Here is a 72,089-nt window from a genome sequence, read left to right as displayed (position 1 = left end):
TAGGACAGGGCCTCTCTGCTGTCTCAGTTGATGACATCATTTCCTGTCGGCCGCTGTAACTTCTGTTGGCTGCAATTCACAACCTCACCACTAGATGCCACTAAAAACCACACACTGCACCTTTAATTGACTGATATACTGTATATATATTAGTGGTGGGCCGTTATCGACTCTTATCGCGCGATAAAAAAAATATCGCCGTTAATCTATTCCCCAAGTTGGGTTGGGAGATGGCTCTACTAGACAAGCTATGATGACGCAATCTACCCGCGGCTGCGAGGTAAACCCGGCTGCAACGCATATTCGTCGTCATCTTAAGTAAACACGGCTGAAAGTGAAAGCTGCAACATCCATAATTTGGACTTGGTTCGGATTTAAGCCGTCCGACAAACAGCAGCAAACTATCCGAGTGTGTGGGGTAACGGTTCGGTAAGTTAACACACGACTAATCCGTTCTACCACCTCAAATTCAAAACGAAACTGAAACTGATATCACTGAATACCAGCGCGCACGTATTATTCTCAATCCAATATATCTTAGTGGTGTAACGTTAACACATAATCTCTGTCTACGCCCGATTTTAAGAATCGTTGTTGTGTTTCTTTTTAACTGAAAAGACATCAGTTAGACAATATTATAACTTTAAATTTGGGGTTTCATAAGCTCAAAGCTATAATAAACATTAGACCTACTTAAGTCTCTGCAGCTAGTGTACTTAAATTTTATTTATCTGAAAAATTATGTTGTATACTTACAGTTTTGCACAATATATGTTCTCAAAACTACATATACCCTTTAAAAAAAATAGCAGTTGTTTAGCAGGGTCTGTGTAACCTGTTCTGTAATGGTTTTATTATAATATACTGTATATCGTTATCGCAAAAAGGCTGCAATGTATATCAAAATATAGATTTTAGGCCATATCACCCATCCCTAATTGATAGCCTATAGTAGTTGATAATAGCATAGGCCTATGTTGCCTACGGACAGTAACAGTACAGAAGTAACCTTTTACAGTCTATGAGTAGAACAGCTTTCTCAAGCAGTTTGTGATGCATTTTGGAAACAGGAGATGAGCCCCTGGTCTAATGCGCCACCTGGCTTGAGAAACCCGTTCTCAAAGACTTAGCCTACTTTTATAGTCATTATTTGGGTAGCACACATATTCTGAATGCCTTCGGCAGAATTCAAATGAGCCATTTTAACCCTCTGGGGTCTGAGCTGTTTTTGGGGCCCTTGAGATGTTCTGACATGCCCTGACATTTGTGCTTTTTTCAGTTGCTTATAAACATATTAATGGCAAAGGTGTAAATTCAATCTATAAAGCACAAACAGGGCTACCATAATATGTGAGCCACGTGTATGTACATGTTTTCATTTTTGAGAGAATAATGTTTATGCATGGTTATTGAAAAAACTAAAAACTAAAATTTCTGAAATAAGGCCACAAAACACATAGTAAATATTTGTCAATAAGACTTTTGAATAATGGATGTCCTCGCCTAGTGTTTTTTCTTCAAAATCATGTGAAAATAGTCTTGCTTTATCGTTCACATAAAACCATACATTGATTTAAATTGATGTAAAACAGGTTTTGCTTGGAAAGCCAATATGCGAGGAGGCGTGAACGAGGAGTGGTTTACAACTTAGAACACCCACTCTGCATAATGACTCTGCATAATTAGCCATTCATTCAGGTGTGACACTGACTGAGCCACAATGCAAGGACAAAGGATATTTAGAAGAAGACTTATATTGATCATTTAAGATTTTGCTTACATCTATCTTGTAAATATGTTTTGCCATTTTATTAAAAAGGTTACAATTACAATAATATTACAATTTCAACAATATTTCAAGTGTACTCTTTCTTTGTAAAAAAAAAAAAATGATTATAGGCCTACATTTTATCTATGTATTCATTACTTTCATATTTCGCCTGACTGTAACGTTGTTTTCATGAAATATTAGGGCATATTGTTAATTTGCAGTTTAATACGTTGCTTATACAAATAGCCTACATTTTATTTCAACATATTTCAGTCGATTTTTACTCATCTCAGTAAAGCAATACAGTTTGCTGAAACATCATCATTCATTCACACACGCGATTTAAATTTAAACTGTCTTTGCCAGCTGTGGTAAACAGCGCGCATCTCCGTTCATTCATTCATAAACAGAAACCCACGTGAAGAAATTCACGTGAGAAGGAAAAAAACTTACTAGTATTCCTCAGCTCGCTCCTCGATATACCCGCACTTCTGGGGGACATTTTCCATTATTATTCCTCACAGCTGCAAGACGGTGTAAACAAGTAATGATCTGAATAAACTTGTGTTTTCTCGCGCTGATATGGGGGCGTTCACAGGTTTGCGCGGATTGCCTCAGTCATTTGCGTTTGAATAGCGTGCGCTCTCCGTGGGCGGAGTCACATTACATCTGAATTAGATGTAATTAGCTCGACTGGAATCGCTCTCTTTTAATACAGATTTCACAAGATGAGAATATTTGTTTTTTTATATAAATTACTTCATTAAAAAGAAGAGAATTCAAGCTTCATGCCTGTGTGACTGTATGCCTGTTTGACTGAGTATTCGCTGAGTTATTGTTCATTTTCGGACGCGTTTCAGAATGGACTACACTGGCAGAGTGAAGGCAGAACTCGCTTCGTGTTTATTTTTCTTTATTTGGCAAAAAGCACAGCACTTTGTTTTTATTGTGAGTATACACAAAAATAATACACATTTAACAGAATCGATTGATGTATGAAACTTGTTTTGTAAAATCAAATTCAAAAGAGTATTTCGGGTCTCAATTCAACTCATAAGGAAAAAAGCGAGCAGATCACGCCGGCGTGATCTCCGACCTCTGAGGGTTAATCTAGATTAATTTCAAAATTAATATAGATTAATCTAGATTAAAAAAAATTAATCTATGCCCACCTCTAATATATATATTAAATATCAGTTTAAGGAAAAATAAGTCTTTTAACTACATTTAATAAACCAACTGAAACTAGATGTACCGCATCGCGGTACAAAATATGACCGCCGCTCAGGCCTGCACTGGCTTTCCACAAAAATAAATGACGTGGAGTAATTTGGCTGTATTGCGTGTTTATGTATATACCTAAAAAAAGTAATAGTATGTGCATGTCTGTCTGTGTGTGTGTGTGTGTGTGTGTGTGTGTGTGTGTCTGTGCGTGTATGTATGTGTGCGCGTGTGTGTTTGTGTGTCTGTGCATGTGGATTTGTAAGTGTGTGTATGGGTGTGTGTCTGTGCGTGTGGATGTCAGTGTGTGTGCATGCTTGCATTTGTTTGTATTCCTGCATGTGTGTGTGTGACAGTATCATCCTAAACCAGCAACCCTTCGCTCAACAGCACCATCTACAGGCCGATGAGTGTACAGTCACAAAATGTGCACATAAATGAATTGATTTTATACCCCCCCCATGGATGAAATTCTACAAAACTTAGCAGAGGATACCCCCAGAGGATGTCAAGTTAATCATACACATGAAATATGGTGCAGTTCTGAACATCTCCACTGAAGATAGGGGCGATTAAAGCAGAATAATATTGCATTTTCATTTTTTATGGGAGGGGCGCAAATCACAAATGAGTGATTATGGGCTAGGTTGATGTGGGCCCTTAAGAGTGGGCCCTACATACCATAAAAATTTCTTCATCCTCGGTGCCACGGTTCAGGTAGTTATTTAGGAAAAACTAGACGTAAAAGTCTAGTAGACCAACATACCATAAAAATTTCTTCATCCTCGGTGTCACGGTTCAGGTAGTTATTTAGGAAAAACTGCATTTTTTTGGGTTTGGGGGGGCCCAGCGCGGGGGGGAGTGGCCCCCGGGGACCAAACGAAATTTTTCCTCAGAAGTCTAGTGGGGCTACATGCCCACCCAATTTCATGTTCCCTGGTGCTTCGGTGTCCCTGGAATCGTTGACGAAAAATTTACGGGGGCCCCAGCGCGGGGGGGGAAGTGGCCCCCGGGGACCAAACGAAATTTTTCTGTAAAAGTCTAGTAGACCAACATACCATAAAAATTTCTTCATCCTCGGTGCCACGGTTCAGGTAGTTATTTAGGAAAAACTGCATTTTTTGGGGTTTGGGGGGGCCCAGCGCAGGGGGGAGTGGCCCCCGGGGACCAAACGAAATTTTTCCTCAGAAGTCTAGTGGGGCTACATGCCCACCAAATTTCATGTTCCCCGGTGCTTCGGTGTCCCTGGTATCGTTGACGAAAAATTCAGTAAGGTGACGGGAAAAAAAAACAAAAAAAACTTTGACAATCCCTATATGACCGCTTTCGCTAGCTATGCTAGCGGCGGTCATAATTATTCTTCCCACCTCAAATAAAGTCTGGAGCAAGCACTAATATATCCTTTTGGAATTGGGCTTTAATTTACGGGGGCCCCAGCGCGGGGGGGGAAGTGGCCCCCGAGGACCAAATGAAATTTTTCCGTAAAAGTCTAGTAGACCAACATACCATAAAAATTTCTTCATCCTCGGTGTCACGGTTCAGGTAGTTATTTAGGAAAAACTGCATTTTTTTGGGTTTGGGGGGGCCCAGCGCGGGGGGGGAGTGGCCCCCGGGGACCAAACGAAATTTTTCCTCAGAAGTCTAGTGGGGCTACATGCCCACCAAATTTCATGTTCCCCGGTGCTTCGGTGTCCCTGGTATCGTTGACGAAAAATTTACGGGGACCCCAGCGTGGGGGGGGGGGAGTGGCCCCCGGGGACCAAACGAAATTTTTCCGTAAAAGTCTAATAGACCAACATACCATAAAAATTTCTTCATCCTCGGTGCCACGGTTCAGGTAGTTATTTAGGAAAAACTGCATTTTTTGGGATTTGGGGGGGCCCAGCGCGGGGGGGGAGTGGCCCCCGGGGACCAAACGAAATTTTTCCTTAGAAGTCTAGTGGGGCTACATGCCCACCAAATTTCATGTTCCCCGGTGCTTCGGTGTCCCTGGTATCGTTGACGAAAAATTCAGTAAGGTGACGAAAAAAAAAAAAAAAAAAACTTTGACAATCCCTATATGACCGCTTTCGCTAGCTACGCTAGCGGCGGTCATAATTATTCTTCCCACCTCAAATAAAGTCTGGAGTAAGCACTAATATATCCTTTTGGAATTGGGCTTTAATTTACGGGGGCCCCAGCGCGGGGGGGGAAGTGGCCCCCGGGGACCAAACGAAATTTTTCCGTAAAAGTCTAGTAGACCAACATACCATAAAAATTTCTTCATCCTCGGTGTCATGGTTCAGGTAGTTATTTAGGAAAAACTGCATTTTTTTGGGTTTGGGGGGGCCCAGCGCGGGGGGGGGGAGTGGCCCCCGGGGACCAAACGAAATTTTTCCTCAGAAGTCTAGTGGGGCTACATGCCCACCAAATTTCATGTTCCCCGGTGCTTCGGTGTCCCTGGTATCGTTGACGAAAAATTCAGTAAGGTGACGAAAAAAACAAAAAAAACTTTGACAATCCCTATATGACCGCTTTCGCTAGCTACGCTAGCGGCGGTCATAATTATATGACAAAAATATGAGATCATTATTTACAAAAACTCAAAAGAAATGCAAACATTTTAAGTATTGAGCACTTGTAAAAAATAAATGTTAAAGAAATGAATAATTTTAAGATAAATCATGGTCACACCACATGACATTTTTTAAAGGCTACAGATAATATATCTAGATAGTTAAACAATAAAATCACTTAGTTTAAAAATGTAATATGCATTTGTGTACACAGCATTCTTAATGTTTACACAATTGCAACAGATTTTATTATTTATCATAAATTGCTCTGTGGAAAATCTTTATATTGATCAAATGGCCAGCATCGAAATTATAATTTGAAGTTTTAGACCTGTTGAGGCGCACATTTTCAAAAAACAGATCATACCGAGACCTGTAATCATTGAGGGAATGTATCTTTATAATGTTCTGTTCCAAACTAATAGCTGTGCACCTTAAATGTCCCATTGCATGAAAATTTCACTTTATGAGGTTTTTTAACCTTAATATGAGTTTTCCTAGCCTGCCTATGGTCCCCCAGTGGCTAGACGTTTTGATGGGTGTAAACCAAGCCCTGGGTATTTTTGAGAAAATGAAAGCTCAGACGGCGAATCTAGAAATCTTCCCCTTATGTCGTCATAAAGGGAAAGGTTACCTCCCCTTTTTCTGCTTTGGACGCAAAGAGAATTTGGCCCGCCCATGACAAAATGAGCTGCACGAGTGCGATATTGGTTTTTCCTCGAGAGACATCATGGCTGGCAAACGAGCGAAGCATTGCAGTTGCTCAGTGTTTGGATGTACAAATGAACACAAAAGTACTTTTTAGTTCCTTCATCCGAGCCTCTGAAGAACCAGTGGGTTATGTGAATTTCTGATGTGTAATTGTTCAAGTTCAGACAGATAATCTTTCTCTCAAAGTCGTTCAATACTGTTTATGCATCAGTAAATCAAGCCAGTGACTAAACTATCAACTTCACGTCGTTTCTATTGGTAGGATGAAAAAAATCTTATTTAAACTGTGATTAAAATACATACAGAAAGCGATAAAAGAACAATCCCTTTCCAATCGCCCAAGCTGTCAATCACACAGCACGAGTTTGTCTGGACACTTGCCAAAACTCGTTATGAAATCAATGTCGCTGTTACGCAGCACAACAAAGCTCTTACTGTACTTACCTCATGTTTGCATTGGTGAAATCATTAGTGAGAGTGCAGAAACTGCGTTGCAATGATAAGATCTTCATTCACGTGATCAACAGGCTGTCATCTGCTCAATGCTCATCACTGCAACCTTTTATGTGATAGGAATAGATCTAAATACTTAAACAACTTCTCACGATTCGTTAATCCTGATAGCTGTAATAGTAAAAGTTTTCGAGAGAGTTCCACATGTAATGCTAGATATTTCATATGCAAGCATGTCAGCCAATCACAGCAGTGGGCGTTTACACTGAAGCCTCACAGCAGACACGCCCCTTCAAACAGAGCGTTCAAATCAAAGGCTAAAATCAGGCTAGGAAAAATGCCTTTTATTTCTAAATTATAACAACTTTTGATCTAAAAAACATACTAACCTTATAAGGACACCCCAGGAAACATTCTAAAATAATAAAATAATCCATGCAATGGGACCTTTAAAACTTGAGCTACTACGGATACACTTGGTGCATAGATCATAAACCATTACTATTGTTTATTTTAGGACAATTTTGTCTCTGCTTAACTCAGGATGAGAACACAAAAGTTAGAAAGATTTGTTCATATTGAACGTATTGGTCTAAATAGCAATTAATATAGTCTAAATAGAATTCAATTTATCGTACTATTAAACAACAGTGATTTATAGATGTATAATTAGCTATAATTATAATCATAATCAATGAACTTTAAACAGTTATTGAATGGAGAATGGATTTGAATGGACACTGAATGGACTTCAGCTGAAAAATGACACAAATTTCTTGTTAGTGGTTGTTTCAGTCCTCCACGTACGTGCCAGTTTTGCAGGTACTGCATTCTGCTTCACACGGATCCCGATTGAGACGAAAACACAGGAATTTTCTCTGTAAATCATCTGTGAATTTACATTTGGGCTTTTTGTATGCAGTTCAGGAGCCATGTGCCACATGTGCCACTGTTGACAAGCAAGCGCTGCTCTGTCTCTTGGCTGTTGCCGTGGTCCTGAGGGTAATGACTGAGATGCAGTTTGACCAATGTTTGCGTTACGCACAAGACTGACCGACCAACCAATGGTGGCGTGCGAAAAAGCAGGACCTAAAGCAATGCGGCGACTGTAGAAAGCAAAAGCCGAATCCCGGGCTTTTTTTTAGGTCCAAAAAGAAGACATGCCCAGGAAAAAGAGGATGTACTGTATGGTCCCCCTAATATAGTAGGAGTTTAGTAGTATGCCATTCCGAACACAGCAATTCCTTGTGTTTAGCAAATGCTGGCAAATATACTGTAGTAGCTCATCTGAGTATTCCATGCATACAGAAAATGTGCATACTAGGCACAGTACACATACTGGATACTGCTGAAATAGTAAGAGTAGTATAATAGTATGCCATTTTGAACACATCCAATGTCATAACATTTTTAGGAAGTGAGAAGAAAGGAAGTCACAATACCATCATGATATGTTTGGGGCTGTTGTGTGTTCTTCTGCTGGTGGCCGTCACAGTCCTGTGCATAAAGCTCACAAAAGAAAACAACCTGTTCCAATCCGAGAAAGAGGAAAACTACCGGCTAAGTCTGAGTAAAAACTTGACTGAAGAGAGAGAGAAGTTAAGGAAGGACTTGGCAAAACTCCAGGCTGGGCTTCATGAACATGGTAATCATTTTGGATTAATTCCACAAGCTAGAAATGTGCAGTCTTTTTTTTTTTTCTTAAAAGTTTAAAAAGTTGCCTATCAGGAAGTGTTTGCACCTGAAGGTTCCTCACAAACTGATATTAGACAGACTTCTGAGGCAGCATAATGATTAATTGATCTACAAAAAAAAAGAGAGAACATGGGTGATAACTAATTGAATATTTAAGTAGTACAATAGTAATTTATTGCTAGAAATGACATCAATAGTATGGATGGGTGATACCAATTATTTTCCTTTCGATACGATACCAAGTCCTTTCAAGACCAGTATCGTCAATATCGACACCGATACTTATATGAAATATTTCTATTTGAGTGATTGTAATGTATTGTGAAAGCCATTATTATTCATATTAAATAAACTGAAATTGACATGACTCCCTTTTGTTACATTTATTGAAACTGACTGAACATTATTCATCAAATAAACAGCACAGACACAACGGAATAGTTCCCAATGACGTTCCTATCTAAAATCTCGTAAAGTTTTAAAGAAATCACAGGGAGGATCGATACTTCAATTTGAGAATCGATCCTTTCGATACAATGCCAGTATCAAAAATATCAATACTTAAGGATCGATCCACCCATCCCTAATCAAAAGTAGAAAAATTTGGCCAAAAACATACATTTATACACAAACTGATCACCAACACTTGACTTGACTTGACCAACAGCTACTTTCAGACATGCCTTTTTTTTTTAGTGCAACTGTTACGGAAACAAACGCACAGGATTGTGGGATATCAAAGGCAGCGAAAGGGTACATACTGTATACGGGGACATGCCTTGTTGGATATCCTACAGAAACAGCATTTTTCAGCTTTTAAATGCAGCATAGGTGTCCATGACTGTCATATTGGTGCGCCCAAAAAAAAAAAATCACTGTCTGTTTTTTATTTAATTATATAGAAAAGGCAGGAAATTAATGAAATTAGTTGATTTTTCAGGATTAAAGAGCTATTTTTCTGACATTAACAGAGCAGAGCCCCAACCCTAAGTGGATAACAAACGACTTCAGTTCCTACTACATTTCCTCTGAGCGGAAGAACTGGACTGATAGCAGACAGGACTGTTTGCAGAGAGGAGCGCATCTGATGATCATAAACAACAAAGTGGAACTGGTGAGTGAGAGATTGTGTTTGAATCTTTACTGAAAACAGTTTATGGTCTAAATAATATTTCATTCTACAGGATTTTATTGCAACGTTAACCAGTGAAAACGTTGTCTGGATTGGTCTGACTGACAGTGATGAAGAGGGAGTCTGGAAGTGGCTTGATGGCAGCAAACTGACCTCTGGGTGAGCAGATGGCTTAATAATAATGTACACCATACCTTTTAAACAAGCAGTGCGTAATGACGTAGCCACATCTGATTGGCTAATACAGAACACATTACATGTGGAATAACTGTTACAAACTATGCATTTACTTAACTAATACTATAATGATACGTGAGACAAACACAGGCTGTTCTATTGTAGGTTTTGGGGGCCTGGGGAACCATTTAATGGAATCCCAGAAGAGGACTGTGCTGTATTACACTATGAGTTGGCTGATTATCAATGTCATTACACCTTTGCATGGATCTGTGAGAAGGATTTAGAGGTTTAACGAAGCTGTCAAAGCATCAAATCTGTACATCCCAAGCAATGCAGTAACCAAATTGATTTGTTGTACTGTGCAAATTAAGATACTTTTTTTAAATAATTGTTTTTATTTGTATTTGATGTTTATTTCAATAATATTCATAGAAAGAAAATGAGATGATATTAAAACAAATGAAAAATCTAATTTCGCACTCATTTGTCAATGCCTTTTTCGTGTAATAATTCTCATATTGTCCTTATGAAATGAAAAGGGAAGTCAGATTTGATCAAAACAGCGGAGGTATCTTATTTTTGCATATAGTTTTACTCACTGAGTCTGTGGTGTTTATTCGGCGGCCTAAGAATTCCATTGGACGTCTCCGATGGACCCGATTTTCCCCTTAAAATCGGACAGGAGGAGCTCTAGGACTGACCAAGTGTTCACTACCCCATCAGTCCGCACCCCACAGAACCTCAAGTTTAATTGACACATCAAACTCACTACTCCACCACAGACCCAGGCCATCAGCATGGTTTCATCTCTCAATTTCTCCAATTAAGTAATTTATGTTTGTCTCTTATCCAATTCTCAGTGCCATTTGAGTTTAGAATCAAAAGGAGGATGCAGAAATAAAATACAGTGTAAACAGTCGGATGCACAGTGGCACAGTGCTCATTCAGTAAATGCACAGCTAAACAGATGTGTTTTGAGTCTGGATTTGAATGTGACTACAGTAGGAGCACGTCTGATCTCTTCTGGAAGCTGGTTCCAGCTGCGGCTGGCATAATAGCTAAAAGCAGACTCACCATGCTTAGAGTGAACCCTTGGTATTTCTAGCTGATATGATCCTAATGATCTGAGTGATCTGTTGGGTTTATATTCACTGAGCATATCTGCAATGTATTGAGGTCCTAGGCCATTGAATGATTTATATACCAGTAATAATACTTTAAAATCAACCCTAAATTTAACTGGGAGCCAGTGTAAAGACCTGAGGACTGGTGTGATGTGTTCATATTTTCAGGGCTCTCAAGTGTCACGCATTGAGCGTGACAGTCACTCATTTCGTTCTTTTGTCACGCACTCCCGCCACACATTGTATTTCTCACGCAGAAAAACTATTTATGCCGCAGTGGCCAAAATTTCTCTGGCCGCGCCGATCTCACTATGGAACCGGCAGCCAGGAATCAAGCGCGTCTCCCCTAGCCGAGCCTGCCACTTATCAGCCAATCAAAAAAAAAAAGAGAAACAATAGCCAATCAGAAAATAGCACTATTGTATCTGGGTAAGATTTAACGCAACAACCAATGAAAAAAAAGCACATCCTGGGCCCAGTTTTTCAAAAGTAATCCAGTGGGATTTCGGATCACGGATTGGATCAAATCTTGGAAATGGGTTTTTCAAAAGCAAAAGAGGGATTCTGAACTAAAATCAGATCATGTAATCCGATCTTAAATTTGATCTGGATCAAACCTGCCCTTCTAAATCTACAATTTAACATTATAACAAAAAAAGGAAAGTAAAATGTTTCTATTTATTACAGTGTTTCTGTTTCTTAAAATTAAAATAAACAATGGTTATTTGTGGCCACCGGTATTTTGCCAAGTGTTGTTCTTTGCTAAACCAGTAGGCTACACTGTTGGTTCCATTTAAGGCTCTAGTAAACAGGATTTGGTGATCCTGAAAAGTTCCTATCCGGATCTGGGGGCCGTTCTTCGTACGTTGCTTATTACATCCGAGATCAAATGACACATCCAAGATGATATCATCGTGCGAATCATGATCTGGCTAACTCGGTTCTTCGAACACACTTGCCGGATATGATTAGTATAGCTGGATTGAGTTATCTGAGATAATTGCGCGTTCATGCGCTGGTTAAAAGGGGATATGTATCGATAGTAGAAACATTGATCAGCAACGCTGCTATTGGCTGTTCAGCATGGCCAAAGAGCGGGCTCAGTTTTTCTCCTCAGCAGAGCAAGAACTAATAGTCGAAGTTTATTCGGAATTAATGTTTAATCAAAACGCCAGGGAACACCTCAAAGTCTGCAAAAGCCAGGAGAGAGGGTTCGCAAAAAGTAGCAGACAATTTAAATCCGTTAGTGGCCATGTTAGATGTTTTTATCACTTATTAGCCTATATTTTTGTATTTTAATAATTGCATAATTACTTTGTTCATTGTAATGTCAGAGTCACCACACTAGAACACGGGAACAAATAAAAATGAAGTACAAAAATATTCTACATAATGGTAATTTTTAGTTATATAGTCTCTTTTATAAAAGGCACTGTTAAATAAATAGTTGTCTGTTTATAAAAGCAACCAAGAAAAAGGCTGAGAAAAAAAAAGAAAAGAAAAGATCTTAGTAGCCTACACTGTAAAATAATTTTTGCTGCATTAAATTAAGGCCGTATAGTCATTTCAACTGTTAAATCTTGAGTAATGATGAATTGATTTGACTTGTGAAAGTGAAAACTGATAAACTTATATTAATGTAAAAATATTTTGCCATGAGTTATTGATCACATTTTTCCTGAGTGTAGTTCATTGTAATGACATTGTGTTTTCCTCTTTTGTGCACTTTTACATAATACACCAACACTTGTATCTGTTCCCAAGAAAGTGGTGGCTGAAATATGTGCAGTAAGTGGACATTTTCTAACTTTCCAAAGGAAAGAAAGTATAAGACTTTGTAATGTCCATTTGTTTCCATTGCACTGGACAGTGAATAAACCCTCTCAGATAACTGTCATATGGAGGAACTAGCCTACCTGCAAGAGCATAAAGAACTTTACTTAATTTATACTTGTATGCTTTATGGCTGCAATATGAGTTGCAGGATTCCACATCTACAGAAAGGCCTACAGAAAAGTCTGCACAGACAGAGGAGACATAGGCCTACAGGTGGGCAGTGTATAGACAACTTTTCCTTTTTATTTGTTGCATGAGGCATGTGTCTAATATCTCTTGTTGCAGGCACTTGACCACTGGCTTTTCTTTACAAAGAACAATTGAAATAAAACTCAAGGAACTAAGCATATTTGTCTTTTATTATAAACATTTAATGAAAAGTGTTTTTGTTTGGCAATGTTGTGTAATATGGCACATGCAACAACATCACAGGCCCTGTCAGGTGTGCAACCCTCAGACTTTTCAGACACTGAAATCTTCCCTTTAGTTAGCCAAAGTTCATTTCATTGTGTGCCCTTGTCCTGGAGCTGCATTGTAACTGGTTTGGGTCAGGGAATGGGGTCATAAAACACCTGTCTGCAGGAACATGTCATAATCACCTATGAAAAATGCAGTTCTGTTAGGATCAGCATAAGTGTATGTAATACAGTGAGCTTGATATTTAATTGTGTAACTTTTCTTACCACTTTCAAATAATGTGCATAAATGTGAATCTCTGAAAATTCTTAAGTCATGCACAGATCCTGGCCATTTTGCTTTCACATTTGTGATATGGAAGATTTTAGTCAACTGTTTTTTTTTGTTTTTTTTTTATATAATATTACTAATCTGGAATATTAAGAATAGTAACTGGGCTGCACACTTACATTGTGAATCCCCTTTCTGTTCACATAATCCCCTTCATTGAGGCCTTGATGGCAGTCTATGGTAGTAGCCTAATAGTCTACCAATCACGTAGTGATGCCTGAGTGACATATATTGTAATCGGCATGGTCATGATTGCATGATCTTCTTAAAAAATGGCTTGGAAATGCCACAAAATCTCCAATATGTAAAAGAAAGAGCCACTCGCAAATAATCTTAGGGCAATGCAAACAGTTTGTGCTGTAGTTAAAGCCCGACTCCGACAAGTTGAAAAATAAATGTGCGTTTCCAACAAATTAATAATGTAAACGACAATCTCACGAGTCACGAGAAAAAATATATATATATCTCAGAAAGTGCACTATCGCTGGACTTCCCGTATCAGCTCCGTTTATGAAGCCGCAGTCTAATCCTGTTAACATGAAATAAGCCTGCTCCCGAGCAGGTTTAAGATTGCGCACATGTTGCTATGACAGCAAGTCCAGGATGAGCGTCGAAGAACCAAACAATCCAAGATCATGCCAAATCGCCAACAATCAAATCCAGCTAACTGAGTTAGCGACGTACGAAGAACGGGCCCCAGATTGATCCAATCCGATGTTGCTTTGAAAAACTGGCTCAAAAGTAAGCTGGATTACTTGATCACGGATCGCAAAAAAAAGGATTACTAAATCTGGATAAATTTTATCCGGATTAAACCTTTTGAAAAACCGGGCCCTGGAATTGTTAACGTGATTCTGCTACAGCATCTTTGTTCAAAGTTTCGTTCACCCATAGAGGAAAACATTGGAGCTCCGCGCATCACTTTGAGCACAGAGTAAGTCATGATGATCTCCTGTTTTAATGTTACAACAAATTCACAACTTGTTTGACACAAACAGTGACAACTTGACTGTTGTTAGAGAATGTTTCCCAGATAATTAGCATCAGTTTTTCGTCAGTGTCTAACTTAGCCAGCAGTTCTACAGCCTGTTCACTGACAACACCTGCTCAGAACAAGTAGTCTAGGCCTTGTCATATTTTCGTTATCACACGATGACTGATATATTGTCGCATTATAAACATCTCTCTCTCTCCAAATATGCTTAATAATTTTATTAGCATTAAATAAATTAAAGTGTATTGCACAGTCGATGTTATAGGTCACTTTTAAAATCATGTCATATTTTATAATTATATCCTGGCCATGGATGCATTAATCATTGCATATGTCTTTCAGGTAAAGCAATTAAGCATCCTCTCATTCGCCCTGAGAGGAAAGTCCCCTAAAAAGGCCAGGTTAGAGGATGCTGTCCCAGAGAAGGTGTCGAATAGGGTAGATCCATTAGAGGAGAAGACAGTGCAGGTGGAAGGCAACAAGTCCAAAAAGGCAACAAACACTTTCAATAAACAACACCAGTGATATGTGTGTTCCATGGTGTTCTTGACACCTCATTTAGCAACTTTTCCAGGTTTTTTTCCAGACTACCCATTCACTAAGCAGACTCATAAGTCATCCAGCTGGTTGACTTGCACATTTAGGGTAATTCTCGGCGTGAACTGCCAAGTATTAACCATTAATGGAATTTTTCATTTTTGCAACTGAAGTTGAAGTTTTTTCATGTAAAAACATTAACATTATCCATGAATTGGTAAAAAATTTATTAAAAAACATGTTCACATTATAACATGTATACAATAAATGCATTGTAAAAAGTGTTACAGTCAACATAACATAATATAATAAAAATCTCGTAAAATGTAATGTAAATAAACTAATACAACAAAACATATGTAAAAACATAATTAATTATTAAATTTAATTTCAAATAATAAACATAATAGATCTAGTGACAATCTGTATTAAATTTAGGGTAAAAAAATAGAATAGAATAGAATAAAACAAATTATTGATATGATATGGTAACAAAGCATTGTTTCTTGTTCAAACAAAGGAACAATTTATCATCCTTAGATTAGATGCATTTTAATATTTTGAATATATTTTATATATATTTACTTATATTATTTGTGTGTGTGTGTGTGTGTGTGTGTGTGTGTGTGTGTGTGTGTGTGTGTGTGTGTGTGTGTGTGTGTGTGTGTGTGAGAGAGAGAGAGAGGGAGAGGCGCGGGAGTGATCGAGAAGTCGCAGAGTGTTTACTTATATTTGTGTGTGTGTGTGTGTGTGTGAGGCGCGGTCGCGATCGAACAGTGGAAACGTACAATTTACTAGTGAAATACGTTATTGCTACTACTATATTATTAAATCATTCAATTTTGACCATATGGCCTAAAGTTTTTTTTCCCCCTTTTTTGCGATAATTAGGTTATGTCCATTTAGCTTTGTCCGTCAAACAAAACAAACAAACCATAAATACATGTTTCAGGACAGTTTTTGGGAAGAGGATAGAAATGTTTTTAGCCTTGTATTACTTACAATGCACTGAATTATTAGCTGAATTATGGAACATTTTTTAGATTTTATATCTATACCTATCTATAAAATGACTTGAAGATGACGTCAAGATACTATACAAAAAATACTAACATAACCTTGTATTTTTCCCCTTTTTTAGTCAATTCAGTCTGATGGCTGAAAAGAAAACCACCCCCTTATGGCAGCGCTTCACCCAGCCAACACCAGGGAAGGCCAAATGCAATATATGCAGCAAGTTGGTAAGCATGGGGGCTGAGAAAGGCAAAAGTAAAAATACTACAAACATGTGGAATCACCTGAAGGCAAACCACATCCAGGATTACAAAGAGGCAGTAAAATAAAAAGAAGATGCAGCGGCTGCTGCTTCCGCCAATCTCAGTCAGCCTACTGTAGCACAAATGTTCGATTCGCAAAGAAAATGGCAAAATTCTGACCCGAGGTCAAAAAAGATTGATACACAAATACTTGAAATGATTGCTACAGACAACCAGCCATTTACAGTGGTCTCGGATGTTGGCTTTCGGCGTTTAATTGCAACACTGGAACCCCGGTATAGCCTCAAGACTGAAAAATATTACCGCACAGACATGCTGGAAAACATAATGAAAGGTGGAGAGGAAAATCAAAACACTGATCCAGGGTACCCCCAGGATCCTCCAACTTAAATTCAAGGCTTTTTAAGACCTTTTTAATACCATTTCAAATGAAATTCAATGCCAACTTCGAACTAATTCCGACAGAAGTATGAGTGGAAAATGTCAAATCTGTATACATTTTAAACCCTAAAAAATAATTATGTACAAGTAGACTACTTGAATTAAATAAAACATTTTATGTAAATTATCAGTCATATAAAATACATACGCAGCAGCGTTGTAGGGTGCACGTGTGTATGCCAATGTTAATTTTGGCAGCCATTTTTTATTTAGTCTTACTCTTCATCTTCAGACGAAAATGCTTATTGGTCTTAGTCACATTTGAGTCATTCTGCCTTTCATAGTTTTAGTTGACGAAATGTGTTTGCATTTTTTGTCAACTTTTAGTCATTACTTTTAGTCAAACTGCAGTTACTTTAATTTTGGTAGCTATTTTATATGTAGTCTTTAGACAGAAAATGTCATAATTATTCTCTTTAGGCCAATTCGATTAAGCTTATGAGAAATTAAAATTAAGCTAACAGGCTGTATTGACATTGCACTCTTTAGCAGTAGCACTTGTGCAATTCTACATATCCCTTTTCCTTAGTTCTCCAATTTTTTACAGTGCCGTACCCCCTCTCTTCCACGACTGCAGTCACATCTTTCCATTAAGGGACAATATTTGCCCCATTTAATCGATTTTTCCATTTCATTTTTCACCTTTATAATACCTTTAAAAAATAAATAATTCTTTAAATAAAACAATGTTCAATAAATATTCAATGTTAAAAAACGTTTAATATTAATAAAAATATATTAAAATCGCCAGTAGGTGGCGGTAACTCATTGTCTTTGTCAAAGCCACAGATTTTGTTGCAAAATAGAGCAATAAGCCTGACAATACTGTTTAAAATGTAGTACATCACTCAATGTTACCCTTTTTTTTTTTTTTACTGTTGTATAAAATCAATGTCACATTTGAAATCGTGTGGATAGTCGGGAAACATTGGATTCTTGCTCGCATAATGATCAACATTAAAAACACTGCTGTATATCAGCCTGCATTTTGATCGCAGATTTAGTCGCACAAACAGCGCAAGCGGCTCGTGACAGATCTTCTCAAATGAAGATCGCTGAACTCCAGCTTGTCTGTGTTTTCAGATCATCCGCGCTGCTTGAACAACGTAGAGAGAGCGCGCGTGGATGGCTGTGGCCAGATAACGTACTACTGAAAAGACCGGGTAGAAAACATGTTCTTTTAACAGAAAAGCTCTGTTTAGTAACCATCGTAACGGGTGCGCACGCTTTCGCGCGTTCTTTAATGACGTGAAGCGCGAGGTGCACTCAACGTTACGCGACTAATTTTTAATTAGTCTACATTAGTAACAGTTAATTTTGTTACGGTATGAATTTAATCATAGAAAAGGCAAAAAAAAAAAATAAAAAATTAAGACCTCTGTAACGAAATCAAAGACTTTGTATACCAAATTCAAGGCTTTTAAGGCCTTAATTTGAGATTATCAAATTTAAGACTTTTTCAATGCTTTTAAGACCCCGCGGGTACCCTGTGATCACCTCAGAGAATGCTGGCCCTAGAGCCCTGCAGGCCCGTCGGGGCCCGACAGGCTAAGCCCATTCGGGCCGGGCTCGGGCCGTTTTTTTTTTTTTACAGATCGGGCTCGGGTCGGGCTCGGGCTTATTTTAGCTTCTCTCCTCATTGTGTATATAATTAACGTGCAGCAGAGCACACACGAAGTGTGTATGAAAAATTGTTATATTGATTATATTATAAATATTATACATCACCTAAGAAAGTAACACAAACGCAACACGCATACACGAACGCGCGCGCGTCACTCACGTGCATTAAACAGGTGACACTTCAGTTACTGAAAAGCAAAGAAAGGTAGGCCGTTTATTTACTTATTTTTGCGGTTTGATCCCGTAGCACTATTCTCCCTTCATGTTTATGCTTCTGTGTAATGGACGGTTTGTCCAATATTTTTGGGCATGATGTTTCAGGCCTGTAATAAAAGTTTACCTCTTAGTAGCGTGTGACGTGTGTGTGTTTGCGTGTGTAGCAGAGACAGTGCGCATCAGAGAGCGCGCGATGTGTGTGTGTTTGCGTGTGTAGCAGAGACAGTGCGCATCAGAGCGCGCGATGTGTGTGTGTTTGCGTGTGTAGCAGAGACAGCGCGCATCAGAGAGCGCGCAACGTGTGTTTGCATGTGTAGCAGAGACGGCGCGCGTCAAAGAGCGCGCGCGTCAGAGAGAGCTTAAAAGTGATTGATGTTGGTCTCGGGTCGGGTCGGGTTCGGGCTGAAAAAATTGCAGGCGTTGTCGGGCTGGGGTCGGGTAGGGCTTGAACACCACGGGCCAGGGCCGGGCTAGGGCTGGAGTTTTTGGCCCGTGCAGGGCTCTAGCTGGCCCTCATTTGGCGTTCACAACAGACTGTTGGTCTGGGGAGACGGAGTCATTGATGAGTCTTACATGCCATTTCATTAATAGTGACTGGGAAAGAAAACAAGTGGTACTAAATGTTAAGGCCATGTCTGGCTCCCACACTGGAGAATACATCAGGAAGATGTTCCTTAGCATGCTGAAACATTGGGACATCACCCCCGACAGAGTTGTGCTTGTGCTCCAAGACAGTGGTGCTAATATGATTAAAGGCCTCAGATTGGCAGAAATACCAGATCTCAGCTGCAGTGCACACACATTACAACTTGTGGTAAATGAGGGGATCAGCAGTCAGAGAGCAGTGGGGGACGTTATCGCCAAGTTAAAGACATGTGCTACACACTTCAGCCACTCTGTGCTCGCAAAACAGCGTCTGAGTGACATTCAAGAAGAACTTGACCTCCCCCGGCACAGCATAATTCAGGCTGTTCCCACCCATTCGAACTCCACGTTACACATGTTGCAGAGGATGCTGGAGCAGAAGCATGCTCTGAACATTTATGCTGGAGAACATGGAAAGTTTACAACCCCAACTGCAGACCAGTGGGCCCTCATCTCAAATTTGATCGAGACACTGGGCCCCATTGAGAAAGTGACTTTTGAAATGAGTAAGGCAGAGGCGTCCATCTCCTGCATCATTCCCAGCATTGCTGTGCTGAAGATGGTGCTTCAGGCAGAGGGTCTCACTTACGAGTGGTATCAAAACACTCAGGGAAACCATGTTTCAAAGCTTGGAGAGGAGATTTTCAAAGATGGAGGAGAACAGATGTTTGGTGCTGGCGACGCTGCTGGATCCTCGCTATAAGGGTCAGATCTTTGCTGTGGAGACACTGAATAAGGCCAAAGAATGGGTGAAAGAAGAGAACGCCATCGTGTCTGAACAGTGCAAAACAGTCACCACTGAAGTCCAAGAATCAGATCCGAAACGGAGACGGGAGGAGGAGGAAGAGGAAGAACAACCCGGTCCCTCTGGTCTTCTTGAACGGATGTACGCAAACATTTTGGGGGCACATGGTGGAACTCCTGCTGAAGAGAATGATGAGCAACACATCACTGAGCAGCTAGATCAGTACCTCCGAGAGCCACTGATTGACAGAAAGACTGGTCTGCCACTAGAATGGTGGAAACAGAATGCATCCCGCCTACACCATCTAGCACCACTTGCAAGAAAATTCCTTTGTCCACCGCCCTCCTCTGTTCCCAGCGAGAGAATATTCAGTGAGATTGGGATTATCTATGGAAAGAAGAGGAGCAGGCTCACAGGGGAACATGCAGAGCAGTTGTGTTTCCTGCACTACAACCTGCAGCTCTTAAACTGGGAGTATTAGCCTAAGAACTTTCAGTGGAGAATGGGTGGGCTGAAGAAGACTCAGGGTCTGGAAGTTGGATTAAAACTAAATATAATATTATGCACATTACTATTTTTATTGTTGTTTACAAATGTTTAACTTCCCTCAGAAACAAGGAGATATCTAAAGCAGAATATCTAATGCTGCTAAGTCAAGTGCACTAAAAACTTTTATTCACTTAGTAACTTCAAGAATGTTTTATTTAAAATGATTAGGTAGCCATAAGATTTGTTGTGTTCACTTGTTACTTACTGTATATAGTTTTATTCAAACCTAAAACAAAGAAATCTTGCTGGTTGCTACTGTGTGTCAGCACTACTATTGTTAAATTTTTTATTTATTTTATTGTTCTCAGAAGTTTGATAAATGCTGCTAAGTGCACTAAACTTAATTTTTTCATTGAAAAGTTTATTTGACAGCTTACTTTCTTCTTACCTTTTTCGTTTATTTAATATATTTGTTATACATTATTTATACAATGTTTTTACATTATACATTTTTAATTTAAGTGTACAAGTTCAGATTGGTGTGTTCAATAAATGTTTTTGTTGAGAAATTTTGTCTATCTTAGTAATTATTTGTGTACTTACACAATTATATCTTTCAAATAGAGGTTAAAAACAAGCACACATCGGCCAAAATAAATCGCCAGCATTTATCGGCCATCGGCTGATCCGGATAAAAAAAAAAAAATCGACATCGGCCTGAAAAAAAAAACATCGGTCGACCTCTAGAGTTACGTAATGAAAAGTAGTTGATACCTTTAATATGAATTATGACCGTCATTCGCTCCCATTCAGAAAAAAACTGTTATATTTTCATAATAATAGATTATATTTATAATGTAATGCTAATCGATATAGACTTTATCATCGTGCGGAATACTATAAAAGAATATATTTTCTGTCTGATTTTTTCTATCCGAAGCCAAATCAGATCACAGAAGGTTATTTAAAACACTCGACTTGCGTTATAAAGTAAGTTTGGAGCAAAAACATGTTTTTAATATAAAAAATGTCATGTATTGATAGTAGGCTAAGCTAACATGCTACCTAGGCCAAGATGCACCTGCCACCTAACTGTTATTTTTATGAAAAAAAAAAAAAAATATAGGAATGCTTACTGAAATCTTAGTTTTTCAAGAAGGCCATTTGATACAGTTTCAAATGTGAAGTGAGAACTTTAATAAAAGAAATGAGGGATTGAAACATAATTATAGTAATTATAATGCAGACAAAAGAAATGCATATTTAGAGCCATAACCAGGCTGGAGAGGAGTGAATGTGTGCAGGAGAGACTGACACTGTGTCACAATGCGGTAGAAACTGGGAGGAAGCAGGATCCACATGCAGCACACTTTATTCAATAAACTGAACACAATACAAAGACTCAGACCAGGAACAGGACTCAGGAGCAGTACAACCAACATCGACAGTAATAACACAAGAACTCACAAAGACTGGACTAAAACACAGGGCTTAAATACAAGGCCAAACAACCTAAACAAGATAACAAGGGGGCGTGAATATGCTGTATCTGGAATTTTTATTTCTAGAAAATATTCACATCATTAAAATTGCACTGTAATGTCACTCTTTAATTGTCGTCTTATTGGCGCTGCAGCGCAGATGGCACTAGGGACGGGGGGGACATGACCCCCCCAGATTCATAGTGACCCGATCCGTCCCCCGCCCTCACTATCCCTACGAAAGGTGACAAAAATCGGTAAAACAGAGGATTAACTAGTGTTTTGGCTATGTACATTAGCCAAAGTAGTGTCCCGGCCCGCCTCTGCTTCAGAATTGGGTTGGGGCAGACGCAGGCTGACACACAATAATAATCTACACCGGTCACCATTACTTTGTACCCACGTTCTCACTACACGCTGTTCTGTTGTCAGTAAACACACAATGCCACCGACGTTTACACTCTCTCTGTGTGTGCTACGACCCCTGAGTGACGCCGGGGTCCCATGAGGAGCTAGTAGCTGCCTCAATCGTGCCTGTAGGAGCGGTAACCATAGTGATCATATACCATCTATGACTGATCTGAGTCTGTGATTTTCTGAACCTAAAAAAATCAACTGTATAAATGCCACATAAAGGCAATGAAGAGACAAAAAAACAATCACCTCATTTTTTTTCAAAAACCAAACAATGTAAGTATCCTATGCCTGTTAACTTTCCCAGATGTGGCAGATTAGATTTGTTAAGGGGAATAGCTAGTCTGACAATAATGGCAAGAAGGCTTTTACACTTAGCAAACACAGCAAAGTGTGGAGACCATAACTATGAATTTAGGTGAGTGGACAGAGGAAAATAATGAATGAACACAAAAAGAATGGTTGGATAAATCAAACAATTTATCGTCGTCAGGAAATAATGTTTTATCTTATCATTTAAACCATTGTACTGTATAAATTGACTGAGGTATGTTCACTGTCGTGTAAGCCACTATAAAAATAATTATAATAAGTAAATTTGTGTGGTGCAAGGTTTATGCAAACAACAAATAAAGGCCTACATAAACTTTTGACATCCTCTTATAGCAGGAAATCATGTTTTTTTTTATTGTACGGAGCAACGGAGGAGATAGATTCTTAAATTATGGCCTATAAAAAACATTTCTTAATATGTCATACATCATTTGAAAGATATTTCTAATCTATAAATTGCAACAAACTTGTAATTAACACCTAAATTTAAAATTTTGAGTTATTCTTAGACATTTGAAATAGTAGTTTTAGCCATTAATTCTCAGGAATATGTTGTATTTCACATTGTTGTGAAATTCTATAGAGGTATAGAGGGTTAACTGAAATTATAAGATTTAAAATGTTGTCCTCCTGGCCTGCAGGCAATTTCTGATGACAGTAAGGCAGGCCCTAGTCAGTCAAGTGAGGATCTGCAGGAGGGCAGCCACTGTAAAGACAGCATGAGGAAGGAGAGACAGTAGAATTCATAATGATAGACTTTGTATGCTGAGATAAGCAAATGTTTAAATAAAACATACTTTGCTGAAGACATTTTTTTTTTCAGTTTTGGTGGGTGATTGGCATACTAGTCAAATAACAGTCTGATCATGCATTGCTAGTGGTGATCAGGTAGGCCTTTGTTTACCTTTGTTCATTGTTGTTTATCCATGATTTCAAATAAGAATCCCCCAATGGGGCAAAATAACGAATTGAGTTTAAATCATTTGCTGACAGCTTGGTCCCCCCCAGTTAAAAAAACCTATCTGCGCCACTGGGCGCTGGCTAGGCAGAACTGCAGATCACACCACACAAGTCTTGTACTTGATTTATTTTTATATGATTTATATGCCCTCAGTTTCTCTTTACCCTCGGTTTCTCTGTCGGGTAGATGTAGAAGTCAGGCCACTCAACCGGAGGTAGCGTTAACGTTAATCCTGTCAGATCGTCCATCCATTGACTAAGCGCGTACGGGTCCGCCAATCTGGTTCCGTCCATTAAAATGAACTTTTGCCAATAACAATCTTGGTCCTGGACAGTGAGTGACTTTGCACATTAAGTCCAGTCATTGTTAAAAAACAAGCTAACAAAACTTGCAAACTACCGTTAGTGAAGCGTCCTGAGGGATCGTTCTGCCACCACCTAAGCTCCGCCCACAAAAAAACGTCACCATGTTTACTAACTGAAAAGGGGTCTATAGACTGAATAGATGCTTAGAAGATGACAATAAACATCAGTTTGCATTTTAGAGTCTAATCAAAATAGTCATATGACACGATCGTTAGAAACATTTAATTTACTACATAGTTTTAGACTTTAATCTTCAGATTTTAAATATAACAAGGTCAGACATGTGGCTTTAGCAGCAGTGCATTTCTAAATTGATACAATGCCAACTTCAATATTATTTTCATGAAGATATTTCATAAAAAATACATTTCAAATAACTTTACAAAACTTTGAAGCTATTTATAACTATTTTTTCATTATGACAATAATTAATTCTAAATTTACAATAAACTCTTAGGTGTCAGCTTTCAAATGAGATCATACTTGTGCTTTTAATACCAAGGGTTCATGAACTGTATCTGTTTCAGTTTGGGTATGCCATTTCTGGGCATTTTTTCATTTCTGCTGGCTAACAGATTAAAGGACATGCTAAATCCAACAACCATGTGAATAAAAGTTTTAGAATAATAATTTAAAGAAATAATTATCATGTGAATATCCTTTATCTGAGACCTTTATTTTAAATCTACATTACCAACAGTATAGCTGATGGCACATAGTTTGTGTTTATTTCTGTTAAAAATGAAAGCTTTAACATAAGTTCTGCTGGGAAGACTCAATTATTACGTCACTTATTACCTTCTTATCTATCCAATTGTGCTCTAATACTTGTAGTATAAAAGATCGGTACTTACATATGTCTGAGTTCACAGATGCTGATGCCTACATTCCCCTACATCCTCCCCACCACCCTTCCTCATACCTCCTGTTATGAAGCATCCGAGTCAGAGAGATCCATATGCAGTGTGATTTATTGATCAGAGTAATCAAACAGGCAATGGTCAGAACCAGCAGATACAGCAGTGAAGACAGGGCTAAATCGTAGTAATACCAGGCGAAAGGTCAAGGCAGGCAGCAAACAATCAGAGACAGAGATCAAGGCAGTGGTAACGCAGGCAGGCAGGCAGCAGACAGGGAGAAATCCAGAAACAGGCAAGGTCAAAAACACACAGACAGTCCACGGGAATAAACGCTCAGTAAAGTTCACAACAGTAAAACAAGACTTCGCCCCGAGTGTTGTTTGAGTGTGGCTTAAATAGGTGTTTGATCTGCAGGTGCGCAATGCAGTGCAGGTGTATGGAGAAATCAGTCAAGGTAGATGCAGGATGGGAAATGTAGTCTGTGAGTGAATATGATAGTCTGGTGTGAAGTGCCCTCTGGTGGCTTTCAGAGGCACTCCAGCTGGTGACCGTTACATAGCCCCCCCTCAAAGGAGCGGCTCCCAGACGCTCTAAAAAAAATTTAAAATTCAATTGTCCAGGAGGGAGGTGGAGCGGAGGCGGACCCGGGGGCGGGATGGAGGGCCAGGCCCATGGAGCGGAAAAGGACCTGGAGACTGCGGCACGATGGGAGACCAGGGCGGAGCAGGCGACCAGGGCGGAGCAGGCTGTGCCTCATAAAGGCAAGCGCTCATAATGATTACATCGACGCATTTGGGTATAAATTCTATAAATATTATTCCTGTCTATAGAAATCTGATGTAAACATACGAGAATATATCAATATACATACGAGAATATATCAATATTTCTCCAAATCTGCAAATTTTTGAGCTAAAGTCATGACGACTTTAGCACAGGAGTTTTTTTATGAATGAAAGCAAAGTTATTGACTCATTTTTTCATTTCATAACTCCTGACACAAATTTTGAAATAACTGTTGCTATAAGTTTCTCAGAATACAATAGTGGTCAAATACTGAAACTTGAGTCTTATATCTTTTTAATGATGTATAGTTTGTCAAGGTATAACATTAAATCTGATAGTAACTTTGAACTATATAAAAAAAAACCGCTTCAGTGCGCCCGCGCACTGGCAACGGTTAACAGGTTAAAGCAACTGAAAAAAGAAGAAATATCAAGGCATGTCAAAACTTCTCCAGGGCCCCAAAACCCCTCAGACCCCAGAGGGTTAACCATTACAAATTCATCTTCAAAGAAGAGCAGACGTCATGCACCTGGATAATGCATGTTTCTCATCGTTGTGTTCCCTCAGCACATGCACATCTCTAGGCTCTAGGCTGAGTGTTTTGTGTCTGTATAAGATTTCTCTAGTTCACTATTAGTTGTTAACCCTCTTGGGTCTGAGGTGTTTTCTTGGCCCTGGAGGTGTTCTGACATGCTCTGACATTTGTGCTTATTTCTGTTACTTGTGACATTTTCATGGCTAAAGTCTGATTACACTGTATTCAGCACAAACTCTGCTACAATAATATATCAGCAGCATGTATGTAAAAGTTTGTATTTTTGAGATAATGACATGTATGCGTGGTTTGTGAAAATAAAAATTGTCACTGAAATAAGGTCATGAAACCCCTACTGATTATTTCTTCACAAGACTTTTGAAAATTGTATCACGTAGCCTAGAATATTTGCTCCAAAACTATGTGAAAATCACCCTGACTGCTCATTCAGATAAGACAATATATTGATTTAAATTTTCTAAAACGTGTTTTGTGTGATAAAGCTTTATGCGAGAGGGGCGTGATCACCTCATTAATACATACCTGCCAACCTTGCAAAAAATTAAGATAGACTAAAATGTGCTGCATAAAATAATAATAACAATAACCTATAGCAGCATATAAATCTTCCAAAAGATTTCAGTAACAACTACGCTAGAGAAAAATATATTGATTATCATATGTTACTTCAAATGTTTCCATTCGTTGATATAAAATGAGATAATAGTAAAAACATGAAGCCTTTGTTTGGTGCGTTTTCTTTTCAAACGCGATCGTTTCAAACGCGATTACGATACATTCAAAACCAGAGCTCGCTCCAAAATATAAAACATTATGGTTACCATATTATACATATCTACGTTTGAGCAGATATCCACAGACACAGTAACAGTAAACACGGGTCCAAATATTATAATATTCACCATATATCTAGCAACAGTTCAACTGCAATGTGAAGTTTATCCAACAATAACATGAACTAATAATTAAGAATTTCTTACCATACATCTTTCTTGTCTTCAAATCGCGTTCTTCTTCTTCTGATGTAAATCCTATGTAAGCTCACGGCACGTCTTTCAAACTCGACGAAAAGCAGAGACTTTGGTGAAGTTTGGTGCTGCTTTGTTTTTGAGGTAACGAGCGCGTTCGTGGATGATTTGCATGTCAATCTCTTTTGTGCGTGGTCAAATTAAAAATAATTAGCAAGCTCGTGAGAAGCTGGACATCTTGTTGGTTTTATACAAATTACTTAAACAGAGAATATTTGTTTTCAGTTTGAATCCGATCATTTAAAAGTACACACTTAAATGTTTATAAAGGTATATGGCTCATAAATGTGTGACAAGTATTCGCTGAGTTTTGTTTCAGTTTATAGACGTACTCAAGAAAAAAAAGTTCACCGCGACGGAGAGGCAGAACGCACACCCTGTTTATTTACTTTATTTTAAAAAAGCACAATGTTTTGATTCGATTGTAAGTGGACACATACAAAAGTAGAAATAGCACAGATTCTTTTTTCATATTTCTTTTTTCTGTATGACCATAAATGACGGAGAAATTTAAGTTTATTGTACTACTATGTGAAGAAAATCCAGCAAAACGCGCCGGCGCGTTTTTCGACCTCAGAGGGTTAATTTAAGTCATTAGTTGACTAATTGCACGTTTGTATCAATTTAATTACTTAAATATGTACTGCGGGGCCGTGCATAAAGCACAGGCAAAAGTTATGATTGTGTCTGAAAAAATAGCAAGGAGACATTTTAATTATTTATTAATAAACTAGTGTTTTCCGAGTCAGTGTCTGCTGCAAAGATGAAGTTGATGATGCGGATTCATTGTTTATGTTATTAATATTTATAGTATTGCTTGTTAACTTGTGTGCTGTACAATGTGGTTGTTAATACTGAGACACTTTATAAATGCAAGGTGGCAGGAATAACCCCTTCGTAGTTCCTCCAAGTTACGATTGTTGGGCTCCATGGATTGGTGTCAACACAAGGAAATCTGAAATGGTGTTGAACACTGAATAAGCAAAAATTCAGAAAACCAATCCTTGTGACATGCTTGATCTTCATATAACTGAAGAACGACTTGGAGATGAGCTCTTCAAGATGAAGGTGAGATCCTAGATTATACTTTTTAATAAAGTTGTAGTCGATGCTTTTTATTTATGTTAATAGGCGCATTTCCATTACAGATTTGCGCAAAACTTTTGCGATTTTTTAAAAATATCGATAAAAAACTATTGCGAAATGACGGCGTTTCCATTAACCGATGTTATGCGACTACAGCGTAGTTTTTTCCTCTCGCGAGAAGTCATTCCAAAAATCATGGCAACGGACATTGGTAGGTTTATATATATCACAGCCACGTACAGCACTAGACATTATTATTATTAATGGAAGGAAATGTAGGCTTGTTATCCAAGCATTAATGGCAAGGAAAGACCCATACTTACAGCACATATGAGGTGTTTCTGGGTGTTTCTCACTCATTTCTGCTCCGAGGTCTTGATTGTGGCACTTCTATGAGGTTTAGAATCCAGTATTTCTGTAATTCTTTTGTCTTTTATGAATTTAATAAAGAACTCTTGTCTCGTATTCTGTCCAAACACACCACGCCTTCTAAGTCAGGTGACCTGTAAATGCGCAAAAACTGTTTCCCTTGCAGTTTTGCGAAATATTCCTTTTTTGAATTGCCTGAAAAAACACCTCATGCGAGCGTGAATTTTTTTTGCGATAAATGGGAGTTTTTGCGAAATTTTCCATTGAGAGTATTTCCAATTCGCAATTTCAATTTGCGCAATTTGAAGGGTAATGGAAACGCAGTTAATGGTGGTGTAGGTTGTAGAGCCCTGCACGGGCCAAAAACTCCAGCCCTAGCCCGGCCCTGGCCCGTGGTGTTCAAGCCCTACCCGACCCCAGCCCGACAACGCCTGCAATTTTTTCAGCCCGAACCCGACCCGACCCGAGACCAACATCAATCACTTTTAAGCTCTCTCTGACGCGCGCGCTCTTTGACGCGCGCCGTCTCTGCTACACATGCAAACACACGTCGCGCGCTCTCTGATGCGCGCTGTCTCTGCTACACACGCAAACACACACACATCGCGCGCTCTCTGATGCGCACTGTCTCTGCTACACACGCAAACACACACACATCGCGCGCTCTCTGATGCGCACTGTCTCTGCTACACACGCAAACACACACACGTCACACGCTACTAAGAGGTAAACTTTTATTACAGGCCTGAAACATCATGCCCAAAAATATTGGACAAACCGTCCATTACACAGAAGCATAAACATGAAGGGAGAATAGTGCTACGGGATCAAACCGCAAAAATAAGTAAATAAACGGCCTACCTTTCTTTGCTTTTCAGTAACTGAAGTGTCACCTGTTTAATGCACGTGAGTGACGCGCGCGCGTTCGTGTATGCGTGTTGCGTTTGTGTTACTTTCTTAGGTGATGTATAATATTTATAATATAATCAATATAACAATATTTCATACACACTTCGTGTGTGCTCTGCTGCACGTTAATTATATACACAATGAGGAGAGAAGCTAAAATAAGCCCGAGCCCGACCCGAGCCCGATCTGTAAAAAAAAAAAAAACGGCCCGAGCCCGGCCCGAATGGGCTTAGCCTGTCGGGCCCCGACGGGCTTGCAGGGCTCTATAAAGCACATTACGGAACCTCTGCAAAGAGTGTGGTTTGGAGTCGAAAGGATCTAAGATGGTCCTTGTGTTAAGGTTAAGAGAGGAGATGCAAAACCGCTCCTCATATGACAGTGTTCCAACAAATATGGGGTGCTTCTGGTAAGTTATATTATTATATATATTATTATGTATCATTGATTTAATATTGTTGTATTCATTACAATTGATAGATAGCAATAAAGGGTCCAGTATGCTTAATACAAGCGTTTCCAACATGAGTACATTTCCAACTACAGTTATACTACCTTGTTACGTTCCACATGGGTTTTGTTTTCATTTAGGCCACATTTACACATAGCCGGGTATTTAGAGAAACGAATATGTCTCCCCCTCCGTTTTCAAAAATAACATTGTGCACACAACATCGTTTTCAAAAGATTTAGAAGTTTAAATCAACCCGCATAAATACAATGGGCGGCAGTGTAGGGAGAAGGATAAAGCCATGCAAGCCAATCAGAATCCTCAAAATCGACAACAATGAATAGCACGAGCGACTTCCTGTTCCTTTCAAAACAACAGACATGGCGCGAGGTTCGTTCGTGTGGACAGACAGCGAAGCAAATGGAAACAGGCCAAAAGCGTTTGCACAAAAGTAAAAATGAGTACCACTTTAACAGCATCCATGATCAAATAGTAGCCAAACAAACTCTAAACATAGGGCGCTCACATGACGTAAGCCTTTTCTGGCGCATAATGTGACGTTTGAGAACCTAAAACCCTGTTTCTCCCAGTTGACACGGCAACACATAACCGGCGTTTTCAGAAATCTCCACTTTGGCCGGAGTTTTTAGAAATAATCATTTTCTGGGATAAAAACGGCGTTTTCGTGTAAATGACAGGCCAAAACGCAGGGAAATATCTGCGTTTTCCCATCGTGTAAACGGGGCCTTAGTCTAGAGACTAGCGGCGCTAGTGTGCTTTGCACGTGTGAATGATTGGTGCTCATTTTCTTCTCTCTGTGTTTTTAGTCTTCACTCTGCTGTGATTGGCCTAGCAGTACGTCACTCATCATTCCATCATTAGGGGCGACGTCTGGGAACCAATCAGAGTTTGCCAGATGACTTCAAAAGAACGACCTATTCATTCATGCTCTCTCTCTCGCAGCGTGTTGAGCGCTCTGTTTGCGGCTCTGTTCACCTTCACTATTCTGATCACGACTCACTTGTTTTTAAACTAAGAACTATGAGAAATCCTGTACTTGATAATTTAGTGAGATATGTACGTGTCGCTCTGTTCATCTGTTCTTTGGAACTTGACCCGTTTACTTTTGAGATAGCAAAACTGAGAACTGTGTGTCCAAGTTCAACACTACGAGGTTGCCTACAAGCTGCTCTTTTGGTAAGAGAATGTCAGGTTAGTATGCCGTGGTATACACAACGCCCGTAGTGGTAATTTGTTAGACACACTAGGTTAGGAGTGAGCGCCACTCCGTGTTTGTTTTGTTATTTAGCTAGTTTATTTAGGTGCCCGCATGCACTGAAGATCTCGGGTTTTCTTTTCACATTTTTCTTTGGGTAGGATTAGGATTAGCATAAGGATTGTTTTGTTATACTCTGTTCTTTTCTTTGGCGCCACTTTATGTTCTCTTACCAACAATTTATTTTAAACTATTTTTATACCCTTGAGACTGTACATAGCGCACTACATTTAACATTGACGAACTGGATCCAGTGGCTTCGGCTTTTTGTAATAAATTCCAGTTTTAATTCACATCAAATCGAGTGTGTCCTGTGTTTATTCCACCCTACTCAGACATCAGCAGTGGTTTCAAAATAAGTGTTGCGAAATACCTTCTAGACATTAAAAGTTCGTAAATTGTACATTATACAAATTATTTCTTTTTTAGGTGGATGGGCAGAAATTACTTGTCCCTGTGGAGTAGTCTACTCAATTAAATTTGGAGACTCTGCTCTAATGCGAAGAGACTTTGCTGATTTGGTCTTGTCATGGAAGCAGTTCCCTAATGTGTCGATACATGATTTTGCCAGAGTACTAGCAACACACACTAACCTGAGAGACTTTACCTTTTAGCCCTCATGAAGGCAGACTTGCAGAGCCAAGCGCTGAAAATATTCAGCTGGCTAAAGATAGCAAGTTCAGGGAATTTGCCCTGGTTAAAAGGCAAACAGGTGCAAAAGGATCCCACCTGCCATCCTTTAACTGGTTCTTCTGAGTATTATGTTCTGTACAACCGCTTTCACAAGTGTAACACAAAAGACCCAAAAGATGTCCTCAGAAGAGTCGACTTAGTCCCAGAACTAAGTAGATGGTTAAATACCCAAACTGCTGAACAACTCTTTGCTGGGATGCAGAAAAATAATTACTTCATGAACATGCTCACACCTTCAGCAAATGTATTCTTAATGCGCAACATAATCCACCACTACAACCAATCACAAAATTGAAGTGTGAAAGAAAACCTCAGAAAAATTGTGTCACTAAATGATCAGCTGACCTTGAATGATAATGGTCAGGTAATTGTAGGTAAGATTTCTCTTATTACTATGTTTTGTGTTATTCAGAGAGCATTACTTCATATATAATGCATCAACTTTTATTCCATCTAAAGGCACACCTCCAGAACCTGTTCAAATTGATGAGAGACCCTCAGGAGACAAAACACAAAAAGACGACCAATGTAAGCATGTACTTCCTAAAAAATGTGTAATTTGATGTTAAACCAGATGTGTGCTTTTTTTTTATCCATATTTAAAAGTTAACATTAGAACAAAAGTTATGATTGTGTCTGAAAAAACAGCAAGGAGACATTTTAATTATTTATTTATAAACTATTGTTTTCCAAGTCAGTGTTTGCGGCAAAGATGAAGTTGATGATGCAGAGTCTCGTCATCTTCAGCATCATTACTCCAGTCTTCAGTGTCACATGATCCTCCAGAAATCATTCTAGTATGCTGATTCGCTGCTCAAGAAACATTTATGATTATTATTATCAATGCAACTTTTTTTGAGGATTCTTTGAGAAATACTTATGCAGCCACATAAAGCTACTCTCAGTCATGACCTTGATTTGCAAATTTCTATAGGATTTATTTGAAATAATTAATACAATACTACTTGCTCTCTTAAAGGTCCCATTCATTGTGATCCCATTTTTCAAACTTTAGTTAGTGTGTAATGTTGTTGTTAGAGTATAAATAATATCTGTAAAATTATAAAGCTCAAAGTTCAATGCCAAGCGAGATATTTTATTTAACAGAAGTTGACTACATCGAACGGCTGGATTTGGACTACATCCCTCTACTTCTTTCTTTAATGACGTCATTAAAACCGTTTTTTGACTAACCTCCGCCCACAGGAATACAGGAGTATTGATGGCGAAATGTCAATAGGCGTGTTGATGTTTATCTATAGTCGGATACCACAAAAGTTTAATTCGAAGTTGTTAGTTTGCTCTGTCCATTTCACCACGGACTGTTTTTCTAACCTGGGATAATATCAAGCAGGCTTCTCTCAGCGTTTCATACTGATGAAGGGCGCAATTTCAACTATATTCCAGCGAGCGGTAAGTTGTGATTTACTATGGAAGTAGCGATCAACTTCACATCGTTTCTCTTAGTAGGATGAAAATAATCTTACTTAAACTGTGATTAGTATGAAAGTGATCAAAGAACAATCCCTTTCCAATCGCCCAAGCTGTCAATCACGGACACTTGCCAAAACTTATGAAATCAATGATGCTGTTACACTGCACAACGAAGCTCTTACTGTATTTATATACCTCATGTTTGCATTGGTGAAATCATTAGTGAGAGTGCAGAAACTGCGTTGCAATGATAAGATCTTTTTTCACGCGATCAACAGACTGTCATCTGCTCAATGCTCATCACTGCAACCTTTTATGTGATGGGAATAGATCTAAATACTTAAACTTCTCACGATTCGTTAATCCCGATAGCTGTAATAGTAAAAACGTATAATAGCTGTAATAGTAAAAGTTTTCCAGATAGTTCCACATGTAATGCCATATATTTCATATGCAAGCATGTCAGCCAATCACAGCAGAGGGCGTTTACATTGAAGTCTCACAGCAGACACGCCCCTTCAAACAGAGCGTTCAAATCAAAGGCTAAAATCAGGCTAGGAAATATGCCTTTTATTTCTAAATTATAACAACTTTTGATCTAAAAAACATACTAACATTATAAGGGCACCCCAGGAAACATTCCTTTATGGGACCTTTAACTTTTTCACTTCATATTGTCAGAAGCTAATATTTTGAGGCAGGCAGCACTGTGTGTGTGTGGTTCTCTCTTCATTACCCAGTGTAGTACTGGTGAATCTGAGGGCGGGATATGACTCGTCATATTTTCTTAACGCCACAACAGAGACCGTCTACTGGACGTGGATAAAGCAAACGTTGCAAACCCATTTGTCCTTTGTGACAGAGCGCTGCAATCGAAATAGAACGGGGCATCAGTTTACTATCAGGTATTTGTCGCGTCGCACCGACAGTGTCTGGTGTAGACGCATTGTTTTAGTATTTGTTAGAGCTATGGTTTGTTCACAATCATTGTTAAGAAAGGCCAAGTGGAGCAAAATTCAAAGCTTTATTAAATGTTCTGACACCTCAAATCTTGTCCCAGAAATCAGCAGCCATGGGTGATGGTGTTATCTGTCAAAGACTAAGAAATATGCAAGTTGAAGTTAGAATTTTAATAACTGCCATGAAATACAAATGAGCACTAGAGGTCATTGTGTCCGTTTCATGTTTCCACAAACTCTATTATCAAGCTTTGTCACTTTTTTTAAACCTCATCTTCCTCTTTTTATTGTCATGTGATTCATTATCTTTAGTATAAATAGTCCAGTGTTAGTTCTGGTCTTTGTCTGGTTTTGTACCTGTATGATCGTGTTTTCTGGTAAGTTATTGTTTTTCTCTTGTATCTCAACATCATTCCTTTTTCCTAAAATGATCAATTGCTCAAAGCTTTTCAGTAACATGTATGTTGCAGCAATCTGGTAGTTAGTGGTCTAGTAGTCATTGTTTTTACATTTGATCCTGTGACAAAATTTGAGTATATTTTATTTTATAGACATCTAAATATTTGCAAGGCTTAATGTTAAGGATTAATTTTTACTGGCCCGTTTGTGCCAATGGTTCACATTTTTACTTGCACTGCCAAAATTTTCAATGGCCCCCCACCACAAAAAAAGTAATAAATCAATCAAAATGGTTATTGGAATTGTGTTTGACCCATGCAAACCTCAGAAATAAGGTTATAGTCCTAGTTTTCCAGGGGGATGTTAAAGAAAATCTTGTTTCACATACGTACTTTGTGATTTTAATCCCGTCTGAATCTGCCAAGTCAGAGTTTTTCTCACACAATCTCTGTAAAAATTCCTGGGCAAGTTTTTTTTAACAAGATTTTAAAAATGCAAATGTCTCTGATTGCTGATGTTGTTTTATCCTAATGCTTTTCCTCGTGTTAAGTTATTTGAAAATGAAATGCCAATTGCATTTTAATTTTCAATTTGACAGGGATGATGCACTGTCACCGTGAAAATGAAAGCATTTAATTTCATTCTCAATTTTGTCACATATTTTGTGTACAGTTTTCTGTAATGAAATCGTTAATCTGGTTTTAATTTGAATTTTAATCATTTAATTTATTTATTTCAATTTGGCAGAAAATGCCTTCCATATACCTGAGCTACCATTTGCGCTCCAATCTTTGGCATGCTTTTATTTTCAATATGGACTGTATCCGGCTAAAAAAATAAATTATAAAATTAATAAATAGTCAAATCAAAGAAACTGCAAAAAATACCCATTTTAATATCAGTGTATTAAGAGTAAGATGCTTGTCAAGATTTTTCAGCTCACTCATGTGGGTTTATTATGAATATAGCCACTTCTATAAACTCGTGAAGTTTACTTAAATAGGGTTTTTAGAATAAATTATAATTATATCAATAAATATCTTAAGACTTATACGTCTTGGATGACCTTCTGTAATGGCCACATCTAGAAAACAAACATCCACCTCTGTAATAAACACGGAGATGTTAGTCCCGTCTTAATCTGTAAATGAAATCAGAGACCTCCAGTAATAAGAATTATTATTTTTATTATAGAAAGGGTTAGTTCACCCTAAAATGAAAATTCTGTCAGTAATTACTCACCCTCATGTTGTTCCAACCCCGTAAGACCTTCGTTCATCTTCAGAACACAAATTAGATATTTTTTATTAAGGCCCAATCCCAATTCTATTTCATACCCCTTCGCCTACCCCTAGCCCTTCGCCTACCCCTTACCCTTGCCCCTTGAAACAGAGTGTCAAGGCGTAGGGGTGAAAATATTCCCCTAAGAAATGGGACACCACTACTACACGTTACATGTCATTATCGACGCTAGCGCCTACGTCACAGGAGATGCGCCAATGTTTATCACAAACTTCCAAGATGCCGTCGTCAGCTGCGTGAGTTACAGCTATTTTTTTTGCATTTTTCTTCTGAAGTTTGCAGAAAACAATGGAGATGACGATATCTTCGACGCCAAAAGCTGCGTTCACACCAAACGCGAATAGAGCTGGCGCGAGTGATTTCAATGTTAAGACGCGTTTACGCGCGTCTGGAGGTCTTGCTGCGCAGATCTCAGATTTAATCAAAAATATCTTAATTTGTGTTCCGAAGATGAACAAAGGTCTTACGCGGTTGGAACAACATGAGGGTGAGTAATTACTGACAGAATTTTCATTTTTGGGTGAACTAACCCTTTAAATGTTTAGAAAACTAGTCCTGTTCGAATAGGGCTTATGACATCAAATTTGAGATTTTAGAAATTTTGTATTTTAATTTTAGAAATTCTGAAATTTCATAATTCTCAATTCCAATTTTGATATCAGAGCTAAAACTTAGCCTAACTAATATAAATTTCAATTGTTACTAAAGACAAGTAATCAGTCAGTAATAAAATGAGAACAAATAATCAAATGATAAAAAAAATATATAATACAATAAATATAATTTAATAATAAAGAGTGCTTTTCAGGTTGTCAAGTTGTCCTAATTGAATAATCAAATAAATTAATAAAATTAAATCTTAAATCAATTATCTTTTGACTGCAACAGTGAAATAAAGCAGACAGCTAGGGAAGCCTTAACTTAAAACCAGAGATTATTTCTAAAATGCTAAAATGTGAAATTATCACCAGCCATGAAGCAAGCAATGAGTGTGTATGGAGTAAAAAGTAAACCATTGGCTACACTGTTGCATGTAGTTCAAAAGTCAATATCATGATTATTGTTTCACAATCAACTATATCAACATTTTATGTTGATGCACTACTATATATTCTTATTATTTTATTTGAACAAATGGGCCTTACAACTGGCCTCCTTTCAAGACTGAACTCATAAACACACAGACTTTTTAATTATTAGGCCTAATGGCCTATCTTTGCTTTAAAAGGTGAGTCTAACAACACACTGGCATTCCAGACTATGGGCCCTATTTTAACGATCTGAAACACAAGTGTCAAAGCGCAAAGCGCAAGTAACTTTGTGGGCGGGTGTTGGCGCTGTTGCTATTTTCCTGGCGGGATAAATGACTCTTGCGCCAGGCGCAAATCTAAAATGGGTTGGTCTGAAGTAGCTTCATTATTCATAGGTGTGGTTTGGGCGTAACGTGAAATAAACCAATCAGAGCGTCATCTCACATTCCCTTTAAGAGCAGACGCGCTTTTTCTAAAGCGGATTCCTATTGTAACGGCGGATTTGCCAGGCGCGCGCCAGGAGCGGTTCACAGCCAAGGAGAGCAACGCTCTCGTCACGGCCATAAAGGAGAGAAGTTACATTGAAATGGAGAAACCCACCGAAATTAACTTCGGTTAAACAGGCGTATGATAATTTGGGTAAATGTGTAAGCTAGATGTATGCTTTTATAATAAATTGTCTATCTATTATCTATCTATCTATCTATCATAATAATGTATGATTTGCAAAAATGAAAACTGCTGCTTCTGTGTAGATGAGAGAATCAAAGTGTATGCGCGTTGTGCACACGCTACATTGATTATGGCCAAGCATGCGCCCTTAAAATAGCATATGAATAACATGCGCAACGCGCCACTGACTTTAAACTATTTTTTCCTGGTTAGTTGCGCAATTGTTTTCTAAACCTGCAAAATAGCATGAAGGAACGTTTGCGGCGGAACACGCCTCCTTTTTTGCGCTGAACCGCCCAGGGAGCGCAAGTTCATTCCCTAGTTTAGCGACGTGCTTCTGTGGAGGGAAAAGCGCGCTTTGCGCGAGTGCAAAATAGGAATGATACATGCGTCGGTGTACAAAGTCAATTGCGCTGGGTGCAAGATAGGGCCCTATATGTCAATAACTCTTCCCACTGTTCCCTTACAGTTCTTACCATTCAGCGTAAGCACCGCTCCACTGTGATGTTTCCAAGCACATTTTTGTGCATGAAATAATAAAGAATAGTTTACCATCCAAATACATGGCGAATGTTGAAACATTTTGAGTGTAATAAGAGAGATAACTGAGCCCAACGCTGCTTACTTTCACTTTCGCTTTAAATTATTTCGTTTTGGCTTGTTTATAGTTATTTTTTTATTCTTGTTCTGTTCTGAATATCATTAAATTTAAGGATTTGTTGTGGAATATATGTGCAGCAAACAATAGTAGGCTATTAATTGGTTAAAATTCTTAAAATTGGTTAATGGTTAACCGGTTTATTATCATCCCTGTATATAGGTGCAGAATCAACTTTACGTTGCAATTGCATCAAGAAAGAGTCTTTAAACTCTTGCTCATGGCTGTTGTTCCATGTCTCACTGCTAGCTTCAACACTGGTGGTAGCCTGACTGCTAGCACTAACGTTAACATTAGCTGTTTCCACGGCCACAGGTGAAGGAGGGATTTCAGTATTATCATCGCCTTTTCTCAGAGAGCACTGATTTAAAGTAAAAAAAAAATGGCTATTTTTGGAATATATTTCAAATTGTCGACTAATTTAAATTTTCTCTTTTTAATTTTCTTTTAGCACTCCCGCTTAGCTGCTTCTCTGTCTTCCCACTGATGTCAAATCTGTGCAGGAAGCTACAGACACTGTTTTTGACATGATTTAACAACATTTTGATCGAACGGGTTGCGGAAAGTGAGGACTGCGTTTATAACGTGATCTAACATACCGGTAATATTTGACGGTGCCCAGGGCCCCTTAGATGACCATCTTGATCTTTCTGTTTTCCCATTCCTTCTGTAGTCACTGTTTGCCTGGTTTCCATGGTGTCTGGTCTGTTCTTGTTTGTTTCTATGGTTACCAATTATGTTCACCTGAGTCTTGTTTAGTTTCTCTTTTACCTTTGTGTTATGGCCCTTAGTTTTTCTCAGTTCATTGTCTGGTATTGTTTGAGTAAGTCTATGCTGTTTTTGCCTTGGATTACTCCTTGAATGAAGATGCTGCACAGTTGGCTCAAATCTCATTTGCTCCTCTCCTGCAATATTACAATATAAGCAGATCCATTAAGATATTTATGTAAAGAAAGAAAAAACACTGTGCGGAAGCAAACTCAGCAAGGGAAGCAAGCATTACATTAAATGTAGATATTATCTAGTACCAGAGGTGGAAAGTAACGAATTACATTTACTCGCGTTACTGTAATTGAGTAGTTTTTTTTGCAGTAGGGGTTCAGCGAAAAATCGGCAGCTGGCAGCAATAACCGGAAGTTGGAGGTGGATGCCGCTTTTAGCAAGGCAAATAAATTATTATATCAATGTATAGATATAATTTTAGTACTTATTTAAATAAATTACTTAAATTTGTAATTATTTTGTAATTGGTTTAAAAAGGTTTATCAAATATAAATTAAGTAACGAAGATCATAGACATAGGCTAGTACAAAAAAACATTAAGCTACACTTGAAATTATGAACTTGTACGTGTATAAATATAATTTGTGTACATGTTTGTCAAATAATGAAATATATACATAAATGAATGCCTATATAATAATATTGTATATTTATTAAACGTACATAAACATTCATTAAACAAATAATGAAAGTCATGTCTAAAAGAAGAAAAAAAAAATATTTCTCAATGACCTTTATTTAAAAATCATATTTTGCTATCATTTAAGTTCAGTTTTACATTTGTAGTATTTCAATACATTCTTGTCTTTGTTTTATAAAACAGCTGTAACTTTGAAAACAGGCTTGATATTTGTTGCTCTGAAACCGGAATGAACAACAATTCTGAATTAGATGTTAAAGTTCATAAAAAACTAAGTTGGCTTGAAAAAGAAAGTTTGAAAACGTTTTACAATGCATGGTTTAACATGATTAACAATGTTTCTAGTGTTAGGGAATAACAGCTTAAAGACCCAGGACCAGATATGATGAAAGAAGACCAGGAGTCGTGAGGTTCAATCAAATAAGTAAAAATTTACTGAAGAATAGTTTCATCGGTAGAGCCAGGCGTCAAAGTCTCACGGGGTCGCAAGCCAGAGACTCTACTGTACACAAAATCTCACACCAGTTATACCATTTCCAAGGGCATGATTGACATCAGTACATACAGGTTGGATACTTCTCATTGGCAAAAGAACAAAGTTAAAACAATTCTACACTTATGGATAGATAGGAGGGTAAGTCGAACATTGTCATCCGAGTCCAAGATGGTCCGGTGATGACCTCGGAGGTTGTAGAAAGGCGTCTTGGGGTCAGCTGCTGCATATCACAAGACCTGCACAGAGCATTCAACACACACACACAAAAACACAATGGAATCGCAGTTCCTCCAAAAGTAGTACAGATAATGTTCATTTTAAAGAAATACACATAAAAAGTACAATTCTGTGAATCAGATCACATAGTGTCAATCCGTTGCGAATACTCTCTATTTGTTCTGTTGAAATAACAAAATAATTCAAACGTTTGCATGTCCCTGCTTGATATACAACCACTGATGAACATAATCGTTTTGAAGAGAGAAAAAAAACTATACGAGAAAAAAAAAAAACTTATTCAAGGGCGGATTCGAACTCTCAACTTCTGACACAGCTGGCGAACGCTCTACCACTGTACCATTCATATGCACGTTGACTCTATTGGCAGATCTATGTGTTCACACTGACAACATGTATTAGGCTACATCTCATTAAACGACAAATTAAACCCCATTTTAACCCCATGTAAGCTACTATTTAAATCGATTGCTGGACATCGTAATGTTATTGGCGTCCATCTTCATTGAATTTTGAAATCAGATAGAGCCGGCCCGAGCCTTGCATAATAAGTAGCCACGCCGGCAATTCAGTATGGAAATACACACCGACAATGACACGCCCCCTACTGCGTGCTAGAATCTCCGAAAAACAAGGCGATTTCAACAACAAAATGTACACTTTTAAATATACCAATACTGCTATCTCAAACATGGAGAGGCTTCTTCGTGATCTCAACTTACAGATTCTTAAAAAAAACGAAAATCACCAATTTTGAAAAAAACCCGCTTCTTTCTCATTTTGCTCGAAAGTTGTGCTGCCGACTTGTGTCCTTGGTTTCCTTGACGGGTCACATTTGCATAAAGCATCTATAATTCGCCTTTGGCTAAGCCACACCCTAGAATGTAGACTTACCAATCACAGCGCAGCCAAGAACGAACTCCGACAGAGGTCCGACACTTTTTTACAGCGCTCCATTCACTTTAAAGCAGGCGTCTCATATTTTTGGTCTCGGCAGGCTATTACCGTCGTAGTTTTATCATAAATATGGTTAAATGTTGTACCTGGGGCATTTAACACTGATACGCGTTTCCCAGAGAGGTTGGACGGGGGTGTCCGTTTTTTTCCCTTCCCAAAACCGAAGTCAAATCCTGACAAGTGTCGTCTTTGGATTAAACTGTGTGTGTGGACGTTCTCACAGTCAGCTAAACTCCTCAAGGATCAACAAGCGCACTTTTGTGTGCTCTAAGGTAAATTTTGCTTTTAACCTTACTGTGAAGTTATACTAGTTAGACAGTTTTAGGTTATGATTTCGGTTCTCTACCCTAATTAATGAAGAATCAAGGTCCTAGTAGCAAGCAAGCTTAGCGATAGTTTAGTCACGTAAGTTAAGTCAGGATTGTATGTTTTGACTAGCGGCTGGATGTTAGCTAACTTTGTTATTCAAGATACAAACACATAACGTTAACGTTATCCTATCTTGAATAACAACGTATCTTGAATAACAAAGTTAGCTAAAACAAACAGCATAAAACTGTCTAACTAGTATAACTTCACAGTAAGGTTAAAAGCAAAATTTACCTTAGAGCACACAAAAGTGTGCTTGTTGATTCTTGAGGGGTTTAGCTGACTGTGAGGACGTCCACACACACAGTTTAATCCAAAGACGACACTTGTCAGGATTTGACTTCGGTTTTGGGAAGGGAAAAAAACGGACACCCCCCTCCAACCTCTCTGGGAAACGCGTATCAGTGTTACAAATGCCCCAGGCACAACGTTTAACCATATTTTTGATAAAACTACGACGGTAATAGCCTGCCGAGACCAAAAATATGAGACGCCTGCGTTAAAGTCAATGGAGCGCTGTGAACAAGTGTCGGACCTCTGTCGGAGTTCGTTCTTGGCTGCGCTGTGATTGGTCAATCTACATTCTAGGGTGTGGCTTAGCCAAAGGCGAATTATCCATGCCCATGTTGATTAGAGTATTACAAACTTGAAAGGTATTAATTTAAGGTACATTTAGAACAAATCAAAAGATGTGCGATTAAATGCGATTAATCGCGAGTTAACTCATGGCAATCATGCGATTAATCGCGATTAAAAAATGTAATCGATTGACAGCCCTAATATATATATATATAGTTATTTTATATATATATATATTCAAAATATACTGGAACTGTTCACTTTTTCCATATAACTTTCACCCCCAGTTTCACAGGCAAGGCTCAAACTATGAGACCAGAATATGAATATGAATATATATATATATATTCATATTCTGGTCTCATCTGGTGATTGGGTCCCATCCAAAACATGATCAAACTAAGAAAATAAACAGACACTGAAATGTCAAATTTTCGATACAATCTAGAATTTGTATTAAAAAAAAAAAAGATAAAAAACAGAATGCCTTTTGCCTGCTTTGATCAAGACAGGATATAATACATTTGAACATTATGTTCATTATGTGAACACATACTAGTGAGTTTGGTTGGTTTTGCAACTGGAAATATGGGGTTTCCTTCCTGGCACGTTTGTCCATCCCCAGCAATCTGTGACAGGCTGTGGTGAACTTGGTGAAACTACAAAAAAACAGAAGTTTAGAATATGGTGAAGTAATGTTGATTAAAATGGTGTTTTGTATTAAAACATAAGTTAGATCATTTGGGATAGGTTTTGTTAGCATTGCACGTGTATCATCAAGGCTGAGCTTGTCAATTCCAATAAATCAGCATGAGCTTTATTCTAATCAATAGATTAAGTTAACATGTTAACAAACGCTAATATGTAATGATAATGACAACGTAAGTTAGTATTTGAAGTTAATGATAGCCCCTCACAAACCAGGAGCACACGGTGCGTTTCCACAAATGATTAAATTAACCAATTCAACTTAAGTAGTCACAGATACACTGTTTCTAACATAAAGTTAAACTCCAACGTACAGAGCAACAATTATTTATTAATCTGATAATATACGAACTTACCGAGCCAAATACCGCGGCCATTAAGATTCGCCGGCGCCACCATTAGCTGCTGTTGCTTGACTTCCAGGTAAATGTGATTGGTTGTTACTACGTTGGACGATACTGATTGGCTGCCACGAAATGGCAGGTCCCTCCTAATATGGCAGGGCTTCCGGCTGTCAACGGCAGCAACTTCCTGCTGCCAGCTGCCGATTTTTCGCTGAACCCCCTCTCTTTTTTTGTGTATTGCTACTTTTTAAATCATATCCGTTACTGAGTAAAAAAAAAAAAAAAAAAAAACATTAAAATAATGAAATATAGCCTACTATGGGTAAAACATCGCGTTCCAGAAACTGCAGCATTGATTGATTGAAGGGCGGGAGAACAGACACGGCGCAAAAACCACAACACACACACACACACACACACACACACACACTCACACACACACACACACACACACGTGAGGCGAACCCCTGGTAAGTATGGGGATACTTTGGATATAGAAAAACGAACGCGTAGTTGTCCTCGAGGCTCGGGCATATTCATTTTGCAAAAATTGTGGACGCAAATTGGCTGCAAAAGGAGGAAACACATAGAACATGTTCAGGAACACCATCCCTCCGTGCAGATTATTATATGTCCCGTTTATAATTTAAGGCCAAATGATTTCTGTGATGCAGAGGGAATCCCGGAGTTTCATTATCATGAAAATGGAATTTACAGTACGCAGATGTCACGTAAAACACATGAAAGTAAACCTGTACAATACATCAAATTGCGACATGGTGTGTAGGCTATATACTAAGGCAAAAGAGACTGCTATATAAATGTATAATCTGCGTGTCTGTGTGAATCAGTGCGAATGAGACGAGCCGTTTAGTCTACTACATACTCAAGTACGCGACGCACTAATGGTGTTTTCAGCATCTCACAAACAATACGAGGACATGAAAACATGAACATCTCCAGAGCTGCTCTGAGAGAACGCCTAGTGAGCATTTTCATCATTTTATTTGAGAAAAACCTTGTCAAATACACTCTGAAACAGGACTTCACTACAACCCATCAAAATAAAAGTTTGGTTTAACTAACGTCAGAAGAAATGATGACATAAATATATAACTATTGTGGGCCTACAATAGAATGTACTTCTCATAATAATATTAACAACAACAATAATAATACTACAATTTATTTAAACATTACTTAAGGATTTTTTTGTCTGTGGTTTAATTGAGTAAATCTGTTTTGCAGCACTTTGCCAAAAAATAAAAGGATAAAAAAATATGTTAAACTTTTTATTTGATTACCACCGATTTGGATAATATATTTGTTTTAAATCATAAAAAGAAAAAATTATTTTTATGAATGAAATACATTTCATAGAAGTCTATTGTTCTTGAACATTTTAATAAATTATTAATGATAAAAAATAAGTTGTTAAATGAGTAGTTCACATTAAAATGAAAATTACTCCATGATTTATCAGCCCTGAAACCATCCTAGGTGTAGGCTATATGACTTTATTCTTTCAGACGAATACAATCGGAGTTATATTAATAAACACTCTGATGATTCTGAGCTTTATAATGGCAGTGGATTGCAACCATCAGTTTAACGTAGGGCTGGGTTTCGATTCAAATTTCAAACATCGATTCGATTCCGATTCTCAAGATCTTGAATCGATTATCATTATTCAATTCGATCAGATCCGATCTGATCCGATCTTCGGGATTTAGATAAGTGTTTTTGAAAAAAAGCATTTTTTTTCCAGCTGTTACCTGAATTACAGGACTGTAGTTATGCAACATATTGATACTATTATTATAGACATTCAACTGAAAATAAATGGAGTATTGATGGTTGTAAAGAACAATCCCCCTTCCAGAGTGATACAACTGCTTTCACAAACTTGCACTGGTGTAGACGACAGAGGACGCAGAGGTATATCAGCAGCAGTAGACCGATTATTTAGACGCGAACCTGATGTATTTTTAAAAATGACATTAAGAATTAGGGCTGCACGATATTGGGAAAAAATGACATTGCGATATTTTATTTTTCTGCGATATATATTGCGATATGAAATCTAATCTGATTTTTTATTACAAACAAAAATGGGGTGAGCACACTTACATTCTCATTTTAAATGATTTAAACATCAGAGTATTATTTAAATTAGAGTACATTATTTGTTTGTAACTTTAGGATATGGTTTGAATTGTTAACATGTTAACTAACATGAACTTACCATGAGCAATACTTTTGTTACTGTATTTATTAATCTTTGTTTATCTTAGTTTATAAAAACAGCTGTTCATTGTTTGGTAATGTTACTTCACAGTGCATTAACTATGTTAACAAATACTGTACAACTTTTGATTTCAACAATGAAGGCTATAGCCTAAATGTTGAAATTAACAATGTTGTAGAAGTGCAGTTTAGTAATAGTAAATGTTAACTAATGTAGTTAAATAGTTTAATAAATAGAACATTATTGTAAAGTGTTACAGATTTTTTATACACCAATTCAGACCAATTCAGTGCAGTGTTGGACAGATCAGTTGTTTAAACCATTCATTAAATTGTATCGGTTCAAATGAATCATTAATTCGCGAATCGAACGTGTACGACACGCGTTGTGTAATTATATCTATGGTAATTATCTTGGCAGTTTAGGATACCGCACAAGATTTGACAACACGGAAAACATTTCATCACTGGATAGTTTTTTTTTTTCGACACCATCGTGTCAATTTATTTTGATTAATATGCGCGAGGGAGAGAGAGCTAGACATTCGTGTTGTTTGAAGGCGGTGAAGGTGAGCGCGCGCGGCCGGGGCAGCCTTTGCAAATTGCTTTGCTTTCGTCAAGCTCGTTCTCTGCATTGCTTCTGAACCCGACATGGTGCCACATCGCAGCTTTGAGCGTTTCTGGAGTTTTCAAAGCAACCGTTTGCTTAACGTTACTGACCGCCATTTAATGTCCTTCCACCTCGCGCGCATGCGTGAATTCAATGACGCGGCAAGTTAAAGTTCACGGGGAAAATGTAATCCTATTATTAAATCGATCCTCTGAGTTATGGATCGATCCTTAGAAATTAATATGAAAATCGATTTCAGAATTGGTGAATCGATTTTTTTCAACACAGCCCTAGTTTAAATCTCAAAAAAGTACGCCATACGCAGTCTACTTACACCTAAAACGCAACTTATGCAACTCATGATATCAGAAGTAGTGTAGTGCGTCCTGGCGTAGCGTAAATATCAGCAGTATGTCGCATTACTCGCATAAGTTGCGCTTTAGATTTAAGTCGAATCCATATGTTCGTTTGGCCGGAAGCTAGTTATTTTACTTTAGAAAAGTTTTAAATATGAATATCTTTCTTCACAAACTCAACGTTTTGTTTCAGAAGGCCTTTATTAACCCCCCGTTGCCGTGTGGAGCACTTTTATGATGGATGGATGGATAGATGCACTTTTATGATGGAGACATGCACTTTTACGAGCTTCAAACTGATGGTTGCAATCCACAGCCATTATCAAGCTAGTCAGGGTGTTTATTAATATCAGAGGCTTCCTTCACCTCTGTACAGATAAAACATTATCTAAATGATTCCAGTTCGCATGGATACACGGAAGCGACATTTTTGTTTTGTATTATGCAGGCCAGACAAGTAATTTGGTGAGGTCAATTTGTAAAGAAAGACTACTCGCATGCACACATTCAAATGCACATAGCCTACCTATAGATTAAACATGTAATACGCATGTGCACGTCGTCAGCGTTTTCACAGATTCACGTTTTTGAAGTTTACACAGAGATGATAGTGTTTTTCAAAAAATTTCAAAGCTTGCACCTTGGAACCTATTTCAAGGTTTACATTCTTGAGCTCCAAACACTGTTGTCGTGCAAATGAACGGCCAGAACACATTAGAGTTTTCTGTTTTCTGTTAAAGCGGTGTCCTGTTAGCGGCCCCTAAGTTAATAACTAATGATCTTTGCAACGGAAGTGAATCAATCAAAAATGAATGAATCAAAAACTAACTTTAGCTGGTCAATAACTTTATTCTAGAGCTGCTGTAAAATCAAAACAATCTCTGCTACTTTAATTTCCTTTTATCACCGTAAAGCTGCTTTGAAACAATCTGTATTGTTAAAGCGCTGTATAAATAAAGGTGACTTGACTTAATATAACTCTGATTGTATTCATCTGAAAGAAGAATGTCATATACATGGCTTGAGGGTGAGTAAATCATGGGCTAGTTTCATTTTAAATAATTGATTATGAATTAGATTACAGGAGTAGTTACTCCTGTAATCTAATTCATAATCAATTATTGAAATTAGTTGATTAGACATGTTTTATTGAAATTTTAGTAAACAAAACAAACAAATGTTTCCAAAAAATCCCACCCCCGCTGTTAAAAAAGTAACTCAGTAACTTTTACTCTGAGTCAATTTTAAATGAGCTACTTTTTACTTTTACTTGAGTAGATTTTTCGACCGGTACTTTTACTTGTACTTAAGTAAAAAAAAATTGTAGTAATAGTACTTTTACTTGAGTAGAATATTTTATTACTTTTTCCACCTCTGTCTAGTACATAATGTGTTATACGTGTTATGATGATAATGATTTATGTCTGTTTTGCAGTAAATTAAGAACATATTTTGTAATGCACTGGTTCAATAAAATAAATCTTTAGTGCAACTTTAACTTTAACAGCAAAGAACAGACAGTGTGTGACATTATAAGCAGATTGTGAATCAAGTGACACTAGGCCACATATTCAATACTTCTAATAATACTTTTAATGCTTTCATTTTTAAACAGGTTAAGCTGTCATGGCTACTGTCAAGATTTTCCTCACTGTCCTTTATCTGCTTCAATACAGCTGTTTCGGCTCAGATGTGAATTGTAAGCAAGGAGACTGTAAACCCATCCAGGACACCACACAAGTGTTCTGCGAGTGTCATAAGATGTTCCGCGGTCCAGCATGTATTATTCACTATACAGATCTTGAAGATAAAATCAATGTTATGGTCTATAAACCAGTCCCTGATCTGACAGCAATTTATTTCAGTGTGAAGGAGCTGAAGGACTTCACTAAAGAAATAGTTGAGTCTGTTCGACATGACATCCAGTGGACACAAATCTTTGTGAAATACAGCAATGTGACTGAGAAGTTTCGAAACATCAGCACACTGCATACACAACTTAAAAACGGTACAATAACTCAACGCCACTATGTTTCTGAAGTTGGAGCTGAGTTCACAGGGGGAAGCTCTTTTCAACTTTATCTCACAGACTTTCACCACATGATGATGGGCACTGGATTTGGAGACAAACACAACATTCTGGATATTTTTCGCAAGTCACTGGTCTCACAAAGTCAGTCTGGTGAGCCAGTAGAGTGCACAAAATACTACAGTGATCAGATTGATTATTTTGTGCGCTACATGTTTGCTCTTGAAAAGGAAGCTGTTTTAGCTTGGTCGAAATATCAACTGGTCACTGGAAAATCAGAGAACATTGATTTACTCGAGAAGTTTTTTCAGGATTATGTCTCACAGCAGTGGAGACACTTCAATAAAAATGGATGTGGCCCTTTAAAGGCTGGGGATCTTCAGAACAGCCACTGCGAGAAGCTCTACCACAGCACAGCACAGCAGCAGGTGAAACTGAAATGTGGTGGATCATACAAGCCCTTCCCAGAGATCGTGGTGTGCTCTGGAGGACAGTGGAGTGCCTCACCTGTGTGCTACGAGGAGCAGGTGAACGGGAGAGTCGAGTGCAGATCTGAAGGTGGAGCCACTGTCTGCAAGGCCACATGTTCATCTGGCTGGGGCTCCGCCACACACCCTGAGCCATCTGAGTACAAATGCTCACAACCGCCCTGTCCTTCCTTCATACCACACCAGTGTAACAACTGCACACAAAACAGCGTTTGTAAGGACAATGAGGTCTGCACTGGAGCCTTTGGCACATGTCGTGACACATGTCAGGTCAAACCCTGTGGAGTGAACGCCAAATGCTCGTCCTCCTCCAATCACGGCAGTAGCTGCACCTGTGAGAGCCCATGGAAAGGAGACCCATACAGCGGCTGCAAGAGTCAGGACCTCCAGTGGGTTCAGACCAGTGATGTGCCCAGCAGTATGAAAACTCTTTTACTCTACATACACTCACATTAGATTAGGCTGATTCTTAATCTGAATGTGCTTGAAGATTTTTATGACTGAGCTTCTTCTTACAGTTCAATTCTGTATTTGATCCCATGTAATGGAATTATAAAATTATATAATGGAATTACAATGCAATGGACTGATAAGCACGGAAAACTAAAGTTGTTGTGCACTTCATCTCTTTGCTCATCTAAGACAACAGCCTTATATCTTCAAGCTACAAAAAAATTTGATTCACCCATAAATCCTTGTTTTTTACAGATGCTGTTCGTTCTATAACCCAGTTTGCAGTGTGCAAAGCGATCGGACCAGACGGTGGGTGGCACAGTGGATATGTAAATTCTCAAAGCTGCAACTTTGAATATGATGGGAAAAGTAATCAGGCCAGTAGATATGAGGTAACTCAGTGCAGCACATTATATTTATATTTAAAACACTATGGATAACAATTACATGTAGGACAGTTAAAAGACACCTCTCCTATTTCTTCAGAAATTACTGTATTAATAATCTGCAGGTTCTGGTTGATCCGTGTGGAGAACGTGGTTGGAAATGGGTGGATGGGGCACAAGGGAACATGGTCTCGTATGATGAATCAAAGAGGTTTCCAGGAGTCAAATACTTTGTGTGTAGGTTAGTGCCAATACAAATGCAATTCATAATACTCATCCTGAAGAAAAGTAAATCTTTATGATAACTGAAAAAGAATTGAATCCATCTCAGAAATGGCACATCTTATTGAGATTACAATAATTGTCACGTTGTGCACGTCTGTGCTGGTGTTCTAATGTGCTCTTTGTCACCCAATAGTGTAAAGAGTGATGGGCTTGTAGGGAAGCTTTTCAACACGCGAAATGGCTTTATGTGCCATATTCCCAGGAATGGAGGTACTAGAGATGGAAGTTTCTATGCTCTGGTTCCACAACCATGTCTCTGAAGACTCTTCACCGTGATTCACTCTTTAGTGCTTAAGTTCTCTAGTTAATTTTTAACCTTTGGATTGGTGGAAGTGCTGTATTCATCTTTCGAAAGACAGACTGAACCTACACACACAGATGGAAAGGAGTAGCCAACTCTCGCAAAACATTTATGCAAGTGGTACAAACGCATATGGTTGTTGTTCATAATTTTATTCAGTTGTTTTGCAGTGGGATCTTTTAAGGATTAAAGTATTAGACATTAAAATTTCATGAGTGAGCAAGTGGAGTACATTTCCACCTGCAGGATGTTATGTACATTTGAAGTAAAATCCAATGTTCTCTGCACAGTTACTATGAACTTTGCCTTGCTGCCATCATGATGTAAAATTTGACAGTGTGCTAATTTCAATGACAAATAAATGCTTCAATGAATGTTACTAAATTCACATTGGATGTCTGCGTCAGTGTTACAGGCCAAAATAATGGTTGTGGGTTAAATATTTTGTTGTTGACATTGTACATGTGTTTAAATCGAGAGAATGAAATGCGTATGATGCAACTATTTACTTGATGATGGTCCATGGGTAGTGAAGGATACAAATTTAAGAATATGTTTAATTTATGTTCATGTGAGGCATAGATGATGACAGTTTAATTTATGTTCATGTGAGTTGACAGTTCAAAGAAGATTAAGTCAAGCAATCCAGTCATCGGACATTAACCTTTGTATCTGTGTACACCTCCTGAACAGTGACATGACTCCAAGTTAAACTATTATCATGTGAAGGTATGGGTGATGCTATCAGGCTGATTGGATCATTTGAATGATAGTGTTATGCTTATTCTTGATTGAATCAAGAATCATCCCTCTGCTTTGTTTGACTTGTCTCCACCTCCAAAAGTCCCACCTCCTTGTAAATGTATAAAAACTATACTGTATAGAACTCAGACAGACTTGGAAGAACACTACAGACGACATACAGCGAAGATCCAAATAAATCACTTCTGCTTATCCCAACGTCTCCTGGTCTCTGCTTTGAAGAAGAAAAACTTTACAACAGATGGTGCCGTGACCCGGATGGAGAAACTGAAACTCAACAAAGAATGAACTTTCCAGACGGAACCTTGAAACTTCAAGCTCAACAAAAGATCTGACAAAGATTGCTAGACTGAATCTTTCCAGCTTCCTCCAGATTGAAAAACTTCAAGCTCCAAAAAGATCTCAAAGACTGAATCTTCTGAATCCAGATTGAAAACTTCAAGCTCAAAGATCTCAACAAAGCTGACTGAGTCCCAGACTGAATCTTGAAACTTCAAGCTCAAAGATCTCAACAAAGCTGACTGAGTTCCAGACGAATGTTTTCTGTACAACCAACGATTCGGTGAGTTTCACTCCATTTCAAAGAACTAATGCAGACCAGAACAAATGTTTTCCTCTGTGCCGTTCAGAGAAGTAGTTAACAAACAGCTGTAGAGTTTGGTTAACTAAAGATAAGCCTCTAAAAAGTTTTCTTTTAGAGATGAAATTGATCCTCTGTTGTTGGCAGGGAAGATTAACAGTTACATGTTAATATTGTTTGTACCTTTGTAAGCTAGAGAAGATTTAGCCTCATGTGCTAATAAGATTGTACCCTCTGTTTGCAAGACAGTAGAGAGAAGTTTTTTAGTGTTTGTTTGTGGTAACAGAAATTCACAAAATGTTTAGGAAAAGTACTAGAGAGATTACCCCTTTATGGACAGACAATGAGTTTAAGTCTTTGTTATCAGAACACATGGACACAATAGTGACTGAGCAAGTCAGATTGAATTTAACAAAGAAATTTGGCATTAAGGCAGACAAAGTGTGGTCAATTGAAGATTGCAAGAAAGTGTTGGGTGCATGTATCAGGAAGAAAAATGTTAAAGGCATTATCTTCTGTCACAGAGAATTTAGCTTATCCATTGTACAAGAACAAGCTCGTTGCATAGATAAGTTGAAAGAACAGAACAAACAATTGCTTACTCAAGTGTCCTGTTTCACGAAAACGGTGGGCCTCAAGGCCTCAACCAAATGTGACTCAGAAAACCAACAGTCAGATGAAAGCTATCCTGATTTACAGTTTTTTGATAGAATAGAGGACAATGTCAATGCAGATGTAACTACAGTTGAAGTGTGTGGAGCTAGACAAAAGCCTCAGGGAAAAGGTGTTAATACAGTTCCATTTGCAACCCCCATATTGCAGCCACAAGCAGTCAAAACATCTTTAGGTCCGAAAGATATCGAGAGACTATCCCAGAGTTTACCCTCAGCACGCACAGAATTTTCTGAATTTAGAAGAGCATTGATAAGTAAAATGCGTCTTTACGACATGTCGTTGCCAGAAGTTACACAGCTAATGTCACAAATTCTAACTGAATCCGAATTCAACAGTTTTGAGTCTGCTGTTACGTCTGAACTACAACATGCAAGTAAAGGCGATTTGAAAGAAGGTGTTCTGAAAATCCTGAAGAATATCTTAGGACCCAAAATCGATTGGTCGAAAATTACCAATTGTGTACAAAAGAAGGCTGAAACTGTTTGTGAGTACACAGAACGATTCTGTCAGGTAGCTGTAACGTACAGTGGAATAGTGGAGGATTCCGAAAGTGTGTTAGCTGACAAAGGAGCTCTAATCCGAATTTGGGCAGATGGTCTTGTAGCTGAGTACAGAACAGCCTTGCCATTCCTAGATATTACGTGGGCTAAAAGAACTCTCAGAAGTAACCTAGATAGTTTAACTATTTGGGAAAGAGATTCTGATGTCAAAGAGAGAGTAAGAATTGCAGCAGTTTCTGTTAAGGTCAACTCAGAGAAGCCAAAGAAACGCAAAAGTCCTAGAGAAGCCAGTTGTTCTTACTGTGGCAAGCACGGACATTTTGGAAATGAGTGTAGAAAAAACAAAAAGAATTTTAAAGATGTAAATAAGGTTACTCAGCTCCTGCTCAGTTTGCTTGCTACTCTGAAGCAACCCCTCCCCTCGTGGGGCAACCTGATACCGTGTTAACCATTTAGGCTGTGAGTGATTAATTTCCCCAGTAACACACAACAAAGATGAAAGACTTATTTTTGTTTAATAGAACAAAAGGAAAGTGACTGTCTCAGCCTTTGTTTGAGGGACATTCAGTATACTCACAGCCTTAAAATGTTATCACAGAATATTGCAGTTAGACAACCATCCTCTGTTAATGATGTTTATTAGGACTGATGTTTCACTGGAGAATGGAAATGTTTTCAATTTTTCTCACACACTGTACAGTGTGCACACAACAGGGACAGAATAGGACACACAGACCAGGGCGGAGCCAATGGAAGAACCGATGTGCAACAGGCCTCGGGGGTCAGCCATTTGGTGAAGATTTCCTCATCCCCCCTCTTATCCCCACCTCACTGGTCCATAGGTGTCAAATCAATTAAGAGATAGGGAAAGAATGAAACAACCGCAGCAGACGCTACAGCCCTAGTGTTTAAACAAATACTGCTACAACCCTAGTGTTTGGACAAATACTGCTCTGTCGTCTTTTGTTTTCTTTCTTCCTCTGTGCAGATAAACACTGGATGGCTGTTCCAAAAATCCATATGCAACGACGTCTCACCTGCATTTGAAGCCACAACCTCAAGAAGACAACTACACCCACTGCTGAACGAGCCAATCACAAAAGAAAAAGAAAAAAAAAAAATACACAACGCAGAGATACAAAACTTTCAGTCATCAGTCGATATGATCAAGACTACAAGCCTGCACCATTATCTGAGTGCTGCACCTGGTTAATATGACTGAAGATAACTTTTCATGGTTCGGAAACCTGTTAGTATCAAGTGTGTCAACTAACAAATGACTCCCGTCCAGCACAAGGAAATAACAGTTTTTCAACCAGAAAAAACTATTACGCAGAAAATTCACGGACCCTAATCGCATGTTCGTTTCTGTGTCAACATGCAATTACAGAAAATCAACACAGAACATGTGCGACTTATGGAAGAAAGTCCATGCATGAATACTGCTGGTCGGCCGTTTCTTTGTTTTATTGTATTACAGGTATGTGTTTATGCCATGATGTCTTCACAAGCAGCATCATGGTATAAAACATCACCTCCAGATTTCCATGAACAAACCTCATGAGGGACGAGTCATCAGAGCGACTCTACGAGACAAATGGACTCTACAGGATACATACTTCACAGCTATTCAGGCGCCATGGACTTTCAAGACTTCCACTCTTATGCTACATGGTTTTCTGTGTATTCATGTAGTTTATACGACATTTTACACCCTGCGTCGTATGTGTCAACAGTTATGGTTTTGAGAAGAACTATGAAACTGATGTAAATCAAGGACACAACACAGAATAAGTTATATGTGCCTGTGACGATCACAAGTTACAAGAATGAACTTTTAAGTGTCTAAATTTGTATTTTGTGAGAGTTTTTAAGAACTCTCAAACGGGGGACTGAAGGATACAAATTTAAGAATATGTTTAATTTATGTTCATGTGAGGCATAGATGATGACAGTTTAATTTATGTTCATGTGAGTTGACAGTTCAAAGAAGATTAAGTCAAGCAATCCAGTCATTGGACATTAACCTTTGTATCTGTGTACACCTCCTGAACAGTGACATGACTCCAAGTTAAACTATTATCATGTGAAGGTATGGGTGATGCTATCAGGCTGATTGGATCATTTGAATGATAGTGTTATGCTTATTCTTGATTGAATCAAGAATCATCCCTCTGCTTTGTTTGACTTGTCTCCACCTCCAAAAGTCCCACCTCCTTGTAAATGTATAAAAACTATACTGTATAGAACTCAGACAGACTTGGAAGAACACTACAGACGACATACAGCAAAGATCCAAATAAATCACTTCTGCTTATCCCAACGTCTCCTGGTCTCTGCTTTGAAGAAGAAAAACTTTACAACAGTAGTTTAAAATAATGTTGCCATAAATAATCTAATGAGCTGCATAGAGTTCTTTTTCACGCTTGCATTGACAAGACAAACACAAAATTGTCAAATTTTCGTTCCGTTTTGTTGAGTATACTCATAAGCATAGTCTTAAATGAGTTAAAAAGTGTTAAATACATGCTAAGAGTTGAGTAAACTGCTTCTTAAATCTCGGAGTTCAATGCAAGATTCGCAAACCACTTGCTTTTTAAAGATGGAGTTCAAAATACTTAGTTTTGAGTTTTATATTGTGTAGGTCTCCTGCTAATTGGCTAACTCACATTAGTATTACTGTCTTACTTAAATACTTCTGCTAATCAGCTGTGGGCCACTATTACCTAAAACTGTGTCTATTAATGCAGATTGTCTGTCGATCTCACTGGTTTGAGTAAAGATTAAGCATGGAGCAAGATTTGTATGCACTGTTATTGATACAGTTTCCACGTCTTCACCGCAATATATGAGAAAAATACTCGGTAAATAAATTAGTACAAGTAAAATAATCGGTTGATGGACATGCACTTGTAAATGCTGATGCTGAGGAATTACAGTTGCAACATCTCATGTACCTCAAACTGAGTAACGTTAGTGTATCACTGAGAAACGTCCTGCTCGAGTCGTCCTTGCGATGGAGGTTCGGGGTGAATAACTAGTTCTTCCAGTGTTTCATCATCGGACTCGCTCTCACATTGATATGTTAAAATCATCGTCATTGTTCGTTACTGTGTTTAGTTTACGGTATAGGAAGCCTCAGGACATGAAGAGCTGACGTTGTTATGGCAATGGGAGTTTTGTTTTCGATGCATGCAGTACGTGGTAAACATATAACAACAGACTGAGCTGTCTGGCCAATCAGAGCAGAGTAGCTCATGGAAAGGAGGGATTTATAGAGAATGATTCATCTGACGAGTCGTTTGAGAATCATTGAAAATCTGGTGATGTGCAAATGTATATTATGAGAAAATGAAACAGTTTTTTTACCTTTGATGCATGAAAACCTGTTATAGGAGACTCCAAAACAACATTAGGAAACTGTAAAATAGTATAATAGGGGCACTTTAATGTTAAACAAAGAACAAAAGATAAAGAGAAAATCCCTCACTGTAGTGATGGGCTGTAGAGCCGGCTCTTGTAGGTGAACGTCGGGAGCTGGCTCGCATATCTGATCTATTTTTAAAAAATATAGCCTATAGATAGATAGATAGATAGATAGACTTTATTGCAGACTCATGGTCCATACTTCATAAAAAACAACAGACGGCACAAAATTAAAACACATCACATTAAATACATATTATAAAAAATAAAAATAAAAATTAAAAAAAGATTCTATCCTTTCAGAAGACAGTCATACCAGTGTCTCTCCAAAGTTTAGATGTGTAGCGTATGGCGCTATATTCAGTATTAGTCAGTATCATGATGACACTATTTCCAGACTCATTAAGTCGACAAATGAAATTATACATCGTGTTTCTCAAAACAGCCTTCAATGTGTTAACTCGAGCAGACACAAACAAGTCACTGGCACTAGTCCATCTCGGCTTTTTTAACAAAAGTCTTAGTGCATCATTATAAGCCACTTGTAGTTTCTGAAGGCTGGCTTTTTTGTAGTTCCACCAGAGATTTGCTGTGTACAGTGAAGTACAATATGCTTTGAATAAAGTTAATTTAACTTCATCAGAACAGTAACCAAATTTCCGAAGGAGTGCATTAGCTTGTGCATATAACATACGACACTGACGATAAATGTCCTCATCATCAGACAAACGTTCAGTGATCACATGACCAAGATATTTGACTTCATCACAGACCCTAAGGACATTACCAGACAACTTAAAGTCAGGGAATGTCATACGTTTGTCCTCTTTCGTTCGGCAGATCATGATTACACTTTTAGAAGGATTATATTTGACATCATGTTGTTCTCCAAACTCAGAACACAGTTTGAGAAGATGCTGGAAACCAGCTGTACTGGGACTAAACACTACCAAGTCATCAGCATACATTAGATGGTTTACTACTGAACTTCCAACCATACAGCCCGTTCTGCACTGGTTTAACCGCTTAGACAGGTCATTCATAAAAAATTTAAACAAAACAGGGGATAAAATGCTTCCTTGTCTGACCCCATTGCAGACCTGAAAAGGAGCAGACACACAGTTTGCCCACTTGACCTGCATAGTCTGGTTTGCGTACCAGTATGACAAGCATCTAACTATATACCTAGGCACACCCGCTTGACACAGTTTATACAATAATTTTCGATGATTCACACGATCAAACGCCTTAGAGGCATCTAAAAAACATATAAAAACAGATGAATTCTTGCTCTTATAATCACTTAGTAGTTCCTTTAAGGCATAAATGCAAATATCTGGGCCATGTTTGGGCTTAAACCCAAATTGATTGTCTGTTGAAGGAATTATTTTGTCAATCCTTGCCAGAAAGATTTGCTCTATAACTTTAGAGAGTATACTAGCAAGCACAATGGGTCTGTAATTATCTGAGTCGCCCACTTTTCCTACTCTGTCTTTTACTACAGGGACTAGGAGAACCTTCATCATGGAGTCTGGCATAAAACCATGTACAATAAAGGCAGTGAAACATAAGGCAAGAAGAGGTGCTAACCTTAAACTTGCAAACTTGAGATGTTCAGCAGAGATGAGATCCATACCTGTAGTTTTATTTACAGACAAGTTTTTGATTGCTTGAAAAACCTCATGAGTTTTAATTGTGTCCACTACAGTAACATTATCAACCTGGTAAGGTTCACTCTGGACACAGGTGAATAGTTTACTATAATGCTGTCGCCACAGCTCTACAATCATATAGAAATTAGATCATTATGTAGTCTAAAAATGAAATAATTAATGATTTTAATTGTATTTTAAATAATTGACTAATTCAAAGACCAACAAAAAAATTATTATATAGGCCTAAAGGTGCACACACATTTGTTTTGACTGTCTGATTAGTCTCACATTCTGTTCCTGTCAATCATACACACAATGTCAACCTGTTAAACTGCTTGAGGAAGGGCCGAGCCAACTCTCTCACACACACACACAAACACACACACACACACACACACACACACACACACACACACACACACACACACACACACACACACACACAATAGAGATGCGGATAAACCGCGGATGACGTGGCAAAAAATAATATTTTTATTAAATTCGGGCGGGTGGCGGTAGAATCAGTCAAATGAAAAAAGTTTACCACTAAGCAAACCTGCAAGCTATGAGCCCAGCTGTCAGTATTGGAGGAGGCCTAAACGTCTCGTAGATGAGACTGCCTGGGTTATTTTGTTATTTTGTTTCGATATTAGTTATATTTTAAAACAGCCAGTCGTAGCCTACCACTCGTGGAATAGGCATTTAAAAGAGAGACAGATTATGGTCTGATATGACTCAGAAATGACATCGGGCAATTGCAGTGCAAAATGTTCAGAAGAACGCAAGAGCTAAACTTCTACAAGCTCAATAACATCCACATAAAAAAAAAAAAATAAATAAAGTAAGAAAAATAGTCAGTCATAACTTTGCCCATTAATTAGATGTGCAAGGCAAGCAGACAAGTTTTTGGGTTGTTATGGACAATAAAAAATGTGAATATTCACATTGCACAGTTGTGCGGTGGACTTTAAGCGAGTTAAAACATATTTTTTTAAAGAGTCGTTTGTCAAAGAGTCAAACGAGCCGGCTCACGAAAAAGAGCCGGAATGCCCATCACTAACTCAATGCTCTTGACTGAATCACTTTTGTATATTTAATAATGGTAAATCTATATATAATTTATAATGTATGCCGTGAATACAGTGTTAGACCTGTTAGAGCTACCTGAAAATCTGTTTACAAGGTAATATTGGTCAAAAACAACACTTTTTTTTTTTTTTTCATTTTAGCAGGGCAGGTACAAATCTGAACCAGTCAGACTGTTATAAAAAAATAAATAAAAAAAAAACTATCATTGAGCCCTGATAAATTAAAGGCACAGCTAAATATGACATTTATTACAATGGGTTTATGTGAAAATTGTTTTAGGTTCACTTAAAATTAAAAATTGATGAAATCCATGTAATAGAGACATCTGTATCAGTGATACTGGCCTTCATTCATAGTGTTTAGTAAACAGATGCCAATAAACAAATATTGAGAATATACTAAGTTGTTTCTACATTATTTTGGAGATTCAATTTGAAAGATTAAAAAAATAACATCAACCTCTATTGCACATCATTCACAGCAGATTTAATTACGGACAAACATTTTAGATTACATTAACTAACAAGAACCTGATTAACAAATTAGCAATAGCGCTCAGTTGAATGCAAGAGTTCACTATGAGCGAATCAGTAACTACTATTTATTTCATACCTCCTAGAACTACTATATACGTAAGAAGTAGTTACGGGGTGTAACCTGATATTTACTCCGCTTCGTGACCGCATTACCACCTCGGGTGTGCACTATTTTTCTAATAATTCAACGGCCTGTCGTCAATTATTACACTTATACTACATTTACCACACCTCGAAACATTGTTCAGATTATGTATTTCAAGACGTTTGTAAAGTTTTTGTCATTAAAACGCTCTTGTATGTAGGACTAATTTCTTACGCATCTAATCACATGCCTCCGTTGCTAATTCCAAAACGTCATTTTAGAGTTAGTAACGGAGGTTTGAGCCACTGATAGCAGACTAATGCTGGGGACACATGACTAGCTGACACATTCTCTGACTGTTTTAAACGACTGCAGCAGATTTTAAACACCGACTTTGAACACAGACTGAAACGCGTTTGGGCATGATCAGTCATAAGTATCAAATTACATTCATTATGCAGTTATTAATGCAGTTATTAGAGAGAGATGTTGCAATAATGAGACAGAAAAGCATGTGCATCAATATTATTATTTATTTATTAATTCAATTCGTTTTAATTAATTAATTCATTCTTTTTTTTCTATTATTGACAGATGACAGTAGACTATAGCCAAATAAATGAAACACAAAGCCCTTTTAACAAGTAGGCCTATCAATAATTATTTATTTGTTATATTATCTGCAATAAAAATCCATGCTGCAGGACTATCCATTTATTTAGCCTCGTTTAATTTTCTAATGATTATAGATAGGATATACTTTATTTATTAAAATTAAACTGCATGTTTCCATTGATTGTGAAGCTAGACATTGAAAATTGCAGATCAAGCGCATGCGGCTAAATGCTTTTTCTTGTTATGAATTGTATCCTATTTTCCGTTATTACAGTTAACTACGCGAAGTGATATGGAACTGTAATGCGGTCAAGACCTGCCTGGAACTACTTTAGCTGTGCGTTTCCCTGAAAATAATGCACACTTTAGAACGTTCGTCAACCAATCAGATTCAAGCATTCAACGGCCCTGTAGTATAAAGGTTCATAATTAATGTCAATAATGCATAATGTATAATTAATTCTAAAGTGGAGATAATGTGAGTACAGTGCAAAGGCCTCGCACCCATATCCCTACATCATTCTGGTGCTGAGATATGACAGAGGCTTCATGCCACCTGATATTTCCCTCAATACATTAGTCAAACAAGCCCACCTCCATGTCTCTACCTGCCATTCTGGTGCCAAGATATGGCATAGACATTTCCTATATGGTTACTAGGTGGCTCTAACTGTTTGTTAGGGCTTGGCTTTTTTATAGGGTTACTGAATGACTGCTTGCTGGCCTGATTTAAAGACCTTTTCCCGAGGAGCCGCTCAATTTGACACCTCATTCATGTCGATAGCACAAACGGCGTGGGAAGTTGGGGAAGAAGAAGAAGAAGAAGAGAAAGAAGTATGGTGGATAACAATAGGGATATTTTACCTATGACAAACACCACAACTAATAATAATAATAAGTATGGCAGATTAAAATAGATATGTTTTGCCTTTGGCAAGCACCGCTAATGAAGCAGTTTGACAAAAGTTGTATTCTCTTGTCTAATCTCTTGGTGAGAAGAAAGAGCTGTACTTTCATTTGAAATGTGTTGGGTTGAGGTTGAGCAAGTCAAGCTGATATTACACAAACAACGTCTGTAGAACTGCCAACTCTCACACATTCAATGTGAGACTTACGCAACTGACCCTACTCTCATGCCACACAACCATATTCTCACGCAGTGAAAAAGAGCAAAGCAAAGAGGACACTGACACTGACAGACAAAACAGAGCCGGTTTCCTTCATTTGAAGTGTCAGCTTTCAAATTCTGGCAATTTTATTACGAAATCAAACAATAAATACTGTTTTCGCACTCTTAACTGTAGCGTCTCAGTTCAAGCGGCACGTGAACCGATCATTTCGTATTACTAGTTTATAGTAAATAAACTTGAATGAACATTGTTACAAACTGATCTGAGACACAAAGGTTGAGGATCCAAGTGCAGTATTTATTTAAAGGGTTATCCACAATCGTAATCCAACTCCAGGCAAAGGTCATACACAACATAACAGTTAAGGCCTGAGGCAAGAGAGAATTTCGAGAAAACAGGCAGAGAATCAAGACAGGATAGAAACAAGCTGAATTTGACTGAAATGTTTTCTTTTTCCTCTGTTTCTTGCTCATGTAAGGCAAAAAGGGCACATTCCTGCCGTCTTTGTAAGGCTTAACTCTAAGTCTTGGACTATTTTCCACTGTGCTTTTTTCATAATTAACGCATATAGGAATTTGGATGCAATATTAATAACATTACTTGCAAATAATCACATCACAAGCACGTGCAATGAGAAGAGGAGGCAATACTCTGTGGTTTTAGTAGATTTGGCTGAGGTCAGATGTAAGAGCTGTTTTATGGCTTACCTGCGCATAATAAATAAGACTAATATTTCAACTTTTAATATTTCAACTAGGGTTTCTCTCTAGAGACTGCAAATCAATAGTTTTAATTTGGTATTTAACTTGCCTGTGCTTTGGTATCATGACAAGCCTGTTAAATTGATTAAGTGTTTTATGCATGTTTTCAGACTGACCTTTGACTCCTGTTAGACACTTTCATCAGACTGGGCATTTTCTATAACCACTTTTACACAGTATCAGCAGTGGCCTAACTCAGGCCCTGAAATGAGGAGAATTATGGGGGATTTCATTAGTCATATTTTGCATATAGCAAGCACCTCTAATAAAAATAATAATAAGTACAGCAGATTACAATAGTGATACATTGACTCTGGCAAGCTCCACTATAACACAGTTTGATAAAAGCTTTGATCTCCATCTCCTGCCTAACCCCTTCGTGAGAAGAAAGAGCTGTATTTTCATTTGAAAGTTCTTGGCTTGAGGTTGAGCAAGAAATGGTGAAATCACCCAAACAACATGTGCCCAGAAAACCACACAAAAACTGAGACAGGTTGAAGAGAGAGAGAAAAAAGAAGACTTTTTCCTTCCTCTTTTTTTATTGCTCATGTAAGTCAAAAACGGCACATTGCCTTCATTTTTGTAATGATTAACCCCGAGTCCTGGACTATTTTCCACTGTGCTGGAAATAGTTTTTCAGAATTATTGCAGATATATATTGTATATTGGATGTTTAGGAATTTATAGGCAATATTACAAAAAATTCTCACAAATAACCATATTTCTCACAAGCATATGCAATGAGAAGATGGAGGCAATGTCTGGGAGTCATGAACCATGTGGATGAAATTCTCAGTTTGAGTGGAAGACCTGTGGATCATACGCAACTGACGCTGGTGGATCACATGATAATGACAGCATGGCAAATGTAGAATGTCCAGATTATAGTCATACTACAGACTGTATTGTCATGTATATATGAATGGAATAAAAACTCCTTGAGCAGGGGTCAATATACGTAGCTACTATTCAGGATCAATGGCAAGGGCTCAAAATCCCACTAAGCCAGTTCTTCAGGGACAAACACTGGCTTATGGGAAAGACTGCTGACAAAGGACCCCTATGAGCAGGACTACATAATTTTATTTGAAAAAACAGAACAAGACAAATTTACAATTTGTCATCTTCACTCTTCTCTCTCAGATGATGCTTGTGCCCTATTTCAGCTGCCCAGTGTGTGCCCGGTTGTTTAAACTAGCCTAAAAACAGAAAACAGTAAAAACAAAACAAAAAAAAACATAGGAACATTGTGTACAATTAAGATAGGCTACTTAATTTATGATTACAATATCCAAATATAATACTAAATACCTCAGGGAAAAGGGCTTCTATTTGTGACATGCTGTCTTTGCATTTTAACATTGCACATTTTAAACAGGACACGCATTGGCTGAATAAATGTCAGTCCAATAATAATAAAACAAATCATTTATGCTTAAAAGAATATCAAGTATAAGTTAGACCAGGGGTGTCAAACTCATTTTCACTGAGGACCACTTCAGCATTATGGCTGCCCTCAAAGGGCCGGTTGTAACTGTAAGACTTTTAAAATGTTAATATATTGTCTCTTTATTTGATTATTACTTATTTAAGTTACAAATATTGTGCATTTGCAGGGGTGTTTCTAGGTTTTAAAAACATCAGGGGATGAGCCTGAAACATCAGGGGCTGGGTAATAATGATTTGATGCAGAGAATAATGTATACAGTATATGAAGGGGCAAACTGGCTCAAAAATTCAGCCTTGGCACTGTAGCCACACCAGCACACATTACCACACAGTCATGCGTATTCAAATGTGAGGTAGGTAGGGGGGTTCGGGGACATGCTCCCCTGGTAAAATTTGGATTTCTCGGACCTACATATGTGCATTTTAAGGTGTTTAAAGGACAAAAAATGTGGATAACAATAGCTTTAAAAGCATGTCAGTGGGCAGTAGCATAAATTATTTGTCAAGATAACAGATTCTTAAAAATGAGAATGAGGATAAATGTTGCAATGAATGATCCACACTACAAAATGGAAATGCAGAATGTTTCTGCTTATTGTTGACAATACACAAACACATATTCCAAACAGGAATGGCCTTAAATGAGAAATCTTTCTAGGATTATTTTGCATAGATGTTACATTTCAATCAAAAACCAGTGCAATCTTTTTGTGTCCAGAGGGAAATGAGCAGTTTATATTAGCATTAAAGATTGGTTTCAGCAACTTGTTTCTTTCCTGAGTTAATCAATGCTTTTGGCACTAATCAGTTTAAAGTTCAATTGTTCACTCATAAAGACAGTCACTTGTCGCCACCTACTGGCTTAATGATGCAAGTGGCACAAACACAGACAAGCGGAGTGATACAAATGGTGAAAAGGCTAATACTGGTACCTATATTAAAATAATATAAAATATCAATATATTATTCTTCAATCAGTTCTATTGCAGCAGAATCAGATTTAACAGATTTATTTTTTGACCAATTGTCAAAATAAAGTATAATCTTACAAAGCTATTTTTATCAGAGCATGAGCAGAGCAGGGAGAGGACCAGTGAACAAGAGGATCGTGATTTGTGTAATTTTACCAGTGTTGCCCAGCACGGCTATACACACCATGGCTATACACACCATGTTACAGCACAGTAGTGCTATTGCAAAAAGAAACAAGTCCAGAGAAATTTCATGTCGGCACTTTTTTTAGCAGACTTTGCCTTTCCGGTGAGCGTGAGCAGAGCTCGCAACACAAACACACACACACACGGAGGTTGCTTGCGGAACATTGAGCAGAACGCGCTGTGAACACGCAGCGGAGAGCACAGCGCACACACACAGCGGAATGCGCTTTGAAGTTAGGCATCTTCGGAAGCGGACTCGCACGCAAAGTCATAAAACCAACACGCTGAGCCAGAGTCAAACCATCGCCGAACACAGAGGGGCGCGGCGTCTTTTTACTATCTTTCGGCCAAAAACGGAAAATGTTATTTTCGGCTGAAAATTTTCGGAAGCCTAAATTTCATTGCATCCCTAATTTTAAGACACCCACATGCTCTCGCGGGCCATATAAAATAATGTGGCGGGCCGGAATAGGCCCGCGGGCCTTGAGTTTGACACATGTGAGTTAGACGAATCCGAAATATAATGAGGGGAGGGCTGTGTTAACAGTAAAACGTCCGTCATTTAACGAATTTTAAAAACACAGATGGATAATAGAAAATGCTTTCTGACATTTTGACAGAAAAAAACTAAATTTAAACTAAGCCCGTCAATTTTCATTTTACAATTATCTTCTATCTCTAAGTGTGTGCATCTGTGTTTGTGAGAGAGAGCTCTTGGCACTGATACGACGGTACTTTTTAATCCATAAGTAGGCTAACTAACACGCTAGTTTTCATACAAAATAAATATGTAACTTAATTAGGTAGGCTATTTTAGTTATTATAAACACAATAACGTAACAATGAGAATGAATAAATAAACGCCTGTTTCTCCAGACTCGCGCTTATCGGTAATCCACAAATCACAGCACTTTCATAATCACTAAGTCCTAGCGATTTCAAATTTATTACGATTTATTGTTCAGCAATACTTGAGCATTTTATTATTTGCATGGCTGAATGATGTCTTCCTCTTTTCTGAGTGACCATGAATAATGGGTTTTAAGATAATCCATGTGATCCTTGTGATCATCGTATCCATAGTTTCCACATCGAGCCCTGGGCCGTTTCCCTTCAGGAGTCAGAAGTACCGTGACTACTGTACTGTCCTCGCTTATGAAATCAGTCAGACGGCGGGCCGCGGGAGTGGAAGAGGGATCGAGTGGAAGAGGGATCGAGCGGGATTCTTTATTGGTGTCGATTTTCAGTCTCTTTTTAATGATAGGCTTTACGCATCTGTCAATCATCCCTGCTTGCTATTTGGGGAATGTGTCAGATCTGCTTCTGTCTTGTGCTCTGTGGGACTTTTATGGCGCTTTTCCACTACACAGTACCAGCTCGCCTCGGCTCGGCTCGGCTCGACTCGACTCGACTCGGCTCTGTTTGGTTTTCCACTGTGTAAAAGTTGTACCTGTACCTGCTTCCAGGTACTTTTTTTCGTACCACCTCCGGCGAGGTTCTAAGCGGGCTGAGGCGAGCTGAGGCGATACTAAAATGTGACGTGAAATCATGGCAGACTGTTGATTGGTCAGAGAGAATCGTCACTATTCACTGCGTCATCATTGCACGCGCCAGACGCAGTATCCTGAATAAAAAACAGCAAAAACAGCACACACTCGATTTCCTCCATTGTCCTGTGTGTGTAGGTAGCGGGTGTGTCTCGCGCATCTCGCGTAAAAGATTAAGTCACGGCAGTTTCCTGCGGCGTCGCTATGACGACCAGGTACTATTGTGGAGGTACTATCTGCAATGGAAAACGGAGCGAAAAGCGAGCCGAGCCGAGCTGAGTCGAGGCGAGTCGAGTCGAGCTGGTACTGGTAATGGAAAAGCGCCATTATATTGTAGTTTCTCTGTGTTTAGTTTCTGTGTTCTTTCCTGTGACCAGGTTGTAGTTTTTTCCATTTTCATTTGTCTGTTACAGGTGTGTCATTTTTCATTGTTAAGCTCGTTTACCCCTCTGGTTCTCTGTTGGTCGTTGTTTGATGTCATGCAGGTATCTCCAGTTCCCCGTGTTTTCTTTGTTTTTCTCAGTGTTATTTTGTTCCTGACTTATGTTATGATTGTTTATTTTCATTAAAATCTCCCTGCATTTGGATCCCTCATCTCTGCCTGCCGTTTTTGATTCCTCCGTCCCGTGACAGAATGAACCCAGCGCTATTTAGCAAATTATCTGTATGAAATATTGATAATCAATAATAACTGGTTATAATTGATTATGAATATTTGGATCAGTTAATATAATTAACTTAATGTCGTAAATTAATATTACAATCAATTAACCTGTTTGTCCCGTGAACACTCAGGATTAATTGTTTATTAACTCTAAGAAATGTACATTTCCGGGGCATGGAAAATGTCTTTCTTAATTTACAGTACTACCTAGAGCAAGTAGTCAAGATATATGATTAGAGACTCCAGATATGAGCTTGAGACATAGACAACTTTATGTGTGACATGAACAAGATTTTATTAACTATTCTAACATACACACACATACATGCATACAGTTTACCAAGGGAAAGAGAGCTGAAGCAGAATACAGGAAAGCAAGAAGTTATAGCATTGTTTGAAATTCAGCAGATCAACAGCCTTGAGCAAACCATCAGTTTAGTTGTAACACGCCCTTCTTTAAAAGGGGTAAGGATATTTAATGTGTCAAATAATGAGACTAAGTTTGATACTTGCATGTCTCGCCCATTTGAATTAAACTGTCCTGATGCAATTTGTTGAGGCTCCAGTTGATCTTTGCTGATGTTGTCTTGATGAGAGAGAACCAATGGTTTCCAGAGTATCTTTGGTGAATGGAAAGACAAAGTCGCAGCCTGGCACAAGCTTGGTGGTCCTTAGAAACTTCTAGTTCAACATCATCTTCACATCAGCATTTCAGAAAAGAGTAAGAGAGCTCAGAGAGAGCTGATCTTGTGATCATTGATCTTTAAAGCATGAAGGTGTCACACCCTCTGGATGTCACGGTTGATTTATGCACTGTTTCCTCTGTGTCTCGTGTCACTGTTTGTTTACATGTCTGTGAGTGTACGTGAGTGGGCGTTGTCCCGCTCGCGTGGTTGTTCAGTGCTCCAGCTGCTATCAATCACACTAATTCCCCGCTTCAGCTGCAATCTATTCCCGCTCTCCATAAATACTGACTCATCTCTCCTTTCCAGTGTCCATCCGTTGTTTGCAGTCCTGTTATGTGTGTGTCATGCCGTTTCATCCGGATCCTGTGTTGTCTGTGGATATCGTCTTCTCTGTTTCACCGCACCCGAGCACCGAGCACTGGAGATTACCACGGTTTCACCACATCCGAGCACCACTCCACCTGACCATCGAAGTCCCTGTGCGAGAGAGCCTGATTGCCTTCCCTCTGAGAGAGCCAGATCGCCTTTTCCCTGAGATAACTTTCAGCATTGACTTTTGAGTGATATTACCTTTGAGCTTTGCTGTTCTAAATAAACACTGTTTTCACCCGCATTTGCTTCCAGTAATCTATCATGACAGAACGGATGGACCATGACATGGGAGCAGCGGGTGGTTCTTCAGCCTCTTTAGAGGAGTTTATCCGAGTGTGCATCGGCCGGATGGATGCACAGGAACGCAGCCAGGGGGAGACTGGACGAGCAATTCAGGCTCTTGTCTCGCAGGTGTCCGAGCTCACCCAGCGATTCCATTAGCTTCAACCTCCCACTGCGCCAGCACCACCAGACGCAGTTCCCCCCACACCAGCTGTGCCTCTCTCTCAGTCGGAACCCAGACTTCCTACCCCCGAGTCATACTCCGGTGAGCCCAACTACTGCCGCCCGTTTCTAACAGGGTCTTGGCAGATCTACGCCAGGGAGATCGATCCGTCTCGGACTATTACATTGAGTTCAAGACCTTGGCGGCCGAATGTCGCTGGAACGAGGAGGCGCAGTGGGATTTATTCCTGCATGGGCTGGCCGAACGCGTCCAAAGGGAGATCTACGCCCTGGACCTGCCCCAGTCTCTAAACGCACTTATGGATCTGGCCTTGAGGGTGGACGCTCGTCTGTCTCGGATCGGTCAACGAACGTCACCCAACAGAGTCCGCGGCAGTGTGGAACACCAGCGGTTCAGCGGCATGGACGCGTTCGGTCCCCACGATCCCGAGCCCATGCAGGTAGGGCGAGCTCGGCTTTCCCGGGAGGAGAGAGAAAGGCGGAGATCCCAGGGCCTTTGTCTATACTGTGGTGGCGCCGGACATTTCGCTCATGGCTGTCCAGTAAAAGGCCCAGCCCGATAGTAAGTATGAGGCTACTATCGGGTGGGATCTCCGCAGAGAAGACCTCATCCACTTCCACCATCCTCCCGGTAAGACTGAGATGGTCAACTCACGATCACCACTGCAAGGCACTTATAGACTCGGGAGCAGAAGGTAACTTTATGGATCATCGTTTTGCATTACAATTTCAAATTCCCCTCCGAACACTCCCTCAGAATATCACCGTAAACGCATTAAACGGACAAACACTACCTGCCATCTCTCAAGTCACCGAGAGCCTCACACTCATCACATCTGGAAACCACGCAGAGTCTAGTGTCTGCTTGTTCTGTTGTTCTCTTCCCTGTGTTGCAGGAGGAAGCAGTGGATTTGTCAAACGTGCCCGTAGAGTACCGTGACCTGAGGGAAGTGTTCAGTAAGTCAAGGGCTGCTTCTCTCCCTCCGCATCGTCCCTATGACTGTGCAATAGAGTTACTGCCAGGTAAGTCTCCGCCTAAGGGCAAGATTTATTCACTCTCGGTTCCTGAGAGAGAGGATATGGAGAAATATATTTCTGATTCTCTAGCAACCGGGTTCATCCGGCCTTCCTCTTCTCCAGCGGGGGCGGGGTTCTTTTTTGTGGGGAAGAAGGACGGCTCTCTGCGACCTTGCATTGACTACCGAGGTTTGAATAACATCACGGTGAAGAACACTTATCCTTTGCCATTGATGTCTTCAGCCTTCGAGAGGTTGCAGGGAGCGTCACTCTTCACAAAATTGGACTTACGTAATCCTTATCATTTGGTCCGCATCAGGAAGGGGGATGAATGGAAGACTGCTTTTAACACCCCTAGGGGGCACTTTGAATATTTGGTTATGCCGTTTGGCTTATCCAATAGTCCCGCAGTCTTCCAGGCGCTCGTCAATGATGTGTTGCGAGACATGATCGATCAATTCATATATGTTTACCTGGATGACATATTGATTTTTTCTTCGTCTCTCCAGGAGCATGTGAAACATGTCCGACAAGTGCTTCAAAGATTGCTAGAGAATGTTTTTTTTTCTCAAGGCGGAGAAATGCGTTTTCCATGCACAGTCGGTTCCTTTTCTGGGACACATCGTGTCGGTTGAAGGTATGCGTATGGATCCTGACAAAGTTAAGGCTGTGGTTGAGTGGCCAATCCCAGATTCCCGCAAGGCCCTGCAGCGGTTTCTGGGATTCGCCAACTTCTATCGGCGATTTTTTCGCAACTTCGGCCAACTAGCCGCACCTCTGACCGCACTGACCTCACCCAAAACTGCGTTCAGGTGGTCAGACGCAGCTGAGGCTGCGTTTGCCAAACTAAAGAGCCGCTTTGTTTCAGCTCTCATCTTAATTGCCCCTGATACGTCATGTCAGTTTGTGGTGGAGGTCGATGCGTCAGAGGTGGGGGTAGGCGCAGTTCTTTCCCAACGCTCTCCTTCAGATGACAAGATGCATCCTTGCGCGTTTTTGTCACATCGTCTATCTCCTGCCAAACGAAATTATGACATTGGTAACCGAGAGTTGTTGGCAGTCAAGTTAGCGTTGGAGGAATGGCGTCACTGGTTGGAGGGATCAGGGGTACCCTTTATCGTCTGGACAGACCACAAGAATCTGGAGTATATTAGAACCGCCAAAAGATTGAACTCCAGGCAGGCTCGGTGGGCACTTTTTTTCGGTCGTTTCGATTTTACTCTTTCATATCGTCCGGGGTCCAAAAACATCAAACCTGATTCTTTATCGCGTATTTTTGATCGTCCCGAACACGAACCTACTCCCGAGCGCATTTTTCCGGAGACCCTAATTATCTCTTCGCTCACATGGGAGGTCGAATCGAGGGTCAAGAAGGCCTTGGAAGGGGTAACGCCCCCGATCCGGTGCCCACCTAACCGCTTATTTGTGCCGGAGGGATTACGATCAGACGTTATCCAGTGGGGTCATTGCTCTAATCTAGCCTGCCATCCAGGGGTGAGTCGTACTATCTATTTAGTTAAGCAGCGATTCTGGTGGCCACTTATGGCTCGTGATGTTCACAGTTTTGTTTTGGCTTGCTCTAGTTGTGCCACTGGTAAGTCATCCAATCGACCCCCAGATGGGTTACTTCAACCGCTGTCGGTACCGTCGAGACCCTGGTCCCACATCGCTCTAGATTTTATAACCGCCCTCCCACCCTCCCAGGGTAACACGGTAGTTTTAACCGTGGTGGACCGGTTCTCGAAGGCGGCCCACTTTATCCCCTTGCCCAAATTGCCTTCAGCCAAGGAGACAGCGGTGGCAGTCGTAAACCACGTCTTTCGGTTACATGGCCTCCCGACAGACGTGGTTTCCGACAGGGGACCCCAATTTGTGTCCAAATTCTGGCGAGAGTTTTGTAAATTGCTGGGGGCGACGGTCAGTCTGTCCTCTGGGTTCCATCCCCAGAGCAATGGTCAAACTGAGAGAGCCAACCAAGATTTGGAAAGAACACTACGATGTTTGGTCTCCAGGAATCTTTCCTTCTGGAGTCAACAACTTTCTATGGTGGAGTACGCCCACAATACGTTGCCAGTGTCATCCACGGGCCTGTCTCCGTTTGAGTGTAGTGTAGGGCAGTGTTTCTCAACCGGGGGTACGCGGACCCCAAGTGGTCCGTGGCATAATTGCAGGGGGTCCGTAAAACCATTTAAAAATATATATATTTTAAATATCCTAAATTTATTTTTTAGCTTTATT

The 72,089-nt window shown here is 38.9% G+C and overlaps 1 protein-coding gene across 1 annotated transcript; it reads left to right on the top strand.

Annotated features, from left to right (window-relative positions):
• The first annotated feature begins 34,642 nt into the window (after positions 1 to 34,642).
• LOC308689456 (uncharacterized protein) lies at positions 34,643 to 51,067 on the top strand. The gene is made up of 5 exons (XM_081363166.1): positions 34,643 to 34,727; positions 48,354 to 49,673; positions 49,964 to 50,100; positions 50,220 to 50,335; positions 50,513 to 51,067. The coding sequence occupies exons 2-5, from the start codon at positions 48,365 to 48,367 to the stop codon at positions 50,637 to 50,639; spliced, it is 1,689 nt and encodes a 562-aa protein (XP_081219292.1). The 5' UTR covers positions 34,643 to 34,727; positions 48,354 to 48,364; the 3' UTR covers positions 50,640 to 51,067.
• Positions 51,068 to 72,089: the final 21,022 nt, after the last annotated feature.

The sequence above is a fragment of the Scardinius erythrophthalmus genome (genome assembly GCF_964197995.2).
Source record: "Scardinius erythrophthalmus genome assembly, chromosome: 4".
In the NCBI taxonomy this organism is placed as follows: Eukaryota; Metazoa; Chordata; class Actinopteri; order Cypriniformes; family Leuciscidae; genus Scardinius; species Scardinius erythrophthalmus.
This window is presented reverse-complemented; position numbering and strand designations above follow the sequence as displayed.

Bases quoted from the DNA above. Each gene is read 5' to 3' on its own strand.
- LOC308689456 (XM_081363166.1), top strand. From the start codon at position 48,365: ATGGCTACTGTCAAGATTTTCCTCACTGTCCTTTATCTGCTTCAATAC. The intron at 49,674-49,963 runs GTATGAAAACTC...TGTTTTTTACAG, and splicing joins GACCAGTGATGTGCCCAGCA to ATGCTGTTCGTTCTATAACC. The intron at 50,336-50,512 runs GTTAGTGCCAAT...GTCACCCAATAG, and splicing joins GTCAAATACTTTGTGTGTAG to TGTAAAGAGTGATGGGCTTG.